General features: G+C 41.5%; 2 protein-coding genes across 14 annotated transcripts in view; both read left to right on the forward strand.

Moving 5' to 3' along the window:
• Nucleotides 1-12,487, forward strand: part of LOC311081587 (stonustoxin subunit beta-like) — a 20,174-nt gene extending 7,687 nt beyond the window's left edge. For 6 of the 7 annotated variants that reach the window (XM_084112129.1, XM_084112124.1, XM_084112125.1 and 3 more), the window contains 6 exons: nucleotides 1,863-1,975; nucleotides 2,121-2,217; nucleotides 7,016-7,108; nucleotides 7,280-9,004; nucleotides 10,629-10,664; nucleotides 10,863-12,486. In XM_084112129.1, coding sequence (XP_083968255.1) covers nucleotides 1,886-1,975; nucleotides 2,121-2,217; nucleotides 7,016-7,108; nucleotides 7,280-9,004; nucleotides 10,629-10,664; nucleotides 10,863-11,389 — 2,568 coding nt within the window. In that variant the 5' untranslated portion in view covers nucleotides 1,863-1,885 and the 3' untranslated portion in view covers nucleotides 11,390-12,486. Of the gene's footprint in view, nucleotides 1-1,862; nucleotides 1,976-2,120; nucleotides 2,218-7,015; nucleotides 7,109-7,279; nucleotides 9,005-10,628; nucleotides 10,665-10,862 lie in introns of all 7 variants that reach the window. The other variant, XM_084112123.1, reaches the window with a different exon arrangement.
• An 8,359-nt stretch (nucleotides 12,488-20,846) lies between these two features.
• Nucleotides 20,847-50,697, forward strand: usp15 (ubiquitin specific peptidase 15). 7 transcript variants are annotated; one of them, XM_084110695.1, is made up of 22 exons: nucleotides 20,847-20,966; nucleotides 21,332-21,459; nucleotides 23,804-23,934; nucleotides 26,656-26,782; nucleotides 27,721-27,866; nucleotides 27,978-28,039; nucleotides 28,182-28,271; nucleotides 29,746-29,878; nucleotides 29,978-30,151; nucleotides 31,027-31,185; nucleotides 32,048-32,272; nucleotides 37,373-37,456; nucleotides 37,540-37,634; nucleotides 37,714-37,896; nucleotides 38,490-38,602; nucleotides 43,195-43,461; nucleotides 43,542-43,612; nucleotides 43,687-43,802; nucleotides 45,647-45,796; nucleotides 45,883-45,986; nucleotides 49,556-49,644; nucleotides 49,758-50,697. In XM_084110695.1, the coding sequence occupies exons 1-22, from the start codon at nucleotides 20,878-20,880 to the stop codon at nucleotides 49,956-49,958; spliced, it is 2,937 nt and encodes a 978-aa protein (XP_083966821.1). In that variant the 5' UTR covers nucleotides 20,847-20,877; the 3' UTR covers nucleotides 49,959-50,697. The 7 variants fall into 7 exon arrangements, 6 of the variants coding, with proteins under 6 accessions (XP_083966821.1, XP_083966822.1, XP_083966823.1 ...); XM_084110696.1 differs by having other exon boundaries at nucleotides 38,490-38,578; XM_084110697.1 differs by lacking the exon at nucleotides 28,182-28,271.
• Nucleotides 50,698-54,005: the final 3,308 nt, after the last annotated feature.

Here is a 54,005-nt window from a genome sequence, read left to right on the forward strand (position 1 = left end):
CCCATTATCGTTGACCTCGTTGATTTTAACGACGTTGATTTGAATCAACTCGTTAACGTTGATTTTTGACTCATCTCTACTTTTCAATAAGCAGATCAGTGTTGTTGTAAATTGTAGTTTTTACCATCTGAGATCAATTGCTAAAATAAAAACTTTCCTTTCCCTTACTGACTTGGTAATTGTGATCCACTCATTTATTTAATTTAGGTTAGACCATTGCAACTCATTGTATAGTCGTCTGCCCCAAACTGCATTATTCCCGTCTATAACTCGTCCAAAATGCTGCACCCAGGCTGTTTTTTTCCCCCCAGTTTTGGTATCTCTACACTGGCTTCCAGTGAAATTCAGGGGGGTTGATTTAAAAATTTTGACTTTTGTTTACAAGGCACTATTTGGTCTCGCACCCAAATATATTAGTGACCTTTTACACCCTTAAGGCAGGCATACACTATGTGATTTCAGCAAGGTTACCTACTCAGACTGAACGAGTAGATCTCATGCGATGTAAAGCCAAAGCTCACGTTTTATGTGCTCACACTATACAGTCCGATCATCGAGCTGCAACTTCACTGCTCACACTATACGTGTGAAATATGTGCGATAAACCCCCGTGCCGGGTTGCGCCGATAGACCATGATATTGTGTATCCAGAGATATTGTCAAAACAAGCATCAGCTATCAATATCAAGAGGATTTAGCATTTCCAATTTATATATTATTATTATTATTTGTATTATTGTATTATTATTATTATGGAAGGCCTACTTTTATTATAAAATTGATAGGCTATTATAATTCATTTGCCATGTAATAATTTCATCCATGCATATTGCCATGCAATAAATTCATAGTGCATCACCGCATAATCGACATGCTGCGAGGATAATACAAGATTACATAGAATCTTACTCCTCCTCAGTGTATGCCCAGGCTCTCCAACTAAAGCACTCAGGTCTTCTGACCAATTGCTATTGACAGTTCCTCGTTGCTGTTATAAATCTAAGGGTGACCGTGCCTTTTCGGTGAAGGGTCAGAAATGATGGAATATTTTTCCTTTCCATGTGAGGTCATCTTCATCGCTAGCCATTTTTAAGTCTTCTTTAAAAACATCTGTTTTCTTTGGCTTTTGAATAGATCATGAAATGGGTTTTTGAAGCTGATAGAATGTATGATGTTGTATTTAAATGTGTTTTTTAATTCTTGCTTGATCTGTAAAGCACTTTGGGTCAACCTCTGTTTCTTTTTAAATGTGCTATAAAAATAAAGGTTGACTTGACTTGATTAGAGAAAACAGTTTAAAGAGACTCGTGTGAAAGTTTGAGTCAGCAGGACTCATCAGTGGCATCTGGTCCCTGATGAACAAAACAACTGTGAACAAGCTGATATCAGGAGCAACTAGGGCTGCACAATTTAGGGGGGAGATCTGCGAAAACTGCGATTTAACATTCACAAAAAATTATAAAGAACACCAGGTTTGTTGTGCCTACTTTTAGGGTTGCACAATTTGAAATTTTAGAAAAATTGGTTCTTATAGATCAATATGACTAATAATAATTATTATGATTAAAAAAATATAAAAAAGAATTATAATTGTAGTAATAACACCATTTCATTATTATAAACATACATTATTTAAGAATAAATATAATATAGTAATTAAAATAATAATAATAATTTTACCTTTATTTTATAAGAAAAATGCAGGCAGCCTATAACTATAAATAATTAGAAAGAAACACTTAAGAAACAACAAACAAAGAACGAGAATAAATGGTGACAGGGAAAACTAAGCAGAATATGACAATGAAACTAGACAAGACAAGGTCGTGACAGGCATCTCCTTCACATTGACATTCAAACAGGTCTCCTTGTTGACGATTCCAAGATGGCGGCACTTTTGACATACCTGAATCAGCCGAGCTGCATCTACTGTACATATCTATGGTTGGCGACCCTAGCTGCAGTGAATGCACAGGTAAGTGCACTCCCTCAGCCAAAATGTGCAAGTGTAACCAGATAAATTTCATGAGATTAAGGATAAAAAATCTTTTTGGAAGTTTTTTTTTTTTTTTTTTACTTTTTTTAGAAAATGATTTTATGAACCATTCCTTTAAAAATAGGAAGTGTTACAACCCAAACCTGATGAACTTCAGATTTTAAATAGAGACACCAGAGGACTTCATTTCTTAGCAGACGAAGGAAACAAAAAACATTCAGGTAAGATTGAAATGTTGTTACAAAATGTGAATGTGCTATCAAAAATATCACTGGACAGATTCAATATCATTTGAAGGAAAAATTGTCTCAGGTTACGTATGTAACCCAGTTCCCTAAGAGGGGTTGGTAATGACATTCCCATAGTGTCAACGCCATGACAGCCTCCCGTTCCCCTTTCAGGGAACCAGGTTACAAGCATAACCTGAGGCGTTCCCTTTCGAAGGGAACTCAACGCTGTCATGGCATTGACACTATGGGAATGTCATTACCAATGCTGCCACACTGAGGAAGATTGCCTGCCCAACAAGGCTGTGTAATACTGCCACAGAAAATTGTTGAATGCAGACATGACTTGGTAAACCCTGAAGGACCTGTGACCCTGGGTTTGAACCCATGTCCAGACTGTAATTCCTGAGGAATGTGTGCGGAGAGGGCCAGCCAGCTGCAGCACAAACCTCATGTAAGGGCTCACCCCTAGATAGAGCTATAGAAGATGCTACACTCCTTGTGGATTTCCAGAGGCAAAGCCATTACGAGAGCCTCATAGGACAGAGCGATAGCATCTATAATCCAATGGGAAAGGCACTGCTTGGTGACTGTGTTACTAAAGCAGACCAGAAAACAAGACAGGGGTAGCTGCAGGTCAGAGCAATGGGTGTGCAGAAAGGAGGTGTGTTTTGGAGGTGTGAATTGCTACAACAGAAACTAACCCTGCCGCACACCTTGGCCGACAGCTTTCACGACTAATAATAAAGACCCTTCTACGCGCACCTACCATTCGGCATGCTCCAACATTTCGTCATGCTCATTACTCCAACCTGCATATATCCACACTTGTAAATAACTGGGAGAATGTACGCCATTGGCCTGACATAAATCCTAAGAGCCTAGACTGGATATAGAAGATGCAGTCTCTCTATTGCGACAGCGATTCATGCGGCGAAGGGAAGTACGGCAGGGTGGCCGGTTACAGGAGGTTTGCAAAATAGCTCTGATCATACCTGGGGAAAAGTCTAAGCAGGAGGAAGCTACTGACAGGGCCTGCAGATCTCCTACTCTTTTGAGCAATGTCAATGCAAATAGTAGAACCACCTTAAAAGTGAGAAGCCTCTCTGAGGCTGACTCTAAGGGCTCAAATGGAGCCTCTAATAAATAAAAAAACTTTCCAGGACCACAGAAAGATCCTAAAAAAGGAACTCAGCAATTTTAGATCATACGATTTTGTTGTGGTGGGAGCTCTGGAAGTCAAAAGCGACTCAACATCCTCAGTTGAGAGATCAGAATCTATGAGCTGTTACCTTTCAGGGACAAGACCCAAAGTTTCCAATTCTCCAGCCAGAAAGTAAATTGCCCTCTGGAAGAGCAGTTTGGTTTCTGCCCAGAGCAGGAACTGCTGCAACTGCCTGAATAGGAGGTGCAAGCACAGCTCGCTCTGGTGATTGATGTAAGAGACTCTATTGTAAGTTGCTTTGGATAAAAGCGTCTTTTAAATGTGTACATGCAAATGAAGCATTTTATATGATATAATTATACTGACCTGAAGGTCGAAAGTTTAATTCTGTATTTCCTATGACCATTTTCTTTGCCATGCCATGTGCTTGCTATGGCTTCAGTGCTTGTTTGACCCCATATTGCTGCTTGCATCTTTATTTTAAAATGGATTTCTTCAGTATTAACTCTTTCCCCGCCATTGACGGAAATATCCGGCATTTTGTGTTTTCACTGTTTTACGGTAGGGGGCACTATTACGCATCTTCTGAAAGAGTACCGAATCTCCTGATCAAAACACAGGTGAAAAAGAAGCAGAAACATTCATTCATCAACATTAAATATCACATTAATCAAAACTGCCTAATGTTACCAAATGAAAAGTCGACCCAGGACAAGCTATAGGACTGTGCAAGCTTTGAGGGTGTTGACTCAATCTACTCTATCCATCTATGTTTTGATCATCATTCTGAATTAGATCCTGGGGCCCATTCTTCGTACGTTGCTTAAAACATCCGAGATCAAATGAGACATCCAAGATGATATCATCGTGCGAATCATGATCTGGCTAACTCGGTTCTTCGAACACACTTGCCGGATATGATTAGTATCGCTGGATTGAGTTATCTGAGATAATTGCGCGTTCATGCGCTGGTTAAAAGGGGATATGTATCGATAGTAGACATTGATCAGCAACGCTGCTATTGGCTGTTCAGCGTGGCCGAAGAGCGGGCTCAGTTTTTCTCCTCAGCAGAGCAAGAACTAATAGTCGAAGTTTATTCGGAATTGTAATGTTTAATCAAAACGCCAGGGAACACCTCAAAGTCTGCAAAAGCCAGGAGAGAGGGCTGGCAAAAATAGCAGACAATTTAAATCTGTTAGAAGTGGCCATGTTAGATGTTTTTATCACTTATTAGACTATATTTTTGTATTTTAATAATTACATTACTTTGTTCATTGTAATGTCAGTCACCACACCACACTAGAACATGGGAACTAATAAAAATGAAGTACAAAAATATTCTACATAATGGTAATTTTTAGTTATATAGTCTCTTTTATAAAAGGCACTGTTAAATAAATGGTGTTCTGTTTATAAAAGCAACCAAGAAAAAGGCTGAAAAAAGAAAAGATCTTAGTAGCCTACACTGTAAAATAATTTTAGCTGCATTAAATTAAGGCCGTATATAGTCATTTCAACTGTTAAATCTTGAGTAATTATGAATTGCTTTGACTTGTGAAAGTGAAAACTGATAAACTTATGTTAATGTAAAAATATTTTGCCATGAGTTATTGACCACATTTTTCCCGAGTGTAGTTCATTGTAATGACATTGTGTTTTCCTCTTTTGTGCACTTTTACATAATACACCAACACTTGTATCTGTTCCCAAGAAAGTGGTGGCTGAAATATATGCAGTAAGTGGACATTTTCTAACTTTCCAAAGGAAAGAAAGTATAAGACTTTGTAATGTCCATTTGTTTCCATTGCACTGGACAGTGAATAAACCCTCTCAGATAACTGTCATATGGAGGAACTAGCCTACCTGCAAGTGCATACATAACTTTACTTAATTTATACTTGTATGCTTTATGGCTGCAATATAAGTTGCAGGATTCCACATCTCCAGAAAGGCCTACAGAAGAGTCTGCACAGACAGAGGAGACATAGGCCTACAGGTGGGCAGTGTATAGCCAACTTTTCCTTTTTATTGTTGCATGAGGCATGTGTCTAATATCTCTTGTTGCAGGCACTTGACCACTGGCTTTTCTTTACAAAGAACAATTGAAATAAAACTCAAGGAACTCAAGCATATTTGTCTTTTATTAAACATTTAATGAAAAGTGGGGGTTTTTTTTGGCAATGTTGTGTAATATGGCACATGCAACAATGTCACAGGCCCTGTCAGGTGTGCAACCCTCAAGACTTTTCAGACACTGAAATATTCCCTTTAGTTAGTCAAAGTTCATTTCATTGTGTGCCCTTGTCCTGGCTTGAGCTGCATTGTAACTGGTTTGGGTCAGGGAATGGGGTCATGAAACACCTGTCTGCAGGCAGGAACATGTCATAATCACCTATGAAAAAATGCAGTTCAGTTAGGATCAGCATAAGTGTATGTAATACAGTGAGCTTGATATTTAATTGTGGAACTTTCCTTACCACTTTCAAATAATGTGCATAAATGTGAATCTCTGAAAATTCTTAAGTCATGCACAGATCCTGGCCATTTTGCTTTCACATTTGTGATATGGAAGATTTTAGTCAACTGTTTTTTTATTTTATTTGATATAATATTACTAATCTGGAATATTAAGAATCACAATAGTAACTGGGCTGCACATTTACATTGTGAACCCCCTTTCTGTTCACATAATCCCCTTCATTGAGGCCTTGATGGCAGTCTATGGTAGCCTAATAGTCTGTACCAATCACGTTAGTGATGCCTGAGTGACATATACTGTAATCGGCATGGTCATGATTGCATGATCTGCTTTAAAAAAAACTGCTTTACAACATTGGGTCTTAAGTGGCTTGGAAATGCCACAAAATCTCCAATATGTAAAAGAAAGAGCCACTCGCAAATAATCTTAGGGCAATGCAAACAGTTTGTGCTGTAGTTAAAGCCCGACTCCGACAAGTTGAAAATAAATGTGCGTTTCCAACAAATTAATAATGTAAACGACAATCTCACGAGTCACGAGAAAAAAAAATATATATCTCAGAAAGTGCACTATCGCGCTGCGCTGGACTTCCCGTATCAGCTCCGCTTATGAAGCCGCGATCTAATCCTATTTACATGAAATAAGCTGCTCCCGAGCAGGTTTAAGTTTGCGCACCTGTTGCTATGACAGCAAGTCCAGGATGAGCGTTGAAGAACCAAACAATCCAAGATCATGCCAAATCGCCAACAATCAAATCCAGCTAACTGAGTTAGCGACGTATGAAGAACGGGCCCCAGATGTAGTCTTTGACAAAAACACGATTTTCTCAGCTTTTTGCTCGAATTGTTGCTTTTTTTTTTTTTACTTAAAAAGGAATGCATGAAACTAGAATAAAACCTTTTTGTTTTTTAAAGCAGAGGGTGTGCTCTTTATTTTGAAATTTTGCATATTTGAGATATAAATATTCTGGGGGTCATGAAAATTTTGTGAAAATTATCAAAAATGCTGGCAGTGTCTAGCAACTTTTTTCAAAAATGCTGGCGGGTAAAGAGTTAAACAATATTCATTATAATCAGATGTAATTTTGTTAATATATATTATAAATATTCTAAGTATAAATTATACCTTTTATTTGTTATTTACTGCAGCCCTGGCATCACAGACCATTGAAGTGGCAGCTCTAGGAAGACCTCTGTTTCCTGGTATGCTGTATGACTGCCGCAAGGATACCTTCATTCCAGGTGCTTTAAAACCTAAAATATATAAATAATTACAAGTTTATTTTCCCCTCTTCATCAAATATTGCATCACTGATTACAAATCCTTGTGTAACAACATTATAAAACCTGCATGTTTCTTCAACAGTACATCACTTCCTTGTACATAACTCTAAAAGTAATTTCTCATTTCAGGTGTTACTCTGTGGGATAAGAAATCATTGAGAGAAGATCTGGACAGTCGTCCACAGCCCATGACAGATTTGAAGTTCAGTAGCTCCGACTCTCTCTCTAGTAAGTCCAGTCTCATGGATGTGAGTGCTTCCCTGAAGGCCAGCTTCTTGGGAGGGCTGGTGGAGGTGGGAGGATCTGCCAAGTTCCTGCGTGACACCAAATCCTCAAACCAACAGTCCAGAGTTACAATGTATTACAGCGAAACCACAAGATTTGAACAGCTCACTATGAGCCATCTGGGAAAGATCACTTACCCTCAGGTCTTTGACCAGAAAACTGCAACTCATGTGGTCACAGGTGTACTATATGGAGCTCAGGCCGTCATGGTGTTTGATCAGTCATTTTCAGAAGATGACGAAAAGCAGGAGATTGAGGGAGAACTGAATGTCATGGTCAAGAATATTCCCCAATTTTCCATTGAGGGACACGGAGCTGTAAACATGACAGATGCTCAAAAGAAAGTGGCTGAGAAAATTGCCTGCACATTTTATGGTGACGTCCGCCTTGATCAAAACCCCACCACTTACATGGAGGCCCTAGAGGTGTACAAGAAGCTCCCCACTAAACTGAAGGAGAATCCACAGAATGCAGTTCCAATAAAAGTCTGGCTCTATCCTCTTTCTCTACTGGATGAAAAAGCTTCTCAGTTGGAGAGAGAAATCACCACACGTCTGGTTTCCAACACTGAAGATATAATAGAGGTGCTGGGAGAAGTACAGAGGACTTGCAACGACCTGTCTAGTAAACCGATTGTAAATGTTTTCAAAGACATTAAAGAGAGGCTGCATTCGTTTCAGAGCTCATTTAGTATTTACAAAACGGTGCTCCTGAAAGAAGTGGCCAAGGTCTTGCCTGCTATTCGAGGAGGAGAGATGGAGCAAAAGTCATTGGAAGACATCCTGAAGATCCACTACAGCTCCCCCTTTAATGCTGACATGCTTAACCAGTGGTTAGATCATGCAAAGGCTGAAGTTAACCTCCTGAGTTCTCACACCGAGATACTGAAGGGAATCAATACTGAAGACTCAAACCGTCTCAACACCATCCTCTTTAATCCTAATATTGATGTTGTGGTGTGCTTGACCTTCACATCTCTGAAGTATGAAGACCCGTATCTTTCAGCCCTGAAGAAGTTTCTGGAATCTGATGAGTTTAAAGAGCTAGATGTGGGAATGAAACACACTTCTAGCACGTTAGTATCTCTTACAAAGTGGTTCAACGATCCTGATGTCATCTCAAAGATGAGAGAGAACTTATCTCTTTTCAGAAGTTTTTCAGAGGCTAATAAAGATGAAAAGAGATATAAATTCATTATTTCTGCCATCTCCGATCCCTCCAGTCCAGGCTCCTCTATCTATCTGTATGAATCAGGGAAGCTGACAGACACACAGTTCCAGCCCGTGTCGAAGCCTCCTCCACCAGAAGTGATGAAGGTCCTGGAGCGCGGTGTGACCCTGAAACTGCAGAAGTCCCCAACTGGAGAAACTGTGCAGTTCAGAGTGGAGTACCAGCAGAAGAAAGCAGATTCTGGTGCTGAGGAACAGTGGATTATCATGAACACAGCTGATGAAGTCTTTACTCTGACTGGATTGGAGTCTGGAAAGCAGTACTTGATCCGCTACAGGATAGTGGGTAAAGTGGGAGTGAGTGAAGCCAGTAACACTATCAGCCCCATACAGTCTTCAGGTGAGTGTCATATGCCATTTTTTTTGCATTAATCTTTTTTTTTTTTTATATATAATTAGCTTCTTTCACACAGTCAATGTTTGTATTGATAACAATATTTCCTAACAGGTGTGGCTATTAAAAATTTGTAACGTTGTAAAGTGTTTCCCATTTGACTGTATATATATATATATATATGAAAGTATTATTTCCTTTGTTCATGTTGTTACAAATAGTCCTTAAAGTTGCAGAGTATATTATGTATTTGATGTCTAATGTAGGCTACTGTACATAATTATATGACATTCACAATAAACAATACAAAGCCTTGAACAAGTAAAACATTTCTTATTCTTCATACTTTTTCTTATTCTTTCATACATTTAATGACATAAAACTGACATAAAAATAAAAAATAAAAAACAATAATAAACAAAACACACAAAAATAATCAACTTAACACACAAAAACTGTTGACACTTAAACCCACTATATTGATGGCATTTCATACTAGAAGAGTATGAAATGACTAGAAGATAACTACACATCAGCTACATAAATTCATCAACTAACCATTCAGAAATGTCCTGTTGCTTCTACATGTTTTCACTTCTTCTTGAGTCTCTCTGACATCCTTGTCTGAATCCGGTTTGAACATAAAAGGCTAAAAGTTTTTGAAATTTTCAGTGCATGTGTGTGTGAGGTAAAAGGACACACTTGAACCAGAAAATATGAACATATCACACCAGTCCTCAGGTCTTTACACTGGCTCCCAGTTAAATTTAGGATTGATTTTAAAGTATTATTACTGGTATATAAATCATTTAATGGCCTAGGACCTCAATACATTTCAGATATGCTCACTGAATATAAACCCAACAGATCACTCAGATCACTAGGATCATATCAGCTAGAAATACCAAGGGTTCACTCTAAGCATGGCGAGTCTGCTTTTAGCTATTATGCTGGAACCAGCTTCCAGAGGAGATCAGACGTGCTCCTACAGTCACATTCAAATCCAGACTCAAAACACTTCTGTTTAGCTGTGCATTTAATGAATGAGCACTGTGCCAATGTTCGTCCGACTGTTTGTACTGTACTATATTTTATTTTTTAGTTTTCTAAACTGTTTTAATATTTCTTATTTCTTTTTATTATTTTAATTTCTTCTATGTAAAGCACTTTGAATTGCCACTGTGTATGAAATGTGCTATATAAATAAACTTGCCTTGCCTTGCCTTGCCTAGAATTATAATATAGGCTAATTCAATTATTGAGCATGAGACATTTATTGATCAATCAGTGTCTCTTTGAAAAAGACTAATAAGGAGGTTGAGGTTTAATCCAAGTCTTATAAAGTGATATGATTACTTTGTATGATGAGCAAAGTGAAATTGAAGTCCTATTCTCTTTCAAATCAAATCTGTGCTCAGTTCATGTCTACAGAAGCCAAATCAAATATGGTGACATGTCAATAATATCAAACCCTCAACAGTGGTTATGTCAGGATTTGGGCTCTGTAAACAGCAGAGACATCTCTAAATATCTTCTGTGTTGGAGGATTTCTGCATGTGTTAGCAATGGATGCAGGATCACTTTCTCTTGACATGATAATCAAACTCTTCATGTCTGCTGATTTCCACAGTCATGGTTCCCAAGACCAGGAGCGACTTCCTTCAATGTAAGTCAGAAAACGAGTGTGGTCATGTTCTTCCTGTAGAAGCTGAAAGAAAACATGACAGAAGAGTTTTAGAGTTGATCATGTGAATGATGATTGAACTGTACTGAGACACTGCTGATATATTGAACATGAAGAGTTCAGATACATTAAAAGATCAGATTCATAATTCCTGATTGTGATGTGTTTTCTCTCCATCAGATTCCCGTCAGCTCACTCTGGATCTGAACACAGTGCATAAAAACATCCGTCTGTCTGAGGAGAACAGAGTGATTACTAACACTCACCCAGAGCTTCAGCCGTATCCTGATCATCCAGACAGATTTGATGGGTGGGAGCAGGTGTTGTGTAGAGAGAGTGTGAGAGGACGCTGTTACTGGGAGATTGAGTGGAGTGGGATTGATGTGTCGATATCAGTGTCATATAAGAGCATCTGGAGGAAGGGACGAATAAATGAGTGTGCGTTTGGATATAATGATCAGTCCTGGAGTTTGTACTGCTCTTCCTCCGGTTTCGCAATCATACAAAATAGCATAGTGACTAATCTCCCTGTAGAGCCCATCAGTCGTAGAGTAGGAGTGTATGTGGATCACAGTGCAGGAACTCTGTCCTTCTACAGCGTCAACGGAGACACAATGAGCCTCATCCACACATTCCAGACCACATTCACACACACACTCTATCCTGGGTTTAGGATTTATCTTGGATCATCATTGAAACTGTGTTGATGAATGAGAATAGACTGATGAGAGATTCTACCCATAATGCTTTGAGCTCATGATAAATCAGTGACAGTGAGATGTTCTAGAGTCTCTTATTGTCTCTTCATTACATTAATAACAGCTGAACTTCTGTCAGTGAAATATCATGTCAGAATAACTGTGTGTAATAAATCCTCATATAGACATCAGTGTGTGTGACGGTGTGTATCTGTGCTTTTCTCAAGCTCTGTTTGTGTTGATGAAGATCAGCTTCATTTAGTTTCACAGTAGAGTCACATCAATCATTTATAATTCATGTAGAAGTGGGATTTGTTAAACATATTTAAATCCATGTGTATTTTAGAGGTTCAAGCACTGAAGCCGCTGCAACATTATTATACTTGCAGTGTTTTATCAGATATTATTTTTCTGCTCTAAACATGTCTGGGCGTCTGAGACTGTAAGGCATAAAGATCTCAAGCTTGGAAATATAAGAAAAAAAAGGTCTCCGTTTGATCCAGTTCACTCGAAACTCATCAAAAATCCCCTGATACATCAAAACACTGTGAAGATGAATCATTTTTATGTGTTGATCTATATCTGCTGTACGTCATCATGATCAATCCCAACGAATCCTGATATTCATCTTCTCTGGGTCAAATAATATATATTCTTCAAATATCCCCGTCAGCAGCCAATGAAATCACAGCAGCCAATAAGGTCAAATCATAATGTCTGACTGTTGACATATTTGTGTCAAAATGAGGCTGTGAATCAAATTTTGTGAGATTGAGCCACATGGTGGCACTATAATAAGCAACATTACCTTTTTGCTGATAACTCTGTATCCCAGTGAAGCTTTGAAACACAACAAGCACTGAAAATTGATCAAAGAACACATATTATACAGACACCTGATATTTAATCTTATTAGATAATTAGTTCATTGCATTTGATGGATTATACAATCAATAAAACATTTGCATGTGTTTGTAAAAGCTGTTTTAGTGCATGTTTGGCCTGAGTTATTGCATTCCCACTGTTCTGACCAGCAGGAGTCGCCAGCGTGTGGCGATTCCAACCATTCGAAACACTGAATCATTTGTTCAGTTGATTCAAAGCTTTATAAAGCTCAGCTTCTCCCATCACTAGTCCACTCCGAACTTCACACATTCTGAGGATTGATGTTTGCTGAGCTACCAACCGTTTATATCAATGGGAATGATAGATGACGGCTGTAATATTAATGTTCTCAACTGTAGGATAAGAAATCAATCGATCTCCTTTCTTACGCATATCTTCAGTTCATGTATTCCTACTGCACTTTAAGACGATGCTTCCTTACATAAACCACTGTTTAAACTATTCTAAGTCTTAATAACACACCTGTTGGGAATCCAACTTCTCTCCTGCATATTGGAAAGCACCTTCTTTAAGTTCATGAGTGTTAGGAAGTATTAATTCCTTCAGTAAAACCACAGAAGGGTCTTCCGGCAAGATGGCGAGCTAGCCGCACATGTTTTGCTGAGCTCTGGCAGAACTATTTCAATTTATACTTTTTATATGCGCCATGTTCTCAGAAACTAGTCTCAGAAACTCAAGTGATCAATTAAACACGTTACTATTGCGTTCAGTTGTTTCTTCTGATACGCTCTAGATCGAACGAGTAAACTTTGACGGGAACATGGCGCATTCAGCAAACAGAGCCCAAAATTTACCCATGGAAATGGATCACAATTACGGCCAAGAGAACCCAAAGGAAAGACGACGGGATGCTTCTCACATTACTCCAACCAAAACTCTTCAAAAAAAAGGTGAAGCCAGACGACTGTGAAATCTCCAGCTTTGCTGCAGATGATTAACTCCTTAACGGTGAGATTCGATTCTAAAGATAGAAAACTGGAGGACATTGCAGACAAAATTAGACAAAACAGCACCATGAGTGTGAACATCTCCAAATCAGTGGAGTTTAATGCTGCGGAGATTGAGGAATACAAGCAAAAATATGTCATCTTGGAAAAGAAAACCGCAGTTCTCCAGAAGTCTAATCCAGAAGTCTTAAGTTGAAAACGTCCGAGCTTGAGCGTTATAAGCGAGACTGAATCTTCATATTAAAGGGATGAAAGAGCAATGGCTGCAGCCCCCTCGTCATAGCATCAGCACCCCCTGGTGGGGGGCTGTGGACTAACATAATATTGTACTTAAAAACGCGAAATAAAATGGGCATCAATGGACAGCGTTAAATAACGCTCTTATGCCTAATGTAGTGAGTGTTCAAGCTACGGAGAAAATGAAATAAAGTTTGAATTTGTCATGCTTTGCTCCGAACAGAGCTCATGAGCAGAGATCGAGCGCATTTCTGAATATTCCGCTCCGCTCGCTCATTCCACTCAGGGTCGCTCGCTCAACCCAGAATGGCCTGCTGGTGCCAAAATATGTGGAATAAGGGCTGCCTCCGACTAAAGTTTTTCTTGTCGACTAGTAGTTGTTCATTTAAGCCATAATTAGTGGACAAATCGCCCCTTTAAATTAATTTAATTACGTAAATAGGCTATATACAGGATAATGAGCGTTTAATATAGCCGTACTTCAGTGCACAACCGCACGCATAAAGCTTGCCCCAACGAACCAGCAAAACTAATGATTATGAATGTGTCAAAAATAGCAAGGAGACATTTAATTGTTTATTAATAAACTGGTGTTTTCTGTGTCGCTGCAAAGATGAAGTTGACGATGCGGATTTGCCATGAACGCCATAAGGCTACATTTCATATGGATTGCATAATCAGAGAGTAGACTATTTCTTTTCGTTTTGAATAGTTTCGTTTAAAAGTAGAAATTTCAAGCTTTCTATAATAGATAGCCTATATTTCTCAAATCTGTGATGCACAAGCTGAGTTTCGTGCCCTCCAGTTCACGTGATCGTGCCGGCGCCTTATTACATTGTCTGCTATGTTTGCTTATTATTTATTAAATACAGGCAATTGGTTGATAAAACATTGATCAAAATTAAGATACAATTTATACAATCTTTTAAAATGAGTGCTTCGCCTTCTGAGAAAATAGTTCCCAGTATTTAAACGTTTAAAAAATGTCTGTCTCATATGACCTTGTTATTTGCACACACTGTGACTATACAAATCACAACATGTAAATAGGAAAATGTTGGCGTTATTTTGTCACTTATTGGGATTAGTATGCTAGCTGTAGCCATTTACCTCCAGTCTTTGTGCTAAGCTAGGCTAGAGGTGGGTGCGTCAAACAGACTTACAGCACGCACGGAGATGAAAAAGGTGTGTGTGGACTTATCTAACTCTGGGGGATACGTTGAATAAGATAAAGTCCCAAAAAGTCGAAGTGTTCCTTTAAGCCCCGATCTGTACGAGTTGGGGGCGTGTCAGTGAGAAACATGGCGGAATCAATGGATGCAACATCTGTAGTTGACGGTAAATTTTAATTGAGAGAAAAGTGATAGTAAAATATATATCACAATACTTACAGGTATTTAGCAGTGACATTGTAAGGCTTTTTCATTTATAACGAAGTAAGCTTTCTGCACAAAATATGACATCATTGTAATATAACAATTATATTATATATAATAAGTATATAATGATACAGTTTACATGGATACATGGATCTTCATAAGTTAATTAAAAACATAAAAAGAAAAACACACCTGATGCGCATTCTTTATTCTTCATTTTCTATAAGCAGGAGTTAACAAACCTTGCTGTATTTTCGTGTAATCCATTAAAAGAAGGTACACCGCCATCTTGCTCCGATGAAACTGACTTGAACGCACCTAACGTTGTAAACACGACTTCCCACTTCGTACGTACGAACTTCCCAGGAGGACTTGAACGCACCATCATTCACTATGAGACTTTTATTCACTGTGATTTATTTATTGTAGAATTGTTCACTGTTACCTACGGGGAACATTTGTCTGCTCTGATTGCCTATCCGTGTATCATGGTGTCTAGTGTTTAATAAAATTATATTTGAGTATGTCAGTCCCATTTCTGTTCCTTCATTGGACACAACCTGCCTAAATAGTTTAAAGGGGAGCGCTGTTTTTTTAGTAGGCGTTTAATGATCTGCACTCCGTTCTCCGCTAAGCCATTGGATTGCGGGTAAAGGGGACTTGATGTTAAATGTTAAATATTCAAACGTTGACGCACGTTTTCAGTCCCAGTATAGCTTTATTTCCTTCCACAAGTACGAAAAGAACATCCTTCTTTTCCCCGTTACCGATTAGACTTACTCTGCACACTCCCTTTGTGGGTATGGTCTTGTTGTCATAAGTTTTTCGATTAACTTTTTTGTCACATACCTTGGGCTTTTTCCTAAGTCTTTTAAAGTCTTTCATGGGCAGGATGTTTACCTGTGCCCCCGTGTCTAATTTCAGTGAAACGTCAGTACCATTTACATCCATGTGTGCTATCCACTCATCAGCTGGAGCAGTTTGTCCATCTTCAATTGAGTCCACGAAGATTGGTGCTTCTTCATCTTAACTGTCACTCCTCTTTTCCAGAAGCTGGGCTTTTTTCTTTGAATAACAGCACTTGGCAAAATGATTCTTTCCTCCACAATTCCTGCAGTCCTTTCTGAAAGCTGGGCATTTTCTCTGTGCATGTTTGTTGCCACACTTTCCACAGCGCCTGCTCTCTTGGCTTGGCTTGTTCTTTTTCTTCTTTGACATAGCTCTTTCAGTAGCACATCGAACTGCATCTACTTCTGCTGTCTCCTCATCACTGAAAGTCTTTAGCTGTGCCATTGCACATTCTGATGCTTGGCAAATTTGTATTGTCCTTTCTAATGTGAGGTCAGTCTCTTTTAACAATTGCATCCTCACTCTTTTATCTTGGACACCAAGATATTTGCATTACTATTTGATCTCGAATCATGGAGTCACAAAGCGTTCCAAAATTACATGACTGACTTTTCAGTCTCAAATCCGTAACATACTGTTCAATGGATTCTGACTCTTTCTGCAGTCATTTTTCCTCGGTGTGCAGTATTGCTCAAATTTCTCAATCACAGCCTCATACTTATCTTTTTCGTCTTCCGTGAAAACAAATGTATTACCGTAAATCCTCTAATATAGGCCCGGGCCTTTATTTTACTCAAGCGCATCGCGGCCCAGGCCTTTATTGGAAGGAGGCCAGAATTAGAGACAGGCCTTTATTTCTATTTGAGCAAAACGGACTACCAGTAGAATGAATAAAAACGAGATTTTGTGTCTATTTTAACCTATAAAATACTAGATTAATTTATTGAAAACGTACAGTTAGTTACCATATAACATTATGGTATGCATACAGAACATTAACAACAAATAAATATAATATAAATTATATTTTTTTGTGAAAAGCAATGATTCATTTTGAAACAGTATTTGTTCCAGCAGTAGTAACGTTAGCTCCACAACAGCACGCATATGTGCATTCATTCATTCATTCACACACTAGAAACGCGTGTCTTTTTGCGTGTAACTTACAGACACTATTGCGATTAGAACAAAGCAAATAGAACTGACCTAACGTTATTTATCAGCTGGATCCGTTGCTCCTCGAAATAATACTTCCAAGCACTTCTGAGGTAAATTTTCCAGGATTATTATTACTTAGAAAGATGTGTGTTATCCAGCTGATTGTGGGCGTTCAGGTTTGCGTGGATCGCCTCAGATTATTTGCGTTTGAATAGCGCGCGCTCTCCGTAATTAAGATCAAAGTCAACAGAGTATTCTGAAACTCTTTTGCACTTAAGAAAAAAAGCGAGCCTATCGCGCCAGCGCGATTATCGATCCCAGGGGGTTAAAAAATAGATTTTCGCCAAAAATCCTCTTTGGCTCCGCAGCTGCCATGGTAAACAACATTAGCCTACCGGTGACTGAAGTCTCACGTGCGAGTCAAGAGCGAAGTGATTGACATGACCAGGCTACCGTAGCTATGGCTTGGATTCATTAGCAAACATTGCCCCCCTGTGGTATTTGCATGTTACTATAACAAGCATAATGTTGTGGCCTGCCCAGAAAAACGTTGGTTCTAATAATAGCCCCGGCCACTATTAGAGACCGGCCTTTATTTACCTCCGCCGACTGCGAGACCGGCCAATGTTAGAGACCCGGCCGCTAATGGAATACAGGCCAATATTAGAGGATTTACGGTATACACATCCAGTGCACTGCGTCCTGCCACTGTTAGCAGCAATGCTATTTTCCTCCGTTCATTACCATCCAGCCCAATGGCCAGTGCATAATGTTTTCCCATTCTCGTTGACATTACCAGTCAACTTCAATTTGTCTGGTGAACGGATGGAATTCATCATCTTTTAACATTTCTCCTGGTACCACTGTATTGACGAGGCTCACTCACCGAGTACTGTTATCAGAATGCTTTTATTCAGTTCAGTAACACACAGTGTTGAACTTGGCTTACTGCCGCTTTATACTGCCATCTAGTGGCCCAGTTAGCATGGAACACATATCAATACAACCCACTATCCCTCCTTTGTCCATATTTGATTTAACCTTTTCCAGAAAATAACATGTTGCTGTCTCTGTAGAATGATAAGCCCTAAATCCAAACTGCATTGAGTGCAAAGGAAAAGAGCTGCAATTAAGATGATTGGTGATTTGTTTAGCAACCAGTTTTTCAAAAACTTTAGATACTAAATGCTATATAGGAATGACACTAGCAAGTTTCCATGACTCAGGAAATGTCCCTTGATCTAGTGACACATTAATGATATGTGTTAGTGGACCCATAACTGAGTGACCTATTTGTTTTAGCATGAGTGTGTCTATCCCATACACATCTTTTGCTCTTGAAGACTTAAGCTGTGTAATTGCCTTTTCCACATCGGATATGGATACAGATTTTGGATATAGTGGGGGCTCAATTAACAAATCTGAACTAATGACAGGTACGTTGTTATATTTCACAGGGAAACTTTTAGCTATGGTATCCACAGATTCAACAAAATACTCGTTTACTGCAGATGGATCCTGCAAAAGCATGCCATTGTTCTTTAGCTGTATTGAATTATTACTAGAAGTTGTTTTGCCTGTTAATTTATTGATATGTTCCCAAATCGCTTTTAAGTTTCCATGACAGTTTTTAATACTTGTGATAAAAAAGTCTGCCTTTGCTTTTCGTAGTTGTCTTGTCACTTTATTCCGTAACAAAGCAAATTTTTGTCTCTCACAAGCTAGTTTTGATTTTATGGCTTTTTTAAGGGCATTGTCTCTGTCTTTCATTAATTGTTTGATATCATCACTGAGCCAGGGAAGAGAACACTTTCTGTTTTTATGTTTAATTGCCACTGCAAATTCATTCATTTTTGTTTGTAAGCATTCAGTGAATTTCTGACTAATTATTTCCAATTCATTGTCCAATAATAGAGTGTCCCAGTTCATATTTCTTATTGCTGTGTGAAATTGTTCCTGTTTGCTCCTTGGAATGCCAGTGAACTCCTTTTTTCCGGAATAAGCTGCAAATCGCTTTCTGGTTAATTTTCTTGTTATCAGCACCATGTTATGATCTGAAGGTGATGATACACGGGGCAACTTTTTGAGCAATGTCGCCGGGCACTTTCTCATTGAGAATGGCCAACATATTTCTATCTGGATACTTTAGATCGGTCGAGGGCAACTTTTTGAGATCCTCCAATCAGAATGCTAGCCGCCGATCACCTGACCGGCTTGGAGATTTCAGAAAATGTTCAAACAAGATGGCGGCCTCTCAGCGGCAGTGGAGCGAAGAAAAGGAGCGTCAACTAACATCTTTTTATGCTGGTAAGTTGTCATGTGTAAACCCAAAACAGAAAATTTGCTTAATTTAATGCTTAATACCAATGGATGTCAAATTTAATGTGCCCAGGCTGTAATTTAGACATTGAATGTTTTTGGTTTTGATAACTGCCGTTAGCCACCGCTCCATAGACTTTCTATGGCATTTAGCTAACTTGAGGTGAATTTGCTACATAGTTAGTTACCTGAAAGTTAACTAGATACCCTGACGTCTTGTGTCTTGGTAACTCACTTGCAACGGTGGTTCTGAAATTGAGGCGACAGAGAAGGTACGCGAACAACATTGGCCGTTTATTTAATTCTACCCCATAACATGTATATCTAACAAGTTAAATGCTGTAAATACATGACATCGTCCAATCAAAACTGAGTCAAAACGGACTGCATCCACACTATTAGCGTACATATGAGTCGGCTTCCTTAGCAAATTGCACTAAATACATTACTGCTGTTCTCGACAATGTACCTTTGTAAAAGTGGGGATTTAGCACTTACTAGCATGAAGAACAAGTATAAACCTATTTGTTTTACAGAGATCGATTTAAGATTCAAACTCTCTTCGATATAAAAAACATACTTTGTGTGAGTCCTTGTTTTTAATGTTGTTCATATATTATACGAGCAAGAATACAATGTTTCCCCAATATCCACATGACGATTGCAAATGTGACATTGCTTTTAATAAATGAGTTTATTAACTGAAAAAGTTCAAATTGCTCAAAAAGTTGCCCTGTGTATCATCACCTTGAAAGACCGGTTAACATATTGTGCGATTTTGTGATCCGTTCCGGATGATTGGTGAAGATTAAGTCAGTTAAGGTGCTACAATTGTTTGTGATCCGTGTCGGTCCTTTAACCATCTGGACAAGATTAGATCCATCCATAATTTGCTGCAGTTTTTCAGGTTTTTTTAAGCTTTCCAGTGGCTCCTAAAGCTAAGGAAACTCATTTTAAAATATCCAGTGGGGTATCCCCGTGAATCTTTAAGACAACAGTTTAATTTTGAAGAAAATGCCTGTATTTGTGGTCAAGTTGGCATAGAGACGACTGATCATCTTTATTTTTTTCTTGTGTTTTTTCAAATACTTTTTGGGAAAATATGTCTTATTGGTTGGAGACAAAGGTTCATTCACTGCCCACTTTTGCTAGGAAACACATTATGTTTGGAATGCTGTTGGATGAGAAAATAATTTTTTTTTTTATTATTATTATTTTATTAATGTAATGTTGATTCTGGGAAAAAAAAATTTCATTCATAAATGCAAATGTATGAAGACGAAACCTTATTTTTTCTGTATTTAAAAGAGACTTTATTTGTAATTTCTAAGTATTTGACTTTATTTGTAGTTTTAAAGTAAAACTGCCCAGAAACTGGCTGGAATAATAAGAGACCTTGATCTCTTAGAAGAGGAATGAAGAGAATTTTATTTTTTTTAATCTCCAAATATATGTAATTTTCTTGTATCATTATCTATTTATTTAAATGATATGTGCCTTGCTTAATACTCATTTATCTGCATTTACCAATGCCATTGTAGATGTATATTCTGTTTTTGTTACGTTCTTGGTCTTCAATAAATAATAAATAATAAAATAAAATAAAAAAACACAGAAGATCCTGATGACGCGAGGTGAGAGGCGTCATGACGTCACACAGACGCGCTGACGGCGGCTCCCAGCATGCAGTGCGCGAGCGAAGATGGCGGAAGGCGGCGCGGCGGATGTGGAGACGCAGAGAGCAGAGATCGCGACGTTCCTGAAGACGCCGCTGCGCAGAGCAGACACCTGGTGAGACGCGCTGGAGAACACGCGCTGCTGAGTCGCGTCAGACAGCGTCAGTGCGTCAAACACTCGCACTCATACAGCAACTCATACAGCACGAGCTGTCATCAGAGATCACGTGAACATTCATCATCACAGCAGCGTGAACCAGCAGACACACACGAGATGATCGCTCAGTCACCGTGTTTCTGTCAGAGTACCTCAGTCACCGCAGTGAGAGCGCTCTGTGTGTGTGTGTGTGTGTGTGTGTGTGTTTCAGTCAGAGTACCTCAGTCACCGCAGTGACAGCGCTCTCTCTCTCTGTGTGTGTGTGTGTTGATGTGACTCGCGTGCAGGTGAGCTGATGACGTCACTTCCGCTGTCTCCCGCAGGTACCTGGTGGACAGTCACTGGTTCAAGCAGTGGAAGAAGTATGTGGGCTTCGACAGCTGGGACAAGTACCAGATGGGCGAGCAGAGCGTGTACCCGGGACCGGTGGACAACCGCGGGCTGCTCAAAGGTGCGGGTCACAGGGGGGGTCATAGGTCACAGTAGGGGTGTAACCTTCACAAAACTCACGGTGCGGTTTCGATACAGCAAAAAGAAAGAAATGCCAGAGAAATGTCCTTGATTTTTACACACAAAAAAATGTATTTATTAAAACTAGATCTTTTGAACAATGGTGTGGTGTCGTCTTAGTAGGGTTGGGTATCGCTTGGGTTTTTTTTTCGATACCGGTGCCAAATCAATACTTTTAAAAAAAAAGAGCCTCAAAACGATGGTGAATGACATTAAAGAACGTCTTTATTGGAAAAATAAAATAAAACATTCTTAAAATTGAATATATTCAAATTTTAAAGTAAATATATAAATATAAGTAGTCTAAATACAAAACACAACACATTTACATGACAAATTCACAATAAAACCTAAGCCACCTAACCCAAATACAGTAATCTAACACTAACACTGTAATAACAGCAGAGTCTGTGTTCTCGGTACGCCACAGACCAGCTGTAAAGGTCAGCAAGTGTTTCCACATGTTCTCTGGCCAATACGAGCCCTCTCCTGACTCACTGCACGTCCTGCTCACGGTGAGCACTATCCTAGAGCTCATCCCCTTAGATGCCGTGACACTAAACCCCTCGGGGAAGAAGAACGCTGTCATGTTTACGGCTGAGACAGTGAGCTCATCAGATCAGCTGAAGGCTGGATTTCAGGAGTACCTGAGGTTCACGGCTCTATTGTTGCAGTAAACCTGCACAACGCTCTTGAATGATTAGTTTATTAGATGTACGCCAGTCTGATATTGAACGGACATCGACTTCACATTTTCACCCTAAACACGACGCGGAACAACACAAACTGTGATTGGTTGCGTTACATGTCAGTCAGTCCTTGGCTGATATTTTTATGCTTAAATGTAAGTGAATGTGTTTTGTCATTTAAGAAACCTTTATAATGATCATGATTCATGCTAGTTGATCTATAACGCACATTGGACACATGTGATATTGTAGTAGTTCTAAACAAAGGTTTGTTTTATTTCAGTTTTATTTCAGTTTGCTAGGCTCCAGATTAACATTTAAGGGCGGCAATTTTATTCATAATGTCGAAATAATAATTCAAAAGCAAAACGATTAAAAAATAAATATTTGTGATTGGAAATGGCAGCCGCTGCTAGGGGTGGAGCGGGTCGCAGTTGACCGTGATCCGTGCGGACGCATGTGACCCTCGGTTCGGCACGCATGTGACCCTCGGTTCGGCACGCATGTGACCCCCGCGGATTAACTGATAGATTTAACCAAGGGTGAGAGTTTAGCATTTGGACGTGTAATGTCTTGCCAAGTTATACGTTCACACAATTTTAAATGTAGAGGAAGCGGTGAAAATCAGGATTCGCACGTGCACACAGCCACACACACACACTCGCAGCGCGCAGAGAGGAGAGGTGTGTGTGTTTCACTCAGCGCTCGAACACCGAATTGATTCGCCTTTTGCGTTTCCTTGCCCTTGAACCACCACATACACACTAAATACCGTCTAAATACCTATTCATCTCTACTTGTGCTTTGTGTGTTTGTTATTTTATTACTGACTGTTCTCTTGTTTTAAATATTGTGTGAACTTTATCAGTCAGGCTTTTTGTTTTTTTGCTGATCTCGGAAAATGATCCGATCCATGGCTCAAAAACCATAAATGATCCGTACCGTGATTCTTGTGATTCTCGCTCCACCACTACCAGCTACTGGTTACAGTGGTAATTTAATGTTGTTTTTATTTTTTCTTACACCTTGAAACTTTTAGTTTTATAAATGGGGACTATCTTTGAAGGTTGAACAAAAAAAATGTTTTTGATCATCATATTAAAAATAACATTTAAATAATAGTTTTGAAGTGCTGGGAAAAGATGTGTAGTACTGGTAAGCGTGTATATATATATATATATATATATATATATATATATATATATATATATATATATATATATATATATATATATATATTCAATGGCTTTCTTCACTGGATCTCCAGCGCTGTGTAGATCGGCTCGCACTGTCTATTACTGGTCCAAACTGATAAACGGTCCGTGAAGCACAAACGAGTAGCGCAGTTTCGTTACACTTTCATTACGTTTACCATGTGATGTTGGGCAGTGTTGTGGTGGTCGTGCCTATATCAAATTTTGGTCGCACTGGCAGGACAACTGGTCCAACGAATCGTTTGATTTGTGATGCGTACTGAACCGAAAGCCTCGTACCGAACGGTTCAATACGAATACGTGTATCGTTACAGTCCTAGGTCACAGGGGTCACCGGGGTCACAGGGGTCTCTAAAGCGCCTCTGCTCTGTGCCGTCTGCAGATGGGGACGCGCTGGGCATCAGGGAGCACCTGATCGATGAGCTGGACTATATCCTGCTGCCGGCCGAGGGCTGGAGCCGCCTGGTGAGCTGGTACGACCTGACAGAGGGACAGGAGCCCATCGCACGCAAGGTACACACACACACACACACACACACACACACACCAGAGACTCTGACACTGAACTCTAGAGCAGTGGAGACGCGTTCTCTGGAGTGACGAATCACGCTTCTCTGTCTGACTGCATTGTGCCCAGTGTAAAGTTTGGTGGAGGGGGGGTTATGGTGTGGGGTTGTTTGGTGGAGGCATACCTAGACATCTTGGACAATTTCATGATCCCAACTTTGGGAAGAGTTTGGGGATGTTCCTGTTCCAGCATGACTGCGCTCCCGTGCACAGAGCAGGACCATAAAGACATGGATGAGGAGTGTGGTGTGGAGGAACTGGACTCCTGCACAGAGTCCTGAGCTCAACCCGAGAGAACAGCTTTGGGATGAACTAGAGCGAGACTGAGAGCTTCTCGTCCAACATCAGAGCCGGACCTCACTAATGCACTTCTAGAAGAAATGGTCAAATACCCCCATAAACACACTCCCTAACCTTGAGGAAAGCCTTCCCAGAAGAGCTGAAGCTGTTATTGCTGCAAAGGGTGGAGCAACTCCATATTAAACCCTACGCATTGTAGGATGGGATGTCATTGAAGTTGACAGGCAGACGTCCCAAAACTTTTGGCACTATAGGGCCCTATCATACACTCGTGCAATGCAGCGCCAGGCGCGACGCAAGTGTTTCTTTCTAGTTTCAGCCCGACGCAGTTTTCATTTTCACGTCCGACGCCACGTTGTTTAAATAGCAAATGCATTTGCACCTATTTGTGTGCATTGTTAGCGCGTTGCTATTTTGAAGTGACTGAAATAGACTGAGCCATTGACCAACTGATACCTGTTAGTAATGTGTGCCTATAGGCGGATCCACAACACACACACACACTCTGCTTATTACACACAGGGACACGCAGCAACACACAAACATGACAAAAAAATGTAAAATAAAAGGATTACAATGTAAAAGATTATTATTGTGTACATAAAGATATGGTGAATCCGGCTTGTCCCGTAGATGGTCTGCTAGCGCTTTAGCCTCGCGCACGAGCAGATCCGTTTGCGCTCTGGAGACGCTTCGGTCTTTCCACTATCAAATTCCGTCATGTAAATAGCGAATCCGTCATGGCACGAGCACAACTGGCTTTTAAAGGGAATGGGAGATGAGACTCTGATTGTTTTTTTCACGTTACGCCAAAAACACACTCATTACTCATTAAGAGATTTGGGACAACCCTTTTAGACCATGCGCCGGGAGGGCCGACCATTTTCCTCATCGATGAACTAGCTAAAGTGGACTCAGACACTCTCTAAGTGAACTTGCGCCGTGTGCTTAGATCCGTAAAATAGGGCCCTTAGTGTGTGTGTCTAGATGAGTGGTTATGGCAAGGAATCACACGCTGGTGACCGTAGTGGTGAATGTTAGTGGTGAAGCGTGTGTCAGTGGCCAGATCTACTGAAGAGCAGCAGTGAGTCGCTCTGACTCAGATCAGCGGGTGATGATGGTGTCCCGCGCACCCCCCCCACCCCCCCACCCCCCCATCTACATGAGGGTGTCGGGTGGCTCTGAGCTATTTCTGTGCTGACCGGAGCAGCGCATGACCGCCACACAGAAGCATGGACTCCAGCATGCAGCAGGTTCGGACGCTTCTCTCTCTCCTGGGCTTTGGGGAAGAGGTTCGCGCGGGTCCAGAGACGGCCGGGCGAGGGCAGAGAGGGGGTATCCGGGTGAAGGAAGGAGCGGGCGTCCTGATAAAGAGGAGAGCGTGGGGCTTTCCTGCGGCGCTTCAGGCCGGACGGAATAAATAGTCTGGAATCCTTCAGCTGTTGTGCCTCAGCTGCTGCTAAAATAAGCCTTTCTCCGGCCGCCTCGATCAACACACTGACCAAAACCTCGGATCTAGCGCTCTTTTCTCATCTTCTTCCTCAGTCTTTCTGTCTTAGCATACCAGCACAAATATCTAAACCTTCTTAAATTAAGATACGTTTACTGGAGAAGCAAAATGAAGCGAGTTTGTGCTTAAAACAAGATCAAATATCTGCCAATGGAGTCTGCCAAATAAACCTGTTTTCTCTTTGAATTAAGTTGATTTTTTCTGACCTCATTGGGAAATATTTTATCTTGTTTTAAGTACAAACTCACTTCATTTTCATACTTTTTTCAAGAAATCAAGACTTAATATCTTCAATCATTTGTGCTTAAAACAAGATCAAATATCTGCCAGTGGGGTCAGAAAAACAAACATGTTTTCTCTTCTAATTAAGTTGATTTTTTTCTGACCTCATTGGCAGATATTTGATCTTGTTTTAAGCACAAACTCACTTCATTTCCATACTTTTTTTTTTTTTAAGAAAACAAGATTTAATATCTTCAATCATTTTGTTTCTTCAGTAAATGTATCTTGATTTAAGAATGTTTAGATATTTGTTCTGCAAAACAAGACAGAAACATAATTTCTGAAGAAGAACATGATTGTTAACAGTGTGAGAAGATGAATCTGAGTTCAGCGCACAAGTCAGCCTTATTTCCGCAGGGTTAGATCATTTCAAAGCAGCTTCACGGGGATAATCAGGAAAATAACAGAATCAGTGATGCAAACTTCATTAGTTCAGCAGTAGAGCAGCTCTACAGAAGACGATAGAGTCATTATTGAGATCAAGCTGATCATATTAGCAGTGCAGCCGAGTCTTTGATGTGACGGATGGCTATTGTCTCTTGTGTCTGTTGATGGTGTGTGTGTTTGTTCCTCAGGTGGTGGAGCAGGGCATGTTCGTCAAACACTGTAAGGTGGAAGTCTACCTCACCGAGCTCAAGCTGTGTGAAGATGGCAACATGGACAACATCGTCACCAGGAGGTTCAGTAAAGCAGACACTATAGGTACTGAATAACACCAGTCTGAGATCCAGTCTAGACTCCTCCTGAACCACTAACACCAGTCTGATTTCAGCCAATCACTAGCACACATGACACTTCACAGGAGGTTCAGTAGAGCAGACACTATAGGTACTGAATAACACTAGTCTGAGATCAGTCTAGACTCCTCCTGAACCACTAACACCAGTCTGATTTCAGCCAATCACTAGCACACATGACACTTCACAGGAGGTTCAGTAAAGCAGACACTATAGGTACTGAATAACACTAGTCTGAGATCCAGCCTATTATGATCATTCTGTCATTAATTATTCACCTTCATGTCGTTCCAAACCCGTAAGACTTTTGTTCATCTCTCAAAAAGTTAATCAGTACTCAAATGAAGATATTTTAATGATATCTTAGAGCTTTCTGTCCCTCTGTTGACAGCTACGCAACCGACTCTTTGATGCTCAAAAAGTTAATGAGGAGATCGTAAAACTAATACATGTGATTTGACCAGTTGAGTCCAAATTTTCTGCAGAGACTCGATCGCCTTATATGATGAGGGCAATTCCACGCAAAACTGTCACATCCATAACGCCAACACAATGCCGTTGTATTTAGTTGGCGTTATGGATGTGACAGTTTTGCGCGGAATTGCCCATGAACGGATTGAATTAAGGCTTTTATTCACATCTAAACATTGACATACATCATCAGAGCACATCAAAGATGATGTAAATAAAATCCATTGTGCCTGTTTGAGAAATGTGTATGATCTCTTTATGAATGTTGGTAGTTGTGTGGACAGGAATCTCTTCATCTGTGTTTCTGAAGATGAGCCTTGCAGTGTTTCAGGTTTGGACTGAGATGAGGGCGGATGACAGAATTATGATTTCTGGCTGAACTAACCCACTCTTTGAATCGTGGTTGAGATCTGCACACATCTGTCCCGACAGACACCATCGAGCAAGAGATGCGAAAGCTTTTCAGTATTCCCGATGAGAAGGAAACCCGGCTGTGGAACAAGTACATGAGCAACACGTTTGAGCCGCTGAACAAGCCGGACAGCACTATCCAGGACGCCGGACTCTACCAGGGACAGGTGTGGCGCTGCTTCATAGGCCTTGCATAGACCTTCTCACAGGACGTCATTGTTTTCACAGTGATGAGAATGAGGTCTTTGACTCGGCCATTTTCCTCTGTCTGTCTGCAGGTTCTCGTTATCGAACAGAAGAATGAAGACGGCACGTGGCCTCGCGGCTCTACGGCGCTCAAGTGAGTCAGTGTGACGAATGGATTGTCACATGGATCATCAGATGCTTTGACACACTGGCTTGTTTGCTTTCTCGATCTCCTTGACCTCTTCCCGACGGTTGGCATCATTTCCTATAACTCATGCTCTTCTTGTCTTTTGAAGGTCATCTGGTGCTTCCTCTCTCTCTGCTTTACCAAAGATCTGCCCTTCATCTCTCGCAAACAATCATAACAGCAGCTTCAGCGGCCGCAAGTAAGCCTGCAGGGGGCGGGGCTAAGAGGAGGGGCTTATGTGGGCAGGGCTCGGCGGGGGTTATTGGTGGGCGGGGCTTGGGTAGGGCATTTATTGGTGGGCGGGGCTAAGAAGAGGGGCTTATGTGTGCAGGGCTCGGCGGTGGTTATTGGTGGGCGGGGCTAAGAAGAGGGGCTTATGTGTGCAGGGCTCGGCGGTGGTTATTGGTGGGCGGGGTTGGGGAGGGCGTTATTGGTGGGCGGGGCTAAGAAGAGGGGCTTATGTGTGCAGGGCTCGGCGGTGGTTATTGGTGGGCGGGGCTTGGGGAGGGCGTTATTGGTGGGCGGGGCTAAGAAGAGGGGCTTATGTGTGCAGGGCTCGGCGGTGGTTATTGGTGGGCGGGGCTTGGGGAGGGCGTTATTGGTGGGTGGGGCTAAGAAGAGGGGCTGATGTGGGCAGGGCTCGGCGGTGGTTATTGGTGGGCGGGGCTTGGGCAGGGCATTATTGGTGGGGGGGGGCTAGGGCAGGGGATTATGAATGAATTTGGCTAATGGAACACTCCCAGTGTCATGGAAAACCTTCCCGTTTTCTCCATTTCTCTCTTCAGCATCTGATTGTCTTGCATCTTTTGGGTCATTATCATGTGGAAAACATCCACTTACAGCTCTGCTCCAGTTTTCTCACAGATGGCCTCACGTTCTCCTCAAAGACTCGTTGGTGTATTCACTGTGTTGTAGATTTTCGTAGTTGTTGTTGTGATAGCGTGTCGTTACTAGACTCCAGCTGCTCGAACACAACGAAGTTATGGCATTTGGCAGCATGTTAGTCTTTCTATCAGAAGTCCAAACAAGTGTTATAATGAACATAAGAACAAGTTACATGTGTAAATCTTGAAACTTTTAGTTTTATAAATGGGGACAATCTTTGAAGGATGAACAAAAATGTTGAAAATAACATTTAAAGACTATTTAAGACTATTTCTGTCACAGTACTATGGCTAGTGTTACTACATTAAATCCATGGTGAATGTTGCTGATTTGTGGCCTTCTATAACTTACTAACTTGCGCTGTCTATTACTGGTCCGAACTAATAAACGGTCCGTGAAGCACAAACGAGTAGCGCAGTTTCGTTACGCTTTCATTATGTTTGCCTTTTGATGCCGGGCAAAGTTGTGGTCGTGCCTATATCAAATTTTGGTCGCACCGGCAGGACAGCGGTCGAAAAATGTCTGGATCCCTGCAAGGTGTGCCCTTCCTCTTCAGTTGGTGCGCTTGTTTTTACTGTTAGACCCATGGTGTGGAGTTAATGTCATTAGTTAGATAGTCCATCTGAGGGGTTGGTGAACAGTGATCTCCGCCTCTGGAGAGCGTGTGCTTTACGCTGCTCTCCCTGCATGTGTTGAGCTGTGTCTGCATGATCATCTGCTGAATCACTGCTGCTATAACCCTGTTGGGCTTCTCACTCACATGCACGTGTGTGTGTGTCCGCCCGCAGCATGAAGAACAGCTACGGCCTGTACAGCAGCAGCAGCTACGAGCACTCGGATCAGGGCCGGCGCGCGGAGAAACCCGGCCTCAGCGGCCTCTCCAACCTGGGAAACACTTGCTTCATGAACTCGGCCACACAGGTACAGGAACACAACCTTCCCTCCACCTATAATCCCTGATCTAACTACAGCCTGCGCAGAGAGAGATGAGTTCAGTGTGTGTGTGTGTGTGTGTCGTAGTGCCTGAGTAACGTCCCTCCTCTGACCGAGTACTTCCTGAAGGACAAGTTCCAGGAGGAGCTGAACGAGGACAATCCTCTGGGCATGAAGGGTGAGGTCGCCAAGGCCTACGCCGAGCTCATCAAGCAGCTGTGGTCGGGGAAACACAGCTATGTCACGCCAAGACCCTTCAAGGTAAAGGCCAGGAGGAGTTGCTCTGACATCCACCCATACAGACGCTCATCCGTGTGTCTCAGTGGCTGCGTTTACATGCAACCAAATAATCCGCATTGGTGGCTCATGTACAGTACTGTGCAAAAGTCTTAGCATTAATAATGAGTTACTACCCCCCCCCCCCCCCCCCCCCCAAAAAAAAAAATGGTTTTAAGTCAGTTATTTCTAGTTTACATTTCCAAACATTCTTTTTGCCATTTGTAATAATCCAGTGAGATTTGTGTATGCACAAGGAGTCTGACAACAGCCGGTCTGATCTGATCTCACCATCATCGAGTCCGTCTGTGATTACATGAAGAAACAGAAGAAACTGAGACAGACTAAATCCAGAAGAACTGCGGGAACATCTCCGAGACGCTTGAAGAAACCTTCCTGCAAAGCTTCCTGAAGAACTATGCGCAAGTGTACCTGGACAAAAGCCGCTTTAAACGCAAAGGATCGTTACACCATATATTGATTTGAATTAGTTAATAGAAGTTAAATCATAAATAAATTCAATTTGTGATTTTATTTTTGAAAGCATTCTCACTTTACAGCATTTTAACACAAGTGCCAGTGCTTTTCACAGTACTGTAGCTTTGCAGGAAGGTTTCTTCAAGCGTCTCGGAGACGTTCCCGCAGTTCTTCTGGATTTAGTCTGTCTCAGTTTCTTCTGTTTCTTCATGTAATCACAGACGGACTCGATGATGGTGAGATCAGATCATACCGGCACCATGTATTTTCATGTATTATGATGTGAACGTTTCCACCTCTCTTCCTGACGGCCCGTTGGGCTGTTAAACGTTGAAGCACGTGTGGTTGGGTTGTTGCTGAAGTCAGTGTGTTTGTGTGTCTAGACTCTGGTGGGCCGGTTTGCGCCTCAGTTCTCGGGGTACCAGCAGCAGGACTCTCACGAGCTGCTGGCCTTCCTGCTCGACGGGCTTCACGAGGACCTGAACCGCATCCGCAAGAAGCCCTACATCCAGCTGAAGGACGCCGACACACGACCCGACAAGGTCCATCACACACACACACACACACAAGAGTTCAGAGATACGCCAAACACACGCTCTCAAGGTCACAGCACAGAGAAGCAGAAGTACATCTCACAAGTTATCATGGAGAATTGTTTGTGTAGTGTTTAGTGTTTTGGTCTTTTGCTCCACCAATTAGCATCTTTCTTTGGAAATTTTAACTGTGATTTTTATATATCTACATGTCTGAAATGCATAACTTAGACAGTTAGAGACCTCTGATAACAGATCACTCTAAATTGTAATGTGGACTCATGTATTTTCTGTAAAGCTGCTTTGAAACGATGTGCATTGTGAAAAGCGCTATACAAATAAATGTGAATTGAACTCATTTGAATTGAAATCACAAAGTCCTAAAGTGTTGACAGTCTAATTTTTAAAGACATTTTCTCTGACACAAATACTGAATCTGATTTGTGTCATATTAATACAAAAAATTCACAGTTTTAACTGTATCTTTGATCTTCGCTTTTCAGTTGATTCTTAGTCGTCTCCATTTAGTTTGTCAAATTTATGAAGGTAATATAAATTACATCATGTGTGTGGGGGGGATGGGGGGGTAAAGGTCAAATGCTAATCTTAGCTTAAATCGTCCCGTGGTCTAAAAACATTGTGAATTCGTGTGTAAAATTAATTTGCCTGAAAAGCAGTGAAATCACAAAGAGGTAAAAGCTTGAGAAACAGTTTTTCCTTCACTTAGCTATATCTATATCTCAGTTTTAACCTGAAGGTTTGATGTTGAAACCTCCCTGCCTCACGTACCTCATATGAGCGATACGTGTGTGTGTGTGTGTGTGTGTGTGAATGAGACGGCTGATGGTGTGTGTGACTCGATCTCCTGCAGGTGGTTGCAGAGGAGGCCTGGCAGAACCACATCAAGAGGAACGACTCCATCATCGTGGACATCTTCCACGGCCTGTTCAAGTCCACGCTAGTGTGTCCCGTGTGCGCCAAGGTCTCGGTGACCTTCGACCCCTTCTGCTACCTGACGCTGCCCCTGCCCATGAAGAAGGAGCGCACACTGGAGGTGTATCTGGTGTGGCTCGACGCCCTTGCCAAACCCACGCAGGTACCGTCCGTCAGCACAGATCTTGTGTTGCGCTGAAACGTGATGAGATATAAATCATTAAAAGACGGTAAAACGCAACAAACGTTCATCTCTTTTACTTTCGTTTTCAACAACGTACATCCCTTCAGAGAAAAGCAAGGAGAACATGCCTAGAGCATCTTCTAGTGGCCATTATATAAAACACAAAGAGATTGCTTTATATCTTAACAGTTTTAACTAAAAATATACACAAGTTTAACAGAAATTATTCTGATAAGAGTGTTTTCCAACAGTGATGTAATGAGACAGTGATCATTTAAGTTTGAAGGGAGTAAAGCCTATGTTTAGGCTGTTAAAGAAATGTAATTTTGCCAAAGAAGAACTTTTATTTTAAATAAATGTTCATTTAAAAGCAGCCAGTGTGATATGTTGTCATATCATCATGCTTAACACTGAGAATGGGAATAATTGTAATGTGATGATCAGGTACAGATATCTAAATCAGAGAACATCTTTTGAAATTCCACAAATTTTGACAAAAAAACACATTTTGAAGTCTCAAAGTGCACCAGATTACTGAATTTATCTTTAAAATGTTCAAAACCTTCTTACGGGAGAGCATGACCCCTGACCCCCCTAGCAGGACCAAGGTCAGCCAACACAGTTTCACAATATCCTTTGGGAAACACAGTATGTGATAGTGTCCTCAAAATAACAATCTACTTACCTTATTGTTAAAATACCTAAAATATGCACTTGTAAAAAGTGTTTTCTTCAACCATGACCAGGATTTTCCCACCTCCGCCTTATTTATTTATTTATTTATTTATATTTTTAAAACAGGAAAAGATTAAGGACAATCGGGGCTGGCTCAGTATAAAACTGATTTCCTCTGCAGAACATAAAAACCACATACACAACAAAGCTCACACACTAGACAGCTAGAGACAACAACAGACACACAAACCAAGATATTGGGCAACAGGAGGGGCTATAGAGCCGTCTCAATGGTCACAGATATACCTGTCCATTAAATGGCGAGCAAATGTTATTTTAAATAGTCTTCTTGATGTGATCTCATTCCAGGTTTTAGTGAGCAGTGAGCACATGAAAAAAAGATCTCTGTCCATAACAGTTTCTAAAAGCCGGTAAAGGCAAAAGTCCATTTGTAAAAGATCTCGTAGTGCGCTCAGACCTTGAGCTAAGTTTCGGAACCAATTCGGTTAGAGCAGTTACAGTGTGTCCATTTGAGATTTGATAAAACAAGTTTATCCCATGGCTTATTTTATAGTTCTGAAATGTCAAGGCATTACACAAAGATAGTGCAGTACAGTGGTGAGTCCAGCCTGGAAGCCTGACATGGATCTTATGAGCTCTATTATAAAGTCTTATTACTGGTTCAATAATCTCATTTGTTGTTAATGACCAAACAGGTAAACAATACGACAAAGTGGACAGAATGATGGCATGAAGATAGGTTTTTTAAACAGAAAGCAACAAATATGGTCTAATTTTGCTATAAACATATAACTTTTGGTTTAACTTTCTGGTTAGGGTTTGAACATGTTCTTGATAAGTAAGATGTGAGTCAAGATAGACTCCCAAATACTTATATGCTGATACAATTGAAAGCGTTTGATTAGAAAAAGTGATAGGATTGGATATGGATAGATGTCTCCTAGATGAATAAAAATACATGCATTGTGTTTTCTTGACACATTAAGTGTTAAATGATTATCTTGCAGCCAGTTATGTAAATGCTGCAGATCTGTGTTAAGTTTGTAATTGATTGTGTCGATATTAGAATCAGAAAGAAAAATAACAGTGTCATCAGCATATAGCAAAGAACTAGAAAAATTAAGAACACAAGGAAGATCATTAATATACATGAGGAAAAGTAAAGGACCTAAAATACTGCCCTGTGGAACGCCCATAGAACACACTCGTGGCTGCGATGTTACTGTGCCGAATCTTACAGTCTGAGATCTGTCACTTAAATATGATGTAAACATATCTATTGCGGAAGATGACAAATGAAAAGAAAGAAGTTTGTTTAACAGAATTTGATGATTGACTATCAAAAGCTTTCTGAAAATCTATGAATTAGGGATGCAAATTATCGATTAATTCATTAATCATTAATTGATTGACCTTATCGATCGATTAACGATTAACTGATAAGCGGCTATTTTCCTGAGAATGTAAATTTCTCACCGTATCAATAGTGTCTTTAACATAAAAAGCAAAATATTGCTTATAGGCTACTGAATAAAAATGCATGTTATATTGCTCAGTTGATGTTTTATTGTAACAGTTGGGATACGGTACAGATAATGGCATTTATGTTGTTTAACAAAATAAATTATCTACAGAAAATTAAAATACATAAAAAATAATTGTGCACTGGCTCACCTGTTGCATGTGAAACATTAAGCAACATAAAATAAATTTTAAATAAAAATCTACATGGGTAGGCTTAGCCTACAATATTAAGCCTACATATAATAATCTATCTGGTAAACTACTTGAATATAAAACTTGAAACATTAGCAGCAGCAGCACTTATAATCCCCCTTGGTCTGAGAAAGGTAACAGTAAGATTACTAGACCTGGAAACTTCAAATATAGAACTGAACACAACTTAAATCATCCCTGAGGAAGGTGACAGTAAAATTAGAGGGCGTCCCTCGTTTACACTGTCAGTGAAATGTGACCAAATTCCGATTTTTTGCTCGCATGTGACACAGATCCGATGTGTTCTATGACAGTGTAAACAGGGAAAAGATATCGAGATCGGTTTCAGGCCTCGTTCATATGTGGAAATAAATCGGATATGTGCCAATGCGACTGTCTGAGGCATTAGGCAACGACTCCGCAGTTTAATGACGAGAGAAACCCACGCGCATCTGCAAAGGGACGGATGACCCGATGAAACGTTGTGTCGTCGTAGGAGAGGAATGTGGACAAACGTTGACACAACATATTGTTGTACACAACAAAATTTCGGACCCACTGCTCCTCGTTAAAGCCAGTATGCTCCCACCAGTCCTGAGATCTCTCTCACACACAATAACTGAAGCATATGCACAATGGTGGCACTTTTCATCCTCCTTCGCCTCAAATTTGAAATGCTCCCACACTCCACTCCGTTTTGACCGTCTCATGTTTGGTTTCTTTTTTGCCGCCTCAGGTTTGTGTCGGGTCTCTCGCCGCCCGAGAGAATCTCGTGTCACGTTCGCAATGTTCAATTAGCCGACAATTAATTTAATTTAATCGAGTAAATTCTTGTCGACAATTAATCGATAATCGATTAACCGTTTACATCCCTACTATGAATATAACTCCGGTAATCTGACCCTTGTTTAGAGACGCACGTATTTGCTCAGTGAGAAGCAGCAAAGCCGACATAGTTGACCGCAAGGGTCGAAAGCCATGCTGGCAATCACTGAGCAGGTTATTATTTTCAAGGTGGTTAATTAGTTGATTATATAATATTTTTTCAAGCAACTTGGAAATGGTTGGGAGAATTGCAATTGGACGGTAGTTGGAAATATTAGTTGGATCATCAGACTTAAACATCGGGGTGACCTGGGCCGTTTTCCACAGGGCAGGAAATACTGATTGTCTAATACACAGATTAACTAAATGATGAAAGAGTGGTATAAGAGTACTGGCATGAGTTTTAAGAAAAATCATGTTTAAATTATTTGTATCACAAGCATGAGAAGCATTCAGAGAACACAAAATATTAGTTATATCATTTTGTACAATTTCAGAAAAAGAGAATTGCTGAGATAATGCTGGTACTGATGTGAGAAACAGAGGAATAGTAAATTTAGAGGATAATTCTTGTACAGATGCAATAAAATACTCATTAAAAGAATTAGCAATTTTATCATGATCAGTGAGAAGAGTACCATTTATGGATATTTGTAAACTATTATTATTTTTAATTTTATTTTCACCAGTTATAGATTTCAATGTTCGCCATAATGTTCTTGGGTTGGAAACTGTTCGACTAATTTGATTTTCATAATAAGACTGTTTTGCTTTGTATAATTCAAATTTACACTTATTTCTAAACTGTGTGAAAATAAGCTTAGCTTCGGGTGTTTTTAATAATCTGTAGGCTTTCAAGGAAGAGGCCTTCTTTTTTAGGAGCTGTAAAATATCAGAAGTTACCCAAGGTACTGTATTTTGTTTAATATGTATTTTACAGGTAGTTGTATATTTTTGACGTATTATCTCCACTCTCCTATGGAAATTTGACAGAACATGATCGGGATTTTGCAGAAACATCTCGTTACTCCAATCAGTACCAGCAAATTCAGCATTAAACTGAGACCATTTTGAATTTGGGACTTTTTTAATGTAATTATTTTTATGACATTTTGGCTGTTTAAAACATTTCCTAATGACATATATAAGTGAATGATCTGAAACTGCTGTGTTTATCACTCCTGATATGCCATACTTGGAGGGTTGATTAGTGAAAATAAGGTCCAAAATAGAATTTCGTGTTTTACCAAATCTGGTGGGATCTTTAATTAATTGATGAAGACCATATTTTATGGCAGTTGTTTTCAGAAGTTTAGATGAATTATCAATCCAATTTAAATTTATGTCACCAAGAATAACAAGCTCATTAGTTTTAACCGATTTTATTAAGTCCGAGAACTGCAATAAATATGCAGTTGGACTGACATTTGGAGGCTTGTATGTGACAATAATAGTAACTGAAAGTTGATTTGTAAAATGAATAACCAATTGAAGTGACTCTGATACTGTTGATAGTTTTACTATAGAATGCGCATATTTTTTATTTACATAAAGAGCAACACCACCACCAGTTCTATCAGTCCTGTCTTTGCGATATAATAAATAGTTTTCAATCGCAAGAAATGAATCAGATATAACAGGAGTCAGCCATGATTCAGATATTGCCATAACATGAGCCTTTGTTTGAGTAAGCATGATTTTAAATTCATCCAGTTTGGGAACAAGACTTCTCATATTTAGATGGCAAACTTTGAAACCTCTGATTGAAGCCTTGTTTTGATCCAGGAAGAACCCTGGGAGTGCTTAAACGTGTTACAGGAGTGGCTGTTGTTTGTGTTTCAGTACAAGCTGACGGTGCCTAAAGTGGGCCTCATCTCGGACCTGTGCACGTCGCTCTCGGCTCTGTCGGGCGTCCCGGCTCAGAAGGTAACCGTGGGCATGGAGAAGCTAACCTCTCACCTCTAATGCTGAGCTTCCCAGCATTCACTGTGTTTCCTCTGCCCGTCCAGATGATTGTCACGGACATATACAACCACAGGTTTCACCGGATATTCGCCAGCAACGAGAACCTGAGCAGCATCATGGAGCGGGACACCATCTATGTGTGAGCTCCTGTGGTTACTGAGGCGGGTGAGAGGTCAGTGCGTGTTTCTGATCCCTGCGTCTGTGTCCGTGTGGAGCAGGTTCGAGCTGGCCGGCAGCCAGGACACCGATCACGTGGTGATTCCTGTTCATCTGCGGGAGAAGTACAAGCAGTCGGGCTTCAACCACACCAGTACGCCGCTCTTCGGCCAGCCGTTCCTGCTCAGCGTCCCGCGCACCATCAACGAGGACAAGCTGTACAACCTGCTCCTGCTGCGCCTCTGGTGTGTAGCGGCTTCACACAGGGCTGGGTTTCCCCACACCTACACTGTCTTAAGCTGTACCTTACCGTTAATACATGTTTCTCCAAACCTTCCCTACGCTACGCTGTTCTTAAGCTGTGCTTTAAGCTGTACCTTACCATTAATACATGTTTCCCAAAACCTTCCCTACGCTACGCTGTTCTTAAGCTGTACCTTAAGCTTTACCTTATCATTAAAGCAACACTAAGGAAGATTTTTTACCTCAAAATGATGTTTCCAAAATCGTTTCAGTAGTTCATCAAGTCGTAACAGGGTGAAAGGCACTTATGCCTCCACTTTGCGGTCCTTTATCTGCTATATCCACGCTATGTAAGATTGCCAGATCGGGTCGCGTTTCTGTAGTTCTAATGAGACATAAGAAAACTACAAATTTGACTTTCTTTACGGCAAGCATTACAATAGTCATTATTTTGTTTGGTAAGTGTCAATGTTATTGGGAAATCCAGCCCAAAACACACATAGATGTATCAAAAACAGACCCTCTCATCTAATGTTTAGTTGATGGGAATGTTTATTGTTGCTGCTAGTTGAGAGTTCGTCTGGTGTCGTTTCAGTCGTTTCGTTCGGCCGGCCACTGAGGACGAGGAGAGCGAGGAGACGCTCTCACCCAAACAACACTCCATCAACGGCAACGCCACCAATGGTATAATGGAGGAGGGGTGGCCTAGTAAGCATGTGTTTGACCGCATCTCTTCTCACACATGTCAGTGTTGGCATTCACTAACCAACAATGCATCCTGCGCCACTGCATGTTGACATGTTTACCTCATCATTCCCTCGGGCCATTTTGACCCGGAATTGTTTTTTTAATTTGAGTGTTCATCAGAGGGGTCCAAGACCCTAGGACTTTTGTCACACTTGAACCACGAATACACACAAAAAAAATGGATCTGAGGAGTTTTGAGGATGAAATTTAAAAAAAGTAACAAATCCTTCCCTCTCGGGGCAATTTGACTCCCTTAGGAATGAAGGGAATGTGAGGAATGCTTCAGTACACATAGAAAAACCTAAAAATGCTCAATTCTGACTAAAAATGCTAACACTTTTCCAAAAAAATATTTTATGTCTACACGTGTATCTGAATGCATACTGAAGTAAACTGACCCAGCGGAACAGCTCATTTGCTCCATATAGAGCTATAAGGCCATCTAGAGTCGTGAAATATCATGGTATATATATTTTATTCCACAAGAGGTCAGCAAAGACACACAATGAAGATAGTGAGAGCTGAGTTAAAGAGTTATGCATGAAATTATGAGTTATTTTAAATTTAAGTTGAACGAATGTGAGGAATGTGCTTAAATTACTATTTATTTATAATTTTTTGATCAAATCTAGTAATTTAATTACAATAAAAAACAAAAATAATTGAAAAATAGAGAAAAATATTATCAAAATTAAATAAACTTTCTGGACAAATTTCAGTATAATTAATGTCTCAAGAGAAAGGTTTGTCCTAGAACGCGAGGGAAGGATGAGGGTCAAGAGGTCTGAGGCACTGAAGCGCGAGGGAAGGATGAGGGTCAAGAGGTTTGAGGCACTGAAGCGCGAGGGAAGGATGAGGGTCAAGAGGTCTGAGGCACTGAAGCGCGAGGGAAGGATGAGGGTCAAGAGGTTTGAGGCACTGAAGCGTGAGGGAAGGATGAGGGTCAAGAGGTTTGAGGCACTGAAGCGCGAGGGAAGGATGAGGGTCAAGAGGTCTGAGGCACTGAAGCGTGAGGGAAGGATGAGGGTCAAGAGGTTTGAGGCACTGAAGCGTGAGGGAAGGATGAGGGTCAAGAGGTTTGAGGCACTGAAGCGCGAGGGAAGGATGAGGGTCAAGAGGTCTGAGGCACTGAAGCGCGAGGGAAGGATGAGGGTCAAGAGGTTTGAGGCACTGAAGCGTGAGGGAAGGATGAGGGTCAAGAGGTTTGAGGCACTGAAGCGTGAGGGAAGGATGAGGGTCAAGAGGTCTGAGGCACTGAAGCGCGAGGGAAGGATGAGGGTCAAGAGGTCTGAGGCACTGAAGCGCGAGGGAAGGATGAGGGTCAAGAGGTCTGAGGCACTGAAGCGCGAGGGAAGGATGAGGGTCAAGAGGTTTGAGGCACTGAAGCGTGAGGGAAGGATGAGGGTCAAGAGGTTTGAGGCACTGAAGCGCGAGGGAAGGATGAGGGTCAAGAGGTCTGAGGCACTGAAGCGTGAGGGAAGGATGAGGGTCAAGAGGTTTGAGGCACTGAAGCGCGAGGGAAGGATGAGGGTCAAGAGGTCTGAGGCACTGAAGCGTGAGGGAAGGATGAGGGTCAAGAGGTCTGAGGCACTGAAGCGCGAGGGAAGGATGAGGGTCAAGAGGTCTGAGGCACTGAAGCGCGAGGGAAGGATGAGGGTCAAGAGGTCTGGGGCACTGAAGCGCGAGGGAAGGATGAGGGTCAAGAGGTCTGAGGCACTGAAGCGCGAGGGAAGGATGAGGGTCAAGTGGTCTGAGGCACTGAAGCGCGAGGGAAGGATGAGGGTCAAGAGGTCTGAGGCACTGAAGCGCGAGGGAAGGATGAGGGTCAAGAGGTCTGAGGCACTGAAGCGTGAGGGAAGGATGAGGGTCAAGAGGTCTGAGGCACTGAAGCGCGAGGGAAGGATGAGGGTCAAGAGGTTTGAGGCACTGAAGCGCGAGGGAAGGATGAGGGTCAAGAGGTTTGAGGCACTGAAGCGTGAGGGAAGGATGAGGGTCAAGAGGTCTGAGGCACTGAAGCGCGAGGGAAGGATGAGGGTCAAGAGGTTTGAGGCACTGAAGCGCGAGGGAAGGATGAGGGTCAAGAGGTCTGAGGCACTGAAGCGTGAGGGAAGGATGAGGGTCAAGAGGTTTGAGGCACTGAAGCGTGAGGGAAGGATGAGGGTCAAGAGGTTTGAGGCACTGAAGCGCGAGGGAAGGATGAGGGTCAAGAGGTCTGAGGCACTGAAGCGTGAGGGAAGGATGAGGGTCAAGAGGTCTGAGGCACTGAAGCGCGAGGGAAGGATGAGGGTCAAGAGGTTTGAGGCACTGAAGCGCGAGGGAAGGATGAGGGTCAAGAGGTCTGAGGCACTGAAGCGCGAGGGAAGGATGAGGGTCAAGAGGTTTGAGGCACTGAAGCGCGAGGGAAGGATGAGGGTCAAGAGGTTTGAGGCACTGAAGCGCGAGGGAAGGATGAGGGTCAAGAGGTCTGAGGCACTGAAGCGCGAGGGAAGGATGAGGGTCAAGAGGTCTGAGGCACTGAAGCGTGAGGGAAGGATGAGGGTCAAGAGGTTTGAGGCACTGAAGCGTGAGGGAAGGATGAGGGTCAAGAGGTCTGAGGCACTGAAGCGTGAGGGAAGGATGAGGGTCAAGAGGTCTGAGGCACTGAAGCGCGAGGGAAGGATGAGGGTCAAGAGGTTTGAGGCACTGAAGCGCGAGGGAAGGATGAGGGTCAAGAGGTTTGAGGCACTGAAGCGTGAGGGAAGGATGAGGGTCAAGAGGTTTGAGGCACTGAAGCGCGAGGGAAGGATGAGGGTCAAGAGGTCTGAGGCACTGAAGCGCGAGGGAAGGATGAGGGTCAAGAGGTTTGAGGCACTGAAGCGCGAGGGAAGGATGAGGGTCAAGAGGTCTGAGGCACTGAAGCGCGAGGGAAGGATGAGGGTCAAGAGGTCTGAGGCACTGAAGCGCGAGGGAAGGATGAGGGTCAAGAGGTCTGGGGCACTGAAGCGCGAGGGAAGGATGAGGGTCAAGAGGTCTGAGGCACTGAAGCGCGAGGGAAGGATGAGGGTCAAGAGGTCTGAGGCACTAAAGCGCGAGGGAAGGATGAGGGTCAAGAGGTCTGAGGCACTGAAGCGCGAGGGAAGGATGAGGGTCAAGAGGTCTGAGGCACTGAAGCGTGAGGGTAGGATGAGGGTCAAGAGGTCTGAGGCACTGAAGCGCGAGGGAAGGATGAGGGTCAAGAGGTTTGAGGCACTGAAGCGCGAGGGAAGGTAGAGGGTCAAGAGGTTTGAGGCACTGAAGCGCGAGGGAAGGATGAGGGTCAAGAGGTCTGAGGCACTGAAGCGTGAGGGAAGGATGAGGGTCAAGAGGTCTGAGGCACTGAAGCGTGAGGGAAGGATGAGGGTCAAGAGGTCTGAGGCACTGAAGCGCGAGGGAAGGATGAGGGTCAAGAGGTCTGAGGCACTGAAGCGCGAGGGAAGGATGAGGGTCAAGAGGTCTGAGGCACTGAAGCGCGAGGGAAGGATGAGGGTCAAGAGGTCTGAGGCACTGAAGCGCGAGGGAAGGATGAGGGTCAAGAGGTCTGAGGCACTGAAGCGTGAGGGAAGGATGAGGGTCAAGAGGTTTGAGGCACTGAAGCGTGAGGGAAGGATGAGGGTCAAGAGGTTTGAGGCACTGAAGCGTGAGGGAAGGATGAGGGTCAAGAGGTTTGAGGCACTGAAGCGTGAGGGAAGGATGAGGGTCAAGAGGTTTGAGGCACTGAAGCGTGAGGGAAGGATGAGGGTCAAGAGGTCTGAGGCACTGAAGCGTGAGGGAAGGATGAGGGTCAAGAGGTTTGAGGCACTGAAGCGTGAGGGAAGGATGAGGGTCAAGAGGTCTGAGGCACTGAAGCGTGAGGGAAGGATGAGGGTCAAGAGGTTTGAGGCACTGAAGCGTGAGGGAAGGATGAGGGTCAAGAGGTTTGAGGCACTGAAGCGTGAGGGAAGGATGAGGGTCAAGAGGTTTGAGGCACTGAAGCGCGAGGGAAGGATGAGGGTCAAGAGGTTTGAGGCACTGAAGCGCGAGGGAAGGATGACGGTCAAGAGGTTTGAGGCACTGAAGCGCGAGGGAAGGATGAGGGTCAAGAGGTTTGAGGCACTGAAGCGTGAGGGAAGGATGAGGGTCAAGAGGTTTGAGGCACTGAAGCGTGAGGGAAGGATGAGGGTCAAGAGGTCTGAGGCACTGAAGCGCGAGGGAAGGATGAGGGTCAAGAGGTCTGAGGCACTGAAGCGTGAGGGAAGGATGAGGGTCAAGAGGTCTGAGGCACTGAAGCGTGAGGGAAGGATGAGGGTCAAGAGGTCTGAGGCATTGAAGCGCGAGGGAAGGATGAGGGTCAAGAGGTTTGAGGCACTGAAGCGTGAGGGAAGGATGAGGGTCAAGAGGTTTGAGGCACTGAAGCGTGAGGGAAGGATGAGGGTCAAAAGGTCTGAGGCACTGAAGCGCGAGGGAAGGATGAGGGTCAAGAGGTCTGAGGCACTGAAGCGTGAGGGAAGGATGAGGGTCAAGGGGTTTGAGGCACTGATGGCTCATCTGTCTCGCAGGTGAGATGGAGACGGACGAGCCAGACGACGAGTCCAGCCAGGAGCAGGAGCCTCCCTCGGAGAACGACAACAGCAGCCCGTCGGAGGACTCGCTGGGCGGCGGAGACCACGAGCTGGGGAACTCCTGCAAAGCCCCGACGCCCAACGGCCAGAAGAAGCGCCTCTTCACATTCCAGTTCAACAACATGGGGAAGACCGACGCCAACTTCATCAGGGCAGGCGAGCCACGGCAGATCCGCTTCGACGAGGACCACGCCAGACTCAGCGGTGGGAGACGCTAACGTGTGTTTCCAGAGATCAGTGGTGTTTAAAGTGATCATCTGACTCGTGTCATTGTTTTCGTGCAGATAGATGCTATCTCTCCTTGGACTGGGAGCCAGAAACGAAGAGGAAGTACTTCAACGAGTCGGTGGCTGAGGTAAATCTCTCCCGCTTCCTGTCGAGAGTCGTTGGTGTGGTGAGATTTGAGATGCTTGACTGTTTCCTCCGCAGGACTTTGATAAGCACGAGAGTATGGAGTACAAGCCCCAGAAGAAGAGCTTCTTCAAGCTGAAGGATTGCATTGAGCTCTTCACCACCAAAGAGAAGCTGGGAGCTGCAGACCCGTGGTGAGGCCGAGCGGGTGTTCTAGGGGTGGGCCGTGTGGCAAAAATACCACATCAAGATTCTTTCAGCAAAATCACGATTCTTTTTCATGTTGGTTTTTCTACATGTATAAAATAAGAGTATAAAATAAAAAGAATGGCAGACATTTAGGCCAAAGTGGTGAAGATAAAAATCATTTTATATTTATCAAAAAATAAGAGCAAAAATACACATTAGATACTCTGGTGGCAAACAATATTCTATTACTGAATAAGAGACAAACATGGATCAGTTGTCTTTTAAAGGTTATTTATTTCCTTGCAAGGAAAGGTCAGCAGTCATACAGTCATTACAAAGTGCCTGCAGAGTGTGACCACGAGTGGGGTATCCTTCATTCTTTATAGTTGTTTTCCCGAGGCTAAATGAAGATATCTCTCAGCCATAACTAATACATTGTTTAGATTTGTCTATCATATTATACCCTTGAATTTAGACCCTCTGTCTCGGTCATACACTTACTAGTCACACATTAACTTTTGTCAGGTCATATACAAGAAGATACACACACATACATACATTCATAAGGGTATGTATCGACACTACATTCTAGCTATCTAATTACCATCATATTTCTAAGATTCTATAAATATAATTAAATGCAAACATATAGAACATATTAAATTTCTTCCACAATTCACATTACATACACATACCATGATATACAAACAAAATAAACAGTGCTTTATTTTTTCAGCCACAGTCGCATTCAAGTAAGAAATGGAATGAACAAATATAAAAATATTTTTTTTATAAATGTATAAATTATACATTGATTCTTATTACAGCTACTGAATTAAAGTTCTCAGTCAAGAGCAGTGAGTGATTAACATTTGAAGGCAGCATTTTATTCATAATGGCGAAATAATAATTCAAAAGCAAAACGATTAAAAATAAATATTTGGAAGTGGAAATGGCAGCCGCCTACTGGTTACAGTGGTAATTTAATGTCTTTTTTATTTTTAAACAAGTGTTGGTTTTCCTACATCTTGAAACTTTTAGTTTTATAAATGGGGACAATCTTTGAAAGTTGAACAAATACTGTTTTGGTCATCACATTAAAAATAACATTTAAATATGATATGAGAAGATGTGTGACATTCTTGAAAGCATTTTACTATTCCTTCCAAACTTCCATGGCTACAGTGAGTGTTACTACAGTAAATCCATGGTGAATGTTGCTGATCTGTGGACTTAAAGCTTTCTATATCTTGTTCATTCATGGCACAATGTGTTTCCTGGTTGTTCTAGGGTTAATTACAGAGAAATCTGAATGCTAGATCTCGCAACGATGTTATTATTTCTGTGGCGAATTCAAGTGCTTTCTTCACTGGATCTCCAGCGCTGTGTATTAACAGTGTCGCTGCGCTGTCTATTACTGGTCCAATCTGATAAACGGTCCGTGAAGCACAAACGAGTAGCGCAGTTTCGTTACGCTTTCATTACGTTTGCCACTAGATGTTGGGCAGTGTGGTGGTGTCGCGACTGCTTACACAATTTTGGACGCACCGGCAGGAAAACTGGTCCAACGAATCGTTCGTTTTGTGATGCGTACTGAACCCGAAAGCCTCGTACTGAACAGTTCAATACGAATACGTGTATCGTTACAGCCCTAGTATTAATGCACACACTTGAGATGATTTCTGAGCGATACTTTAATAGCGAGTCTTCACATAATGACAGAACATGATACGGGCCGATATCTGAGACTCAATGCGAGATCCAGAGACCTGATCAGAGAGATTGAGATGTTTGAGGTGCTTCTGGTGCTGACTCTAGCTGAGACTGAGTGTGCGTGTGTGTGTGTCAGGTACTGTCCCACCTGTAAGCAGCACCAGCAGGCCACGAAGAAGCTGGACCTGTGGAGTGTGCCGCCGGTGCTGGTGGTCCATCTCAAGCGCTTCTCCTACAGCCGCTACATGAGGGACAAGCTGGACTCGCTGGTGGATTTCCCTCTGCGGTACGTCAGCGACAGCTCAGTGTGACAGAGGTGTGTGTGTGTCAGAGGTGTGTGTGTGTGAACGGTCTCGCTCTGTTGACCCTCAGTGATCTGGACATGTCCCAGTTCCTCATCAACCCCGACGCCGGGCCCTGCCGCTACGACCTCATTGCCGTCTCTAACCACTACGGAGGCTTGGGGGGAGGACACTGTGAGTATCACGAGCCCGAGCCGGGCCTCCCTCAACACTCTTACTAGTAGATTATTAGTATTAGTAGAGTGTTAGTAGAGTGTTAGTAGAGTGTCTGAACACAGATGATGTGAGTATGATGTGATTAGTAGAGTATTAGTAGAGTGTCTGAACACAGATGATGTGAGTATGATGTGATTAGTAGAGTATTAGTAGAGTGTTAGTAGTGTTAGTAGAGTATTAGTAGAGTGTCTGAACACAGATGATGTGTGAGTATGATGTGATTAGTAGAGTATTAGTAGAGTATTAGTAGAGTGTCTGAACACAGATGATGTGTGAGTATTATGTGATTAGTAGAGTGTTAGTAGAGTATTAGTAGAGTGTTAAGCCGGTCGCACACCGGACGCGCAGCTCAGCGCCGCGCAGCGCCACGTCTAGGACAACTGTCACCTGAAAATCCGTTAGCATCAGCAATTTTCTGATTTCTGTAAATAAATATAAAACTAAATGTATATTGCAGCACGGGGTTAAGTCCGTATATACATTAACTACGATTTGAGACACATAAATATAAATTTAATATAAAACTATGTAAATGGCGCTGTGTGGCGCGGCAGGGTTTTGAACACGGTCCTGAGCCGTTGCTGGGAGCCGCGGACAGACGCCGCCGTTGTGTGTACTCTCATAGAGAATAATGTGTTCGAATTTAAAAGACGTGGCGCGGCGCTGAGCTGCGCGTCCGGTGTGCGACCGGCTTTAGTAGAGTGTTAGTAGTAGTGTCTGAACACAGATGATGTGAGAGTATGATGCGGTTAGTAGAGTGTTAGTAGAGTGTTAGTAGAGTGTTAGTAGAGTGTTAGTAGAGTGTTTAGTAGTAGTGTCTGAACACAGATGATGTGAGAGTATGATGCGATTAGTAGAGTGTTAGTAGAGTGTTAGTAGAGTGTGAACACAGATGATGTGAGTATGATGCGATTAGTAGAGTGTTAGTAGAGTGTTAGTAGAGTGTTAGTAGAGTGTTAGTAGAGTGTTAGTAGAGTGTTAGTAGAGTGTTAGTAGAGTGTTAGTAGAGTGTTAGTAGAGTGTTAGAGTGTTAGTAGAGTGTTAGTAGAGTGTTAGTAGAGTGTCTGAACAGATGATGTGTGAGTATGATGCGATTAGTAGAGTGTTAGTAGAGTGTTAGTAGAGTGTTAGTAGAGTGTCTGAACACAGATGATGTGAGAGTATGATGCGATTAGTAGAGTGTTAGTAGAGTGTTAGTAGAGTGTTAGTAGAGTGTTAGTAGAGTGTTAGTAGAGTGTTTAGTAGAGTGTCTGAACACAGATGATGTGAGAGTATGATGCGATTAGTAGAGTGTTAGTAGAGTGTCTGAACACAGATGATGTGAGAGTATGATGTGATTAGTAGAGTGTTAGTAGAGTATTAGTAGTAGTGTCTGAACACAGATGATGTGAGAGTATGATGCAGGGAACTACACTGCGACCTTTTGAAATGCCATTGCGACCCTAATTTTTAATGGGTCGCAAATGTATCACTGATTATTTTTGTACCTTTGTTTTAGGCAATAGCCTATGCTATGATTTACTATGAGCGTTTATTAAAACAGAAATGTGTATTTTAAGAATACGTTTTATAACGTGCTCTGAGCATTTAAAACATCAAGTTGGCTTCAGCCCCGCGACCGTTACTTAGATTAAAACGTAGCCTACCATTGTATCAGTGCTGCGCGAGCTCTCTCTCTCACTCAAACACGGACGCACGCACACAGAGAGAGAAGATAATTGTAAAATGAAAATTGACGGGCTATAGTTTAACATTTATTATTTAATATTTAACGTTTAATATTTTAACGTGTTCTAACGTGTGCGTTCCTCAGCGCGTACATGTGAAGCTCACATGCACTAAAAGCCTGTCTACCAGCGCCTGGATACTGGACACTAAGTTATCTTTCGAGTCTTATTGTGCTTATACTGTTAAATACACACAATGTTTACATAAAGAAAGTCGGTTATGTCTAAAGTGAAAGCAAACTTGAGAAAATTGAGTAAATCTGCTTGTCAAATGCGTGTATATTAGACGCGTCGCGCGCAACTCTTAAAGAGACAGTATAGCAATAGCAAACACGCTGCCACTTGTCCTTAAAGGGATAGTTCACCCAAAAATAAAAATTATCTCATCATTTACGCACTCTAATGTTGTTCCAAACCTGTATTAATTTCCTTCTAATATTTTCTAATATTTTTCTAATATTAATATTTTGAAGAATATGGCTATCCAAACAGTAGCTGGTCCCCACTGACTTCCATAGGAGAAAAATATACTAAGTCACTGGGGTACATCAACTGTTTGGTTACCCACATTCTTCCAAATAACTTTTATTTTCAACTGAAGAAAGAAACTTATTCGAGTTTAAAACAACTTGAGAGAGTAAATTATGACAATTTGAATTTTTAGGAGAACTATCCCTTTAATGTTAATAAAACAACACAATGCAAAGAGAAAATCACTCACTGCTATTGACTGATAACTTTAATAGTAGCTTTAATAAGTATCAACGTATAATTTATACAGTGAAGTCTGTTTTGTTTTATTTTCATATTTGTTAATTTAATTACTTTCTTCAATGCTACTGTTAAATACACCTACTGAAGCTGAAAACATTTTAATACACTTAGTATATTAAGTTGTGTATGTGTAATGTGTATCTTTGATCTTAATATTTAATAACTTAATGACAAATATTTTTATCTTCGCCCCTGTCTGCCATTTATTTTAATTTTTTTTGTTACCTAAGGCTTTGTTTTTAAAATCTGGACATTAGTTTGGCTGTAATGCTCAGTCACAAAATACAAATAGTAAAACCAACATAAAAAAGAATCATGATAAAATTGTGATTTTCCTGAAAAAAATTGTGATATGATATTTTTGCCATATCGCCCACCCCTAATTGGAATAATAAATTAAGTAGCCTATCTTAATTGGACACAATGTTCCTGTTTTTTTTTGTTGTTTTTTTGTTTTTTACTGTTTTATGCCATAACAGCAATATTAATATCGCATCACTACTTAAGAGTTCAGGAGTCTGCCCATCTGTGCCAACCATAGTATGTTGAAATCCATTTTGCACTTTATTGTGTACTGTCCCAACCAATGTTAAAGAAAACAAAAACAACAAGGCATGTGGTTTAAAAGATGGTAAGTACAATAAAAAGCACATCTGTTTGCAATACAGTTTCATTATTGTTCATTATTATCCAGAGCGGCTTACTATAAATAATTTGTGCGACCAAATCATGTTTTGTGCCAGTAACTAAAAAAGTTAGTAGCGCAAGTGCCACCAGTGGAAAAGGTTAGTGTAGTTCCCTGTGATGTGATTAGTAGAGTATTAGTAGAGTGTCTGAACACAGATGATGAGAGAGTATGATGTGATTAGTAGAGGTGTTAGTAGTGTGTCTGAACACAGATGATGTGAGAGTATGATGTGATTAGTAGAGTGTTAGTAGAGTATTAGTAGAGTGTCTGAACACAGATGATGAGAGCGTATTGTCAGCAGAAACTGAACTGTTGAGTGTAACTGATTCCCCCGTCAGACACCGCGTACGCCGAGAACAAGGATGAGCAGAAGTGGTACAGCTTCGACGACAGCAGCGTGTCGGCCATCAGTGAGGACCAGATCGTGGTGAGGAGCTCAAGCGTGTCACTGACTCTCCTCCGTTCTTTCAGCATTCACTCGCCCAGTCAGATGAGTGACGTTCTCTCTCTCTCTCTCTCTCTCTCTGTGTGTGTGTCCAGTCCAAAGCAGCGTACGTGCTCTTCTACCAGCGGCAGGACACGGTGCGAGGCACGGGCTACTTCCCCCTGGACCGGCAGACTCCCGCCCAGACCGACGAGACCACCGAGGAGACCGAGGAGGAAGAGGAGGAGGAGGAGGATCTCAACAGCAACCAGCAGCAGCAGCAGCAGGAGCTCCAGCGGTCCATGAACACCAGCTGAGGTGAAGCGCACCCAGAGCCATGCCCACTCCAGCTGAAGAAGTGCTGGACCCGCGGGGCCGCTGTAGTGTTCGCATGAGTCCACGAGTGAGAGATTTACATGTACGCTTGTTTTAGCCTGTATATAGCACTGATGAACGGAGGGATCCGAGGCTGCCTTGCACAATCACTCGTTTGCCAGTTCCTCTGAGCCATTCTGTTGGCTTGAAGAGGGAAGTTTGTTTTCCTGGTTTTCTTTCACCTCAGCCTTAACCGCACTCTCAGACTGTTGCCTTGTCTTTGCACACGTGCGTCACTGGTTTGAGCTCCTGACACAGATGTGCACGCGCTCGCCCGTTCTCTCTCTCTCTCCTGAGGATCCCGGTTCCCACGCTTCGCCCTCGGTCTCCATGAATGTTCTCGGTTCTCGACCGGCGATGGCGAACACAGTCTCTCTCTCTCTCTCTCTGTGGGAACCGGCAGACTCACTGACTGATTGCTTTATAAATTCTGTACATAAGAGTTCACTCTGTGAGTGCGCTTTTAATAAATCTATTTATTTATACGGAAGAAGGCAGAATAAGCGTGGAATGAGGCTTGGATCCGTTCACAGGATATGCTGAATCATCTGTGGGTTTTGTAAACTGAACCGACGTCCTTGCATGATACGGGGATTTCGTGCACTTGAGTTCACTCTGGTTTACATTGAAATGTGCATGTGTATTTATATACAGACTTCAATAAATGTGGGTGAAGTCTTGTGTTGAGTGGGTTCTTGTGTCTGAGCTCGTGTTCGTTGATCAAGCGTTATCTGTTAACATGTTCATATATAGAGCTGGGACTAATGTAACGGACAGAGACGCTAGCAGTGCTTGTTGATCATTACAGTTATATGGACATTAATGCCTGGGTCAGATTGCACCATTTTAGCCCGATCCGTTTGACGTAGGGTGTCGTGGGGATTCGTAAACGACAACGGGCGTCAGGACGCAAGATTCGATCGTTTCGTCTCGTATAGTGTGTCATAGTGGACGACGACCAACTAGCGTCTGCGATGCCTCATGACATCACCATAAAAAGACTAGCATGTTTAATTATTTTTCTGTCCTCCACGACGTGTGTGTGTGTGAGTGCGTTAGTACGTGAGTGAGTGAGTGTGTGTGTATGTATACAGATGGTAACCAACCAGAATGCCTATTACGGTAAACTACCGCGGTAAAAATAAACCAGTCGCATTTCAAAGTCATTCGCGAAATAACCGCCAGGTGGCGCAAAGGGATATTGCGCAAAACAGCATTATTTTCAATTGCCGTAAGTGGGGTTAATGTCAATTAACAGTAAGGATGAAAACTACAACTATGGTAAACATAATAGAACATTTTATAAGGCCAGAAAAATAGAATAACAAGTTAAAAATAGAGACGATAACAATATAACCTGTATTTCATATTGTAGGCCTAGACGTTGGTGGGCGACAAGCCTATTCCCCGGGGAGCAGTGCGATTAAAAAAAACACACACACAAAAAAAGAAAAAAAAAACACAAAAACAAATTTAATACCAAAAATAACAAACAAAAGTAAATTATGTGCAATGAAAAGCTGATTATTTGTACTATTCTATTGAGGAATGAGACGAATGAAGAGCGCTTCTCGCTCGTGTGAGCAAACACACATTGGAACGTTTGGGCATTGCGCAACGAGTAAAGTCATAGCCGAGTGGTAGAACTTACGTCTCGATCATTTAGATGACACGGGTTCAAATCCCGAACCAACTTGGACTACTGTAATTTTTATATTAGCCTATTAATGCATTTTATAGCCTATTATTGATGCAGAGAGATTTGTCTAGTTCTACAACTCTGTTACACCATAGTTTTTTGCTTATAGCCTATTTATGAAATAAAATTACCATGCATTTCCATTTTACACTAAGGAACATACAATGACTTGACTTCTGTAGCCTAATAATTCCAATCGTGATTTCAAAAGCAGTTCTGTAAAAAAAAAAAAAAAAAATTATATATATATATACATAGAAGTAGTGTTCGACAAACGCGTTCAAAACTGTAAACTTTTATTCATATTAGGCTCGTCTCTGTCTCCGGGAACTACGGCGTCACAAAAATGAACCGAAAGCCACTTGCCTCAGCTCACGATACGAAATTAATCGTCTATGTCTAAAGCCTGATTATGCAATCCATATGAAACCGAGAGGTACAGAGGATCTACTCAAGCATGTTTAGCTATCATGTAAGCGCTTCCCAATGAGAAAAGGACAAGGAAAGGGGGAAAATTGTAAAAACAGATCAAATAAATGTATTTGTCAATGTTGCGATATTGTTTCATTTAAGTTCATAATTATTCTATAAATGTTATTTAGTTTAACAGCAGATCGAAGCACTGTGGTTCGAGATTTATTTGAAAAAACTTTAATTCACAAATTGCACCCTGGTTGTAAGGATTCAAAGATCCCTGTGGAATTTAATATTGAGTTTAATATTTGAGCGTTTTAATTCTTCAATTATTGAAATAATTAAATATTTAGTAATAAACATTTATGACAGAAATATTACTACATAGCCTAAATTATTTAATTCCTCAATTATCAACACTTTAATAGCCTATTGCTAATGTCTAGAATAGCGATTTAAGTGTGAATTGCAAACTCTTTGTTTTAAGTCAGTCTCAAACTCAGAGCCTGTGGGGGGTTTGGAGGGACAGTTCAGTGGCTTTATCGTGGGGGTGCAGGACAGAGGTGTTAATGTTCCGTCTGTCATATGGAGAGTGTTGGATAGCAGCCTGATGAGCAGGCAAAGGCAAAATTCTTTTAAAGATAAATCTCCGAAAGTCTATATGTAGGCCCTATATATTATTAAATTATAAATATTGTAGTTTTATTTATTGTATTTAAAGGTTTTCCACACATAATTTCAATTTAGCAGATACAGAGCTCTTTAATTCGCGATCAATCTCGTTGTAAGGTGAATTCAGCAAGGCATGCTGTGTCTTTGAAGCAACAAAGGCTATTTGTTACAGTTTCTTCCTTTGTGATTTGTGTATGACACGCAGCGACATATACAGTTTTATCAGCTGTATGGTGTGTTTTTACCCTGAAATGTTTAATTTCGAGAAAGACCCGGCGCGCACAGTGAAGGAGACAAAAGAAACTTACTAAAAAAAGATCCAGCACGAGAGAGAGACAAAGAAAAACGCCTGTTCTTAATTTGTTGCTTTGAACTTTTTTCGTTTTGTACCGTTTTAATTTTTTAATTTAGCTGCAATTTCTTTGACAATAGACATTTAAAATGTTGCAAGAATAAGATTCTGTGTTTCTTATTTTGCATCGCAAAGGGAATAAACTCTATCGATGCAACCCTGTTTAAATAAATAAACTGTCCCGACACTTTATTCATACCTTGAAATGTGCGATGGGTTTTCAAACTTAATTTTATTTTTATTTTAAATTTTCATTGTTTATTTTTTTAATTGAAAGCAACACTGTATTGAAAGTATTTTTCTGATTTGTTCGATCTGTTTTGAAAAATGTCTTCTGTTGCTATGGCCGGGTATTACTGCCAGTCATCTCAATCTCGTGAATGATTCACACACACACAAAAAATAATTTAGCAAATTAAAGACGAGCTTCATCATCTTCATTTTCTGGTGCAATCGGCTGACAGTCTTCCTTCATCAGATGTGTCGTCTTTGCAGAGGCTCAACTGGAATGTAGCAAATTTATGTTGTAATGTACAATTGATAATTAAACAAGATGCTTGACTTTAATAAACAGAATAGATACATATTTAAGCATCAAGAACGGAAAAACAAACACTGTTGGCCAGTAGCGTAGCCAGAAAAGAGACTCTGGGTGTGCATCTGAAAATCTGGGTGTGCCACATTTATTGTCAGATTACTGTGCAAAAGTATTAACCATAACCACATAACCATGCCCCACATAACCATAAAACTATAGCAAATATAACTATACATTACACTCAGGATCGCCAATAAGTCAGTCATAACATAGCGGCTGAAAAAATTCTCTGTCGTTTATAGTGTTCGCATTGT

Source organism: Abramis brama (genome assembly GCF_963993115.1).
Source record: "Abramis brama genome assembly, chromosome: 4".
Lineage (NCBI taxonomy): Eukaryota > Metazoa > Chordata > Actinopteri > Cypriniformes > Leuciscidae > Abramis > Abramis brama.

What these genes read in the sequence shown, in the direction of transcription:
- usp15 (XM_084110695.1), top strand. Translation starts at nt 20,878, where the DNA reads ATGGCGGAAGGCGGCGCGGCGGATGTGGAGACGCAGAGAGCAGAGATC. An exon ending in CAGTAAAGCAGACACTATAG is followed by an intron (nt 26,783 to 27,720) that starts GTACTGAATAAC and finishes CTGTCCCGACAG; the next exon opens with ACACCATCGAGCAAGAGATG. An exon ending in CCCTTGCCAAACCCACGCAG is followed by an intron (nt 32,273 to 37,372) that starts GTACCGTCCGTC and finishes TTTGTGTTTCAG; the next exon opens with TACAAGCTGACGGTGCCTAA.